Genomic DNA, 72089 nt, shown 5'->3' on the forward strand with positions numbered 1-72089 from the left:
TGGTGGAATTTTTGTAGCAGAGCACACTCTAGAAAAACTCCTGTTACACAATATATATATATATATATATATATAGAGAGAGAGAGAGAGAGAGAGAGAGAGAGAGGGATAGACCTAATGATAGCGCTAAGTGTGGAGCTCAACCTTAAGACATACACCCTGTTAGATGGAGTACAATGGTACAAATACAGAAAAAGGTGATGTCTGAGGGAGCTATCTGAGGTTATATCTTCCAGAGATTTGACCACAATTCACTGAAAAAAACTCCAGTTTATTTAAATAAAAGTATTCAACAATGATTCACAGTGAATAACAAATGGCTGACATAATTAAAATACAGACATCAGATACGGAAACAGTATGATGTGAACAATCTGTTAATCCAATGATGTTTTCTTAATTAGTACATATCCGATGTTCTCCTATCCGAACCAAACCCAACGCGTTTCGTCCAACTGGACTTCATCAGGGGCTCATTATCAAAATGGTCGGAAGAACTTAAAAGAATGGATGACCAATCTATGATCGTATTTATCCCACAAAAAATCAGTAAAACATACTTGCAATAACAGATGCAATAAAAAATATGCTGAATTCACAGCTAGATTTGTGTTGAATACGCCGACTCGATAAGGCAAACAGTAACACAATAATGCTGGATTCACTATAAGCCACAATGTCGTTTGTGTAAACAATGCTCAGCAGGAAGAGTGGCTTCTCCTAGTCAGCAACCTGAATAAAAGGTGGAATTTTTGTAGCAGAGCGCACTCTAGCAAAACTACTGATACAATATATACAGTATATATATATATATATATATACTGATAATGTCAAATATTAACTTTAAACATAAGCTATATACTATTTACGGACTGAGTACGCTATTGGCGCACAGAGTACCGTAAGGGTATGCACTTAGCGTAGCAGACGCTAGGCCGTGGGCGCGACGCACGAGCGACACGTACGCTCACAGACTCACGCTTCGTATCGAACACACTATAGGCGTACCGAGTACCGTACTGCTACGCTATTGGCGTAGCGGACGCAGCGCCGTGAGAGTGAGACACGAGCGGCGCAGACGCTCACAGAATGACACACAGTAAACCTTGTTAACAACACACAGTAAGGGTATGCTTATACTCAAAACCTTAGCAATGTAATACTACAATGATGTAACGCTTATTAACCTTGATAATATGAAAGCTGTTTGAGCGATTGAGACGCTCAGAAAACCCTTTACAGTAACTAGTGAAAACACAAGACCTGGTTTGGATTTAAAAACCACTCAGGCTCTAACACCTTCGTGGGTGATTCATTTAGAGTAAAAAGGGGAAAACAGTACAGCTTATACACTACAAAACTAACATCAAAATCTAAACAGAATAACAAGGAATAATATGAACAATAGCGAACGATCGCGAACACAAGCAAACAGAATGAGTACACAATGAGAACAAATGGCAAACACAGAGGATAACAAAATGGCTATAGAGAACTTACACACGTGGGAATGATTCGCAAGCGCGTCCTGGATCCAGCCCTCAGCCTTCAATGTGAAAACGTTGCAGAGAGAGTGAGTGACTGGACAGGCAATGGTGGTCTTTATATACACAACATACAGTAACAATACAATGGTCCCTATAATCTTATGGTTCATTGGACACAGGAATGTGTCTCTGCATTATAACAAAAGGTCATAGGTGGGTTCGAACAGGTGGGCTGTGCCTTTCTCCAACTGCTCTGGTGGGAGGTATCCTCAGGATTCCCGCCGCATGGATAATGAACAGCAAATACAGTAAATGTCTATAAACTACTTTTGTACATAACTATACGCAGGAGCGAGCAATCTCTTCCTAACCAACACCGAAATGTTACTATTAAAATACTCTACAGCTGGATACTAGACACCACCGTTCAACCTTTATCTGACCCTTCCTATCATGCAAAGAGGAATTTATCTGTCCAGGAACAGTTTAAACTAAACATACTTGCTGACATTGTAAAGGGGAATATTCACTACAATATACGCTATATGAGTTAAATATGCTACGATCGAGTCGCACGCTACTCGCTTACAAACTCCGCCGTAAATACACATCTCATGCGCACGAGACGCCATTGTGTCCCTTACGCAACTTGCGGGTATGTGTACGTATGGGGGAGTGGGTGCACGAGCAGCGCGCGTCTGCATGAGGGGTTAGTACAAGGCATATGTATCATGATATTTTTCGACTTTGACAATACCAACAAATATAAAACCACAGCACTCACCACCCCAGAAGCGGGGTGCACTGTCTGCACTCACCACTCTTAGGGTGGGGTGCATGTAGCCCATGGCAACCTACTTAAAAATATACAAACAGAAAGTTCAGCACTCACCAAAGCAAGCTCACTTATTTTCACAACATCAATAATTTATTGATGTTGTGAAAATAAGTGAGCTTGCTTTGGTGAGTGCTGAACTTTCTCTTTGTTTACATATATATATATATATATATATATATATATACATATATTAGAGATGAGCGGGTTCGGTTCTCAGAGAACTGAACCGTACCGAACTTCACGCTCTGAACCCGGTTCCGAGCCCAGCTCGGGTTTTCCCGCCTGACTTGGAAACCCGAATGAGGCAAAACATCATCATCCTGCTGTTGGATTCTCGCGGGATTTGGATTCCGTATAAGGAGCCGCGCGTCCCCGCCATTTTCACTCCGGCATTGGCGAGTGTACAGAGAGGACGTGTCTCCGTTCTCTCAGTGTCCTCAGTGTCCGTGGCTTGTGTTGAATCTGTCCAGTCACAGTGGTGGTGTCCTCTGCTGCCATATGTCCAGTGCTGCTGTATAGGGTGCTGTGTTGTGCTGCATCAGTTCAGGGTGGTGTATTGTGCTGCATCAGTCCAGTCACAGTGGTGGTGTCCTCTGCTGCCATATGTCTAGTGCTGCTGTATTATTAATAAGTCCCTTACAGTGTTGCTGTGTTGTTCTACATCAGACCAGTGGTAGTGTCCTGGGCATCAGTCAGTCCAGTGACTATTCAACAGTGGTGGTGTCATCTGCTGCCATATGCCCAGTGCTGCTGTATAATAAGTACCTTACAGTGTTGCTGTGTTGTGCTGCATCAGACCAGTGGTAGTGTCCTGGCCATCAGCCATCAGTCATTCCTGTGCCGCATATTGTGTTATATAACTCCAGAAAAATAATGGAGAACAAACATTTGGAGGATAAAATAGGGAAAGATCAAGAACCACTTCCTCCTAGTGCTGAAGCTGCTGCCACTAGCCATGACATAGACAATGAAATGCCATCAACGTCGTCTGCCAAGGCCGATGCCCATTGTGATAGTAGAGAGCATGTAAAATCCAAAAAGCCAAAGTTCAGTAAAAAGACCCCAAAAAAGAAATTTAAATGGTCTGAGGAGAAACGTAAACTTGCCAATATGCCATTTACGACACGGAGTGGCAAGGAACGGCTGAGACCCTGGCCTATGTTCATGACTAGTGGTTCAGCTTCACATGACGATGGAAGCCCTCATAACTGAGGCCTTGACACTTATGTTGGTGTTAGACGTGCGTCCGGTATCCGCCATTAGTGCAGTGGGATTTAGACAATTGATGGAGGTAATGTGTCCCCGGTACCAAATCCCATCTAGATTCCACTTCACTAGGCAAGCGATACAGAGATTTTGCCATTTAATTCCAGTGATTTGGACGTATATTAATTACAGTGATTTTGCCAATTAATTACAGTGATTTGGACATATATTTACAGTGATTTTGCAATATAATTCAAGTGATTTGGACGTATAATTATTAATTATAGTGATTATGCCAATTAATTCCAGTGCTTTGGATGTATAATTACAGTGGCTCGAAATATCTTAGAATCAAAATTAGAAAAAATCCTGCCAGGCCCTCTGGATTGCTGCGATGGGTGTGTAGAGGGAGATGTCACACAATCGCCAAAGGAACATATACAAAAAAAAGGGTACTACCACCTATACGCGCTATCCAACACAATACATAAATGATACAGTGAATGATGTACAGACAGTGCAATATCAATGATGGATATCCCAAATGATATGAAAATATAAATAGAAATAATCCTGTAGGATGAATAAAAAGGGAAATGTTCTTTGAGAGTGAAAGGAAAATTCCACGGGGTACACACCGTTTTCACGTTGACGAGGAATGCTCAATGAGGGTCATTCCGAGTTGTTCGCTCGTTGACGATTTTCGCAACGGAGCGATTAAGGCAAAAATGCGCATGTGCATGGTACGCAGTGCGCATGCGGTTAGTATTTTAACTCAAAACTTAGTAGATTTACTCACGGCCGAATGAAGATTTTTCCACGTTGAAGTGATCGGTGAATGATTAACAGGAAGTGGGTGTTTCTGGGCGGAAACTGGCCATTTTCTGGGAGTGTGCGGAAAAACGCAGGCGTGTCAAGGAAAAACGCGGGAGTGTCTGGAGAAACGGGGGAGTGTCTGGCCGGACGCTGGGCGTGTGTGTGACGTCAAACCAGGAACGAAACTGACTGAACTGATCGCTATTTCTGAGTAAGTCTGGAGCTACTCAGAAACTGCTAAGAAATTTCTTTTTAGCTATTCTGCGAATCTTTCATTCGCAATTCTGCTAAGCTAAGATACACTCCCAGAGGGCGGCGGCTTAGCGTGTGCAATGTTGCTAAAAGCAGCTAGCGAGCGAACAACTCGGAATCACCCCCAACGTTCATGAGGGTTTCTATTTCAGTCAAATGTTCGTTTAGTAGAAGTCAAAGGAAAGGGACTCTTCCAAAATTGGTATAAGTTTCCTCGAAAATATAAACAGTAGAGAAACCAATGGTATAGTATGTTTTAATCGATATGTAAGAAACAGGTGATGGGGAAAACTGAGAATATTCTTGTCACTGACCTGGGTTCGGAGTGTTGAGAACTCGGGGGTTCTACCGATGATCGGAAAGAGGAACCACAGCTGGGCCGGAGCAGGGATAGCCGGATGTAGGTTTTCCTCATGCAGAACTAGCCGTAGTAACTGGCGTATAATGCTGAAGAATTAAATTATGATTTGAGAACGATGGTGAAGCACACAGAAGAATGAAGAACTTGTGAGCGATGCTGAAGAAATGAATGAGGATTTGAGAACGATGGTGAAGCACACTGAAGAATGAAGAACTTGTGAGCGATGTTGAAGAATGAGAAGCTTGTGAGCGATGTTGAAGAATGAGAAGCTTGTGAGCGATGTTGAAGAATGAGAAGCTTGTGAGCGATGTTGAAGAATGAGAAGCTTGTGAGCGATGTTGAAGAATGAGAAGCTTGTGAGCGATGTTTGAAGAATGAGAAGCTTGTGAGCGATGTTGAAGAAATTAATGAGGATTTAAGATTCAGTGTAACTCTGGAAGTATGGAAGGCGTTCCACTTGGAGATGTCATGTAATACAGGAAACACAGGAGGTGTCCCCCTAAGAGAAACACTGTAACCCAGAGAATGTCCCACTGAGTGATACACTGTAACGCTGGTAGCACAGTGAATGTTCCACTGAGTGATACACTGTAACGCAGGTAGCACAGTGATTGTTCCACTGAGTGATACTCTGCAAACGCTGGTAGCACAAGGAATGTTCCACTGAGTGATACTCTGCAAACGCTGGAAGCACAAGGAATGTTCCACTGAGAGATACTCTGCAAACGCTGGAAGCACAAGGAATGTTCCACTGAGTGATACTCTGCAAACGCTGGAAGCACAAGGAATGTTCCACTGAGAGATACTCTGCAAACGCTGGTACACAGGAGACGTTCAGTTAGAGAACTCACTGAACGCTGCTAGCACTGGTGATCATAGAAGAGACGATACTCAGGCGTCGGAGCTCTGCACGGTGTCTTCCTTTGAACTTCCCGCTCTCTCCCAATTGGCGGAAGGGGCCGATGATGTCACTCGCCCACCACGCTCCCGTGAACGCCAGGCGCAATGGCGGTGCCCACACCCCGGGAAACCCGCCGGAGGCAGCGCCAGCAAGAGGCAACAACCCGGAGCCCACCGGGGGCGGCGACCGCCGGGAGACCCAGCGCACCCGGAGCGGTAAGCGCGGCAGCCGCAGCGCTGCGAGTGTGACAGTACCCCCTCCTCTAGGAGTGGTCCCTGGACACTTTCCTGGTTTTGTGGGATGCTTAGAATGAAAGATCCAGACTAGTCGGGGAGCAGTGACTTCAGAAGCTTTGACCCAGCTCCTCTCCTCAGGACCATAACCTTTCCATTCTACCAGATACTGTAAATTCTTGTGAAGATAACGAGAGTCAAGAATAGCTTTGATTTCAAATTCTGTTCCAGCTTCAGCCTCTACCGAGTTCGGCCTAGGAGACTCTGAATGGAACCGATTTAAGATGAGGGGACGAAGAAGAGAAACAGGGAACAAATTTGGTACCCGGAAGTGGGAAGGCAACCCCAATTTGCAGACAACCAGGTTCAGGACTTGCAAAACAGGGTAAGGACCGATGAACCTCGGAGCAAACTTCATAGCGGGCACTCTTAAACGAAGATTGCGGGTAGAGAGCCATACCCTGTCACCAACTTTGTATTGAGGAGCTGCTCGCCGTTTTCTCCGCAAAGAATTTGTAGCGGCCAGAGATTTTTTTGAGATTAGCATGAACCTTACTCCAGATTTGACCGAAGTGCTGGAGAGTAGAAGCTGCAGCAGGAACATCCTCCGAAGGAGAGATGGGTAATTCTGGTACTCATGGATGGAATCCATAATTAATGAAGAAGGGAGACTCGCCAGTGGAAGAGTGATACAGATGGTTATGGGCAAACTCGGCCCAGGGTAACAGTTCCACCCAATCGTCCTGTGAAGGAGAAAGATAAACGCAGAGAAAAGTCTTTAAATCTTGATTGACGCGTTCAGTTTGCCCATTGGTTTGTGGATGGTAAGCAGATGAGAACTTGAGTTTTAGTTGTAAAGCTGAACAGAGGGCCCTCCAGAATCTAGCAGTGAACTGTACCCCTCGATCAGAGACTATCTCCCGAGGTAACCCGTGCAAGTGGAAGTGTTCACGAATAAATAGTAAAGCCAACTTGGGAGCCGTTGGTAACCCGGACAACGGAACAAAATGTGCCATTTTAGAAAAGCGGTCAATAATCACCCAGATGGTATTGTAACCCTTGGAGAGGGGTAATTCGGTAACAAAGTCCATGGAAATATGGGTCCAGGGTTTCTTAGGAATGGACAGTGGACAAAGCAACCCCGCAGGAGGCAGACGAAGAGTTTTGTGCTGAGCACATTGAGGACATGAGTTGACATCATCTTGTATATCCTTCTTCATGGTGTCCCACCAATATGACCTTCGTAGAAATTCACACATTTTTTGAACACCAGGATGACCGGAAAACTTGGAGATATGAGCCCACTGCAGCAACTTTGGACGAAATTCAACTGGTACAGACATTCTCCCAGGAGGAGGACCCAGAGTAGTGGGAGCTGCTGAAATAGAGACTGGACTGAGAATCAAACTCTTTTCAAAGGAATTCTCCTCATCCGAGGCCGTTAAAGAACGAGACAGAGCATCAGCCTGAGCATTGAGAGTCCCGGCCCGGTACTTAATAACGAACGAGAATCGAGTGAAAAAGAGAGTGCCCATCTAGCTTGACGGGAATTCAAGCACTGGGCCGTCTTGATATACAACCAGTTCTTGTGATCGGTATAGATCGTAATTAGGTGTTTAGCACCTTCCAATAAGTACCTCCATTCTTCTAGGGCAGATTTTATTGCTAAAAGCTCCTGATCTCCAATGGTGTAGTTTAGTTCAGCAGGAGAGAAATTACTAGAATGGAAACCACATGGATGTAACTTCCCATCAGAGGAGTACTGTGAAAGAACGGCACCGATGCCTACTGAAGACGCATCGACTTCCAAGAAGAATGGTTTAGAAAAATTTGGTTGTTGGAGTACCGGAGCAGACATGAAGGCTGATTTCTACCGGGCAAACGCTACTTCAGCTTCTGAAGACCAGTGACTTGGGTCAGACCCCTTTTTGGTTAGGGCAGTAATAGGTGCAACAATGGTAGAAAATCCTTTTATAAATTTCCGGTAGTAATTTGTAAAGCCCAGAAATCTTTGTACCGCTTTCAAGGAGAGAGGCTGAGTCCAGTCCCGAATGGCCGTGAGTTTCTCCGGATCCATGCGAAGCTCCGTACCTGAGATGACATATCCGAGGAATGGGATTGAAGGGACCTCGAAGACACATTTGGAAATCTTGCCGTAGAGACGATTCCTTCGTAGGCGAAGAAGTACTTATTTGACCTGTACTCTGTGCTATGCAAGAGTCTTAGAAAATATCAGAATGTCATCCAAGTACACTAATACGCTTTGATATAACATATCTCGGAAGATTTCATTTACAAATCCCTGAAAAACGGCAGGGGCATTGCTGAGGCCAAACGGCATTACCAGATACTCGTAATGCCCGTCCCTGGTATTGAAGGCCGTCTTCCATTCGTCCCCCTGTCGGATACGTATCAAATTATAGGCTCCTCTTAAGTCGAGCTTAGTGAAAACGTGGGCTCCACGAACCCTATCAAATAGATCCGTGATTAGCAGTAGAGGGTATTTGTTCATAACGGTGATATCGTTTAAACCACGATAATCAATACATGGTCTTAACCCTCCATCCTTCTTCTTCACGAAAAAGAAACCTGCTCCAGCCGGGGAGGTAGAGGGGCGAATAAATCCTTTCAGCAGATTAGACTTGATGTAGTCCGACATAGCTTGGGTCTCGGGTAATGATAAGGGATATGTGCGTCCCCGAGGTGGCATTCTCCCTGGGATAAGCTCAATGGGACAGTCCCAGGGTCTATGCGGTGGTAACTGATCGGCCGCCTGTTCTGAAAATACGTCTGTGAACTCCCGATAGGCCTCTGGAATGAGCTCCTCATCCGACTTGGAAGATGCACGGAGCGGGTAAACAGGAGTGAGACAATTAGAATGACAAAACGAACTCCAGGACACTATTTGTGACGACTTCCAGTCGACGTGAGGATTGTGAATTCTAAGCCAAGGTAGACCAAGAACAAGATTGTGAGGCATCTCCGGAATTACTAGGAACTCCAGATGTTCTTGATGCAGAGCTCCGACCTGCAGCTTGATTGGCTCTGTGCGACTTGTAATAAGACCATTAGATATTTTGGTACCATTGATGGCGGTCAACGTAATAGGTCGTTTGACAGACTGTAACTGTAAACCCAGACTCTGAACACAAGAAAGAGAAACAAAGTTCCCTGCAGCCCCAGAGTCCAGCAGGGCTTTAACAGGTTTAGCTATAGACTCGGAAAACAGAGACACGGAGAGTAAACAATCCACTGTCGGAGAAGATTTAGATGTAACCCCTAACTCGACTTCTCCGGAACAAGCTAGAACTGCCCGTTTCCCGGACAGGACTTGCAGAATTTGATAAAGTGATCCACGGCTCCACAGTAGAGGCAGAGTTTACCCTCACGACGGCGCTGTCGTTCTTCCGGGGACAGCCGGGATCGATTGATTTGCATGGGTTCATCCGAACTTGGGGTAACTGTTTGCTTAGATGGGAGAGACCGGAATCTGGATCGATCCGACCAACTACGTTCGCCACCTCGTTCCTGCATGCGGAGATCCACCTTAACGCAGAGTGAGATCAACTGTTCTAAGGAATCAGGCAGAACCCTAGTGACCAGCTCGTCTTTTAGACGGTCGGAGAGCCCGTTCCAGAAGCGGCCCGGAGAGCATCATTATTCCAGCGTAGTTCCGAGGCTATGGTCTGGAAGTGAATCACATACTGTCCCACTGAACGGAGCCTTGACGGACTCGGAGCAGGTCCGAGGAAGCTGCAGTCATTCTGCCGGGCTCATCAAAAATCCTTCGGAATGACGTGATGAAATTGGTGTAACTGGAAACCAAAGGGTCAGATCGCTCCCACAACGGAGACACCCAATCCAACGCTGAACCTTCAAGCAAGGAAATAATGTATGCCACTTTGGCCCGATCCGTGGGGAAGTTGTGTGAGAGAAGTTCAAAATGCATCTCGCATTGGTTGAGAAAACCCCGGCAATTCTTTGGATTCCCATTATAGCGAGAGGGAGTGGGAAGCTGAAGGCGTGACCTGGTTCCGGACAAGGATTGAACATTACTGGTGGCAACCACTGGAGCGGGAACTGGAGCCGGAACTACAGAAGCCAGGGAAGCCTGAATTTGATCCAGCCGGCCGGATAATTCCTGGAGATACTGCATCACCTGGCCCTGTGCCGCCTCCTGACTCTGAACTCAGGAAACTAAGTTTTGGATGGCACTTGATTCTGGGTTCCGATCCCCCGGGTCCATGAGGCCTGAGTATACTGTCACTGACCTGGGTTCGGAGTGTTGAGAACTCGGGGGTTCTTCCGATAATTGGAAAGAGGAACCACAGCTGGGCCGGAGCAGGGATGGCCGGATGTAGGTTTTCCTCATGCAGAACTAGCCGTAGTAACTGGCGTATAATGCTGAAGAATTACATGATGATTTGAGAACGATGGTGAAGCACACAGAAGAATGAAGAACTTGTGAGCGATGCTGAAGAAATGAATGAGGATTTGAGAACGATGGTGAAGCACACAGAAGAATGAAGAACTTGTGAGCGATGCTGAAGAAATGAATGATGATTTGATAATGATGGTGAAGCACACAGAAGAATGAAGAACTTGTGAGTGATGCTGAAGAAATGAATTAGGATTTGAGAACGATGGTGAAGCACACTGAAGAATGAAGAATTTGTGAGCGATGTTTGAAGAATGAGAAGCTTGTGAGCGATGTTGAAGAAATGAATGAGGATTTAAGATTCAGTGTAACTCTGGAAGTATGGAAGGCGTTCCACTTGGAGATATCATGTAATACAGGAAACACAGGAGGTGTCCCCCTAAGAGAAACACTGTAACCCAGAGAATGTCCCACTGAGTGATACACTATAACGCTGGTAGCACAGTGATTGTTCCACTGAGTGATACTCTGCAAACGCTGGTAGCACAAGGAATGTTCCACTGAGTGATACTCTGCAAACGCTGGAAGCACAAGGAATGTTCCACTGAGTGATACTCTGCAAACGCTGGAAGCACAAGGAATGTTCCACTGAGAGATACTCTGCAAACGCTGGAAGCACAAGGAATGTTCCACTGAGAGATACTCTGCAAACGCTGGAAGCACAAGGAATGTTCCACTGAGAGATACTCTGCAAACGCTGGTACACAGGAGACGTTCAGTTAGAGAACTCACTGAACGCTGCTAGCACTGGTGATCATAGAAGAGACGATACTCAGGCGCCGGAGCTCTGCACGGCATCTTCCTTTGAACTTCCCGCTCTCTCCCAATTGGCGGAAGGGGCCGATGACGTCACTCGCCCACCACGCTCCCGTGAACGCCAGGCGCAATGGCGGTGCCCACACCCCGGGAACCCGCCGGAGGCAGCGCCAGCAAGACGCAACAACCCGGAGCCCACCGGGGGCGGCGACCGCTGGCAGACCCAGCGCACCCGGAGCGGTAAGCGCGGCAGCCGCAGCGCCGCGAGTGTGACAATTCTAAACGGTTGGAAGAATCCCAACGTACCAAACTTACGTCAGTACGTAAGTAGATCCTCATATAAAGGTTTCTTTAGCGGGTAGAAGGAAGTGGATACTTGAGAGGGAATATCTTAGGAAGCAGAAAAGGATTTTCCACGGGGTACACACCGTACTCACGTTGACACCAGATATTTGAAGCTTATAAAGGTTTCTTTTTCCAATTGGAGATTCTTCTAGTGCACAGGTTCTCAAACTCGGTCCTCAGGACCCCACACAGTGCATGTTTTGCAGGTCTCCTCACAGAATCACAATTGAAATAATGAGCTCCATATGTGGACCTTTAAAAACGTGTCAGTGAGTAATTAATACACCTGTGCACCTGCTGGGTTACCTGCAAAACATGCACTGTGTGGGGTCCTGAGGACCGAGTTTGAGAACCTCTGTTATAGTGGATATCCTTTGAGTGGAGTCTCTTCACACCGGCACACAGTCTCTCACGTAGAACTGGAAATATAAGCAGTAACAGAGGCCAATAGTGTAGTATTTCTCGACCAGTGTAAAAAATGGGTAGATGGGGATAATATAAGCGGTTGGAAAAAATCCCAACGTACCAAACTTACATAGGCACGTATATGGATCCTTATATAAAGGTATCTTTAATGAGTGGAGGAGATAGACTGGAAAAGGAGGGATCTTTAAGTAAAGCGTACCCAACTCACGTGAAGAAAATGAAAGTGATGCTCATAAAGGTATCTTTCTCCCTCAGGTGTTCTATTTATCCTGAACTCATACTGGATCTTTAGCTGGATGTGTTATTCCAATGGTCTCCTCCTTCCTGCTTTCTCTTGCGGTGACTGGTAATAACGCAGCTGCCTCACCGGCATATGCAAACACTACATATAGGCTGCTAGGCACACTCAACCTTGAGCATTCCTCGTCAACATTGAGCATTCCTCGTCAACGTGAAAACGGTGTGTACCCCGTGGAATTTTCCTTTCACTCTCAAAGAACATTTCCCTTTTTGTTCATCCTACAGGATTATTTATATTTATATTTTCATATCATTTGGGATATCCATCATTGATATTACACTGTCTGTACATCATTCACTGTATCATTTATGTATTGTGTTGGATAGCGCGTATAGGTGGTAGTACCCTTTTTTTTTGTATAATTACAGTGATTTGGACGTATAATTCCAGTTGGAATTGTTTGTGTCGCTTGGCTTAGTCATACAGGTACCTTATTGCACCTCTTCGACATCTTTGTATGAGGTGCTGTTTGGGGCCTAGTTTTTGAAAAGTGCCATCCTGTCTGACACTGCCGTATGAGTCCAGGGGTACTGCTGTATTAGTCCTGGGTTACTGCCGTATAAGTCCACCAGTTGCAGATTTTTTTTTTAAATGACTGGAGCGTGCTGGAGATGCTGTCAGTGGACCGAACAATTGCGGCCCACTCTCGACATTCAGCCACTCCGTGACACTACTAGATGGGCCAGGTGGTTGTGTCACTTAGCTTTGTCATATCATACAGCAACCTCGGTGCACCTTTTTTTCTTCTTTGCATCATGTGCTGTTAGGGGCCCTTTTTTGATATCTGCCCTCCTGTCTGCCACTTCAGTGCCACTCCTAGATGGGCCAATTGTTTGTGTCGCTTGGCTTAGTCATACAGCTACCTCATTGCACCTCTTCTACATCTTTGCATATATGCTGTTTGGGGCCTTTTTTTTTTTATATCTGCCCTCCTATCTGCCACTGCAGTGCCACGCCTAGATGGGCCAATTGTTTGTGTCGCTTGGCTTAGTCATACAACTACCTCATTGCAATTCTTTTTCTTCTTTGCATGATGTGCTGTTTGGGGCCTTTTTTTATATCTGCCATCCTGTCTGACACTGCAGTGCCACTCCTAGATGGGCCATGTGTTTGTGTTGTCCACTTGTGTCGCTTAGCTTAGTCATCCAGCAACTTTGGTGCAACCTTTTGGCCTAAAAACAATATTGTGAGGTGTGAGGTGTTCAGAATAGACTGGAAATGAGTAGAAATGATTGTTATTGAGGTTAATAATACCGTAGGAGCAAAATTATCCCAAAATTCTGTGATTTTAGCTGTTTTTATGTTTTTTTCAGAACTCAACCAGATCCAAAACCAAAACCAAAACACGAAAGGGTGGTTTTGGCAAAACCAAGCCAAAACCAAAACACGAAAGTGGAATTAGAACCAAAACCAAAACACGGAAAGTGCCAGCCGCACATCTCTGAAATTAAACGACAGTGTTAGATTAATATTTCTTATAGGCCCTACACACTGGCCGATTTTTTGAAAGATATGAACGATCTCGTTCATAAATGAACGAGAACTCGTTCATATCTTTCAGTGTGGAGGCTCCAGCGATGAATGATGCGCGGTCCCGCGCTCGTTCATCGCTGGTCCCCCGTCGGCTGTGCATGCAGGCCAATATGGACGATCTCGTCCATATTTGCCTGCAGTTCTATGGAGCCGCGTGACGGGGGGAGTGAAGAAACTTCACTCCCCCCATCACTGCCCCTCCGCCGCCGGGTCGCTCGTCGGCCGTATCCGCCGTCGGGCAGCTCGGCGGCGGGTCGGCCAGTGTGTAGGGCCCCTAACTCATACACTTATTGTGTGACACAATGTAGATGAAATTAAACCGCAGTGTTTATTACTATTTCTGACCCATACATATATTGGGTGAAAGTGGTACCACAGTAATATATTTTATTTTGCACTCATACACATATTGGCCCTCATTCCGAGTTGTTCGCTCGCTAGCTGCTTTTAGTAGCATTGCACACGCTAGGCCGCCGCCCTCTGGGAGTGTATCTTAGCATAGCAGAATTGCGAACGAAAGATTACCAGATTTGCGAATAGAAATTTCTTAGCAGTTTCTGAGTAGCTCCAGACTTACTCTTACATTGCGATCAGTTCAGTCAGTTTCGTTCCTGGTTTGACGTCACAAACACACCCAGCGTTCGCCCAGACACTCCCCCGTTTCTTCAGACACTCCCGCGTTTTTCCCAGAAACGCCAGCGTTTTTTCGCACACTCCCATAAAACGGCAAGTTTCCGCCCAGAAACACCCACTTCCTGTCAAACACACTCCGATCACCAGAATTATGAAAAATCCTCGTTATGCCGTGAGTAAAATACCTAACTTTTGAGTAAAATAACTAAGCGCATGCGCTCTGCGAACCTTGCGCATGCACAGTAAGCGACTAATCGCAATATAGCGAAACTCGGCAACGATCGAACAACTCGGAATGAGGGCCATTGTGCGACACTGTGGGTTAAGGTTGTACCACAGTAATATATTTTATTTTATATTCATAAGTATAGTGCAACACTGTTAGTAAATTAAACCGCAGTGCTAGATTATTATCTCTGACTCATACACGTATTGAGACAATTTAGGTGGTACATTTTTTGTACAAATTGTGGTGTGTGCTGTACCCCACTTGGTTCATGTTTGTTGATATATATGGAGGACGAATAATTGAGAGGAGAGCAGGAAGCACATACTAGTGCTGCAGGTGCTGCCACCAGTCATGATGATACAAATCCTTCAACGTCATCTACGAAGGATGATGCCCAAGGGCATAGACGGCTTAAGTCAGGGCATGAAAAATCAAAGAAAAAGTAAATGAATTAAAATTTTTAGACTAAAAAAAAATAAAAAAATTACTAAGCAATCCTCCCTTCCACTACATACATACTCTACCTCCCTTGGGCCCCTGATCTAGTTTTTGATAAAGATCTATGTCAGACCATTTTTGATGATTTTGGTTTCATATTTAATTTGTTTTTAAATTACAAAAAAAAAGCTAAAATCACATGATTTGGCCTTTTTTGTTCCTAGATTATTATTAACCCCTACAACATTAATGTCCAGGCGTTGCCAGGCAATTTGTACTACAGTACAAACAATGAAAAATATATATTGTACAATATAGATTTTTAGATGCTGTAAATCATCTGCACAGATTATTTTCAGCTTCAATGTAGGATCCATTTCTGAAAGGCGTCTTTGATTTGGAAAAGGATCCTGTGGCTCTCCTGCTTGGAGTAATTTGGCAACAATGGGTTGAGTGCCTCAGGTTGCCATAATACATAAGACATAATACATGTCGACCAGACTTCCGGTGGGCGGGGCATCTAGCATGGCCGCTTTTTAACTTCTCTCTGCACAGGTGCTAGAGAAATCCACTCCAATCCTCCTTGTCTTGCCTTATTGGAGTTAAATATTTTATGGGAGTGTGTCCCCCGAGTGTGGAGGAACATTTTAATACCCTACAAGCCCCTCTGGACCTATTCTCCGCCGAAGTCGAGCCGTTAATGCTGACGGCGTGGGTGGCTGCCTGTTTTTGGCGCGAACCTCGGGAGGAACGCGCCTGAAGATACAGAACTCCGTCCGCTCTGTTCCCCCCCACTAACTCTTATCCTCCGCTCGTCTCTTTCTGGGAGACTACATTACAGGACACTCTTTACCTGCCTTGTGGGGCGGCGTCTCCACCGTAACTGTCCGAGTCTACGGCCGTGGGTTCCCGGGGCTGGGCTCTGGAGGCCTGAGCTGCCGGCGGAGGGTCCCCTTGTCGCGACGCCACACCTGGATTTCCTGCCCCGTATGGAGCTGCTGCTTGTCGGGAAGCTTTCCTGCCTCTCCACATCATGGGTCAAGGCGCGACGCGGGCTGTCCCCATATCGCTGGCCCGACCGCTCCACAGACACAGCGGATTCATCTGGGGCCTTCGTGATCCGCCCGGCTCGCCCTCGGGGATTGCCGCGGCTGACCGCTCACCCTGTCACGGACGCTTCTCTGGCTGGGGCTGCTGCTACCTGCCCGGACCCGTGCCCTGGTAAATGACCGCGGGAGCCGGCGGGAGTGTGTACCTGCTGAGCGGCTGTATGTCCATCCCGGCATAATCCGGATTACCATGGTGCCCCATCTATACTTGTGCTGCTGAGACTGCCCGTCCATACTGCTGACATCCAAGGGACCTCAAGATTGCGACTCTCAAGGCCTTCTGTCGACTGGTGTTCCTGGAGATGACCTGCTATCTGCTGCTATTATTACTCGCTTGCAAGGCCTTGCAACTACCCCAGGTACTAATATTGTTTGTCCCCCTACTGCCTTTTACTAACAATCTCCCCTTTCCTCTTCTACATTACCCCTTACTTGGTACCGCCCCCCCTCATGTGTGAACCTTTTCCCCCCCTCGCAATACATTCCTCTCCTCCTTGACCAAAGCTACCCTCACTTGCTCCTCTCTTTTTTTCTCCTCTCTATTCGAGAGCCTTATATATTTAAGGAAGGGACTGGTCTATTATATGAGCTTTCACGGATCCCTGCTCCTCGTGGCATTGAGATAGGGATGTACTGACATTTCTCATGAACTGAGTTGCCGTGGTCCCTGTCGGGGTGCCTACCGTTTCATCTGACGCTGCATAGCACCGGCTGGTGCTATATCGAGACATCCCACTCCCAGAAGAGGACTCTATATATCATTTCCCTGATTGCCAAGCTCAAGCTTTGTTTGCTGTACAAGGGATATTATATTACCTGAAGTTGAATTAAGGGTTGTGCAGCTTGCATAGTGCTGCAGCAGAAGGAATAGTGCCACCCAGTGGTTCTTTGTTAGGAGACTCACAAAGTGATTGCATTTCTATTCTGTGTTTCCTTGATTGTTTTAGCCATATTTTCAGCTTTGCTGGCTCCTGAAGCAACCTTTATGTACCGTTTGTTATTTTTCTTATACCATTATGTGACGTTTGTTATTTTCATTCAGAAATTCTATTCTGTATTGCTTGACATTTCAAATTGTTTCTAGATATATGTTTTCACACCAGCCGAGAATTACCGTGGCTTGTTGCCGGGGCTGTCCCATGGGCTTTTTCGCAGGTTGCGGTATGTTCTAGATAATAAGATCTGGTTTAGCACCTCCGTTGGAGCTTCATATGTAATCACCTATGTTTTTCTGCCACTGCCTGTATCTGTGGGATCAATACTTGTAGGAGACGTTGATTGTTTCACATCTCATTCCCTGGGGTATGGACAAATACCTCGACAAGACCATGCCTCCGAAACAATCCAACACCTCTTATAAAGCGGGGAAGGGGAAAGAAGTCCCCCCTAAATCAGGTCCACCCTCCCCAGTTGGATATGTGTCAGAATCACCTAGCTTACCTAGTGATAAAACTCCCCCTCTGACGGCAAAGGAAATTTTGGATTTTCTTATGCCCTTGCTTGATAAGCGATTCGACGACCTACAGGCCCGCTTAGAAACGGGTTTGGCTCGCATAGACTCTCATGCGACGCGTATTACTGCGTTGGAAACGAGACTGGGTGACACTGAGGACTTAGTCCAATCCTGTCAGGAGGGGGTATCATCCCAATATAAATATATACAACAACTGCAGGATAAAGTTGAGGACCTGGAAAATAGATCTCGTAGAAATAACCTTAGATTTATAGGCATTCCAGAGTCCTTGACGGGCTCAGCCCTTTCCTCCTATCTTTCTGTAGACCTCCCAAACTCGTTGGGAATTATAGACAATATTGAAATCTCACATCTCGAGAGAGTTAATAGGCTGGGAGCGACACAGGACGGGACGCGGAAGCGCTCCCGCCCGGTCATTGCTTGTTACCTAGACTATAGGGCCAAGGAACAGGTTCTCACAGCTTATCGTAAAACTAGAGAATTGTTAGTCAAGGGCCACAAGATCTTGATATTTCAAGACTTCTCGGCTGCATTGTCTCAGAAAAGAAAGGAATTCTCTGACGTTTGTTCCCATTTACATAGTAAAAATATCTGGTTTGCCTTGTTGTACCCAGCCAAACTGCGGGTCTCAGAGAATGGTAATCAAATGTTTTACACAAACCCGGAGGTGGCGAGATCTCACTTTCTGACTCACAAATCCCCATCAAGGTCGCCTGTTATTTAGGATATCTGTCGGTGAGGTGCAATGGGTTGACCGGTTCGGGTACTCCCGCCTCGGGCGGATGTGTGTTTGCCTATCATTTGTTTTTTCTTTTCTTTTAGTTAATACTGTAATTTACTATAAGTATCCATTTTTACTAATTTTGTAATTACTTTGTTAGTGTACTCTGTGTGCGCACCACTAGACCTAGTTGGTGCCCACCATAATTTTGGTTGTTAGGAAAATGTTAGAAAATAGAGTTATGAATCATTATGGTTCACTATTGTTATTTCAAATACTAAGACTGTGCTACACATTTCATGTTACATTGGTGTTTATGCTGTTGAAATCACTGCTATCCTGGCGGCCTTGGGTTGGGAGGGGAGCCGCCACTGTCCGCTTGAATTTATTGCTCACCTGTCAAATTTCTCACTGCCCTGAGGGGATTGGGTAGCTATGCCGTCTGCAGTTTCTTCCTCATCTGAGGTAATACCCCCGAAACCGATACAATTCATTTCTTGGAATGTAGGAGGACTTAATTCCCCAGTCAAGCGACGACGTGTGGTCACGCATCTTAAACGCTCTCACCCGGATGTGATTTTCTTACAGGAAACACACTGGCTGGCGGGTGAGGAAAATGTATTGAAAGCTCCATGGCTCGGTTCTTGTATCGCTGCTCCTTTTCGCACAAAAGCCAGAGGGGTAGCCATACTTTAAAAAAAAAAACCTTCCTGTTACGGTTTTGACAGAAATCGTTGATCCCGAAGGCAGATATATCATAATGGACATACAGCTTTTTCATACTAAATATACCCTTGTCAACTTGTACGCCCCGAATGTTAACACAAACACATTTATTCAGGACATTGCCCACATTCTTCTAAGCAGAACTAACTATTCCCTAATAGTGGGTGGGGACTATAACATGGTGGATGATCCTACAGTTGACAGATCACCGACTGTGTCGAGAACCACTGACTCCCAGAGCAGACACCTGTTGGCATTTCGAGACTCCTTAGACCTCTCTGACCCATGGAGATTGCTGCACCCAACCGACAGGTCGCACACCCATTTATCGTTGGCACATGGAACATTGTCTCATATTGACAGGTTCTTAATTGCCGATGACTTAATGTCCCAGACTGCTGGGGTGGATATACTCGAAAAATTGATCTCTGATCATGCCCCCGTCATGCTGGCGTTAGCCCATCCCCATATGCATTCGACAGATTGTATTTGGCGATTCCCACAATACCTGGCAGACTCAGAGGACTTTAAACTATACCTCACATATCATTGGACCAATTACGTTGATGACAACATAGATTATTGGGATAAACCCGATATCTTTTGGAATGCCTCAAAGGCAGTGATGAGGGGTCACATTATTAGTTATGTCACCCGGAAAAAAAGGGATTCCAAATTGGAATACACTACGTTAAAAGCAACTATGTCCAGGGCCTTCCGAACATATACTTCTAATCCAACGGAGACTACCCTTAATAAATACAAACAGGCTAGACGCCTGCTTGAAACCTACTTAGCTACCCAGGCGAAACATTCCTTAGACTTCACCAAAAATAAATTTTATTGATGGGGCAATAAGGCTGGTAGATTATTGGCGGTCATTTCCCGACCTCCTAAAAAACGACACGTTATAACCGCCATACACCACCCCAGGTCCGGCCGGGTTATCACTAAATCTCAGGAAATAGTAGAACAATTTCAATCCTATTTTCAGTCCTTGTTTAGATCGGCACAAATAGATACTGATATACAAACACAGTTGCTCACAGATGAAGTACTGCCCCCCCTGACCAGAGACCAGAGAGAAGCCCTTGTGGGTCACATAACGGCGGAGGAAATTAACACGGCTATCTCCAATTTGCCTCATGGTAAATCTCCAGGCCCAGATGGCCTGTCGGGGGATTATTACCGCATGTTGCAGGCCCAAATTGTCCCCTCCTTATTGGAATTGTTTCACGCTATACATGAGAGGAGTTCTCCATCTCCGCTCTTTAATGAAGCCTTTATTACACTTATCCCTAAACCTGGTAGGGACACCAATTTCCTTTCCTCATACAGACCAATTAGTCTCTTAAATGTAGACTACAAACTATTGGCCAAGATAATGGCGACGCGGCTTCAATCCGTTCTCCCTGATATCCTCACCACGACACAAATGGGTTTTGTGACTGGCAGACACGCGGTTAAAGAAATCCGCATGGCTCTAGCGGCGTCCCAGTCTCCATGCACAGACTCAAACATGCTTCTTAGCCTCGATGCTAATAAGGCCTTTGATATGGTATTATGGCCACATTTGTTTGCCGTATTGGAGAGAAGGGGCTTTGACACGAGCTTTATTAACTATATACGATATATCTACAACACTCCATCTGCCTCTCTATTAATTAATGGGATCAGATGCCAACGATTCTTTTTAGAAAGGGGAACCCGACAGGGATGCCCTCTATCGCCGCTGCTATTTAATTTGGCCCTCGACCCGTTGCTTAGGATATTACAGGATTGGTCTGTTTTTAGGATTATAAAAGTGGGTAGTCAGGAAATTAAACTTTCAGCTTTCGCTGACGATATCCTTCTTTATATATCTGACCCCGAACATTCCCTCACCCTGATCTTAGACAAGATTCAATTATTTGGGCACATTTCGGGTTTTAGTATTAATATGGACAAATCTAAAGCCTTATTGTTATATGGCAGTGTGACGTGTCCGACTTGGACCTCACACTTCCCCTTGCACTGGGTGTCCACATATATTGTATACTTGGGTATTATGGTGCCACGCTATATTTCAGAACTATACAAACTCAACATACATAAGGCCATACACACCCTAACTGATGATATTAAGAGATGGGAGCGTCTTCCATTGTCATATCTCGGTAGGGCTAACCTCCTAAAAATGGTGGCTATACCACGCATACTGTACCCATTGCAAACGCTTCCCATACTGCTGACTAAGCAGGACTCACAACAGATTAATACACTTATTAGAACCTTTATATGGAAGGGGGTCAGAGCACGTATTGCTCTGCGTAAACTTGCTCAACCTAAATCCAATGGGGGTATCAATTTTCCAGATGTAGTGGTCTATAACCATGCTGCTCTTTTGAGACATTTAAGGGACTGGCTGCAAAACAGCTCTATCTATACGAATACATCCCTCGAACAGTGCTTCCTACCGACTGTAGCTTTGACTGGGAAATACCTGACCATATTCGGTCTAACCCTCTTCTGTGGTCTACTAGGAAAATGTTGCACATACTGCGACATGATGCGAATTTGAACCCATATCAGTCCTTACACTTACCCCTAATTAAAAACCCAGACTTTTTAGACGGCATGGCTGCCCACCCCTTCAAAATGTGGAGGGAGGATGGTATAACGTCGATTCGTTTATTGGTGTCTGTGGAAGACCACCGTCTGCTCACCCTTTCAGAGGTTTCAACGAGGCATGCTGTAATTGCTTCATCTCTCCTTCCATTTCTACAAACACAATTCTATGTCAGGCATGTTCTTACACACTTTGCGGACGTGGACTGGACCAACCCTCTGGATAGCCTCTTAACACATCCTGTACCGAGTCACAAGGCCATTTCCATCCATCATACTTTTTTGAGAAAAATATTAGATCACGCTACTGTGGGTATGTCCACATGGTTGGCTCACTTTCCTGACCTGACCATATTAACTATGGAAAAAGCACTACTTTACTCCCGAAAAGTCCTCCCAGCAAGCATGTACACTGAACTGTCTCTTAATGTGTATCATAACACTTATCTAACCCCGTTGCGGCGCTTCCATATGGGAGCGACTGACTCACATTCTTGTCCAAAATGCCACAAGAGTGAGGCTGATACCTTTCATTGTTTGTGGGCATGTCCGATTGTGCAATATATTTGGCATCTAGTTAGGAGATATGCGGAGGCTAACTTAATAACCTATGTGCCCTTTACCCCCGAATGGGCAGTTTTGGGTATCATTGATCCTGCTCTCCGCATGCCATCGGAATGTAAAAAAATACTGATAGCCTTAAGTGCGGCGGGGAAAAAGATGATACTACAGGGATGGATAAATAGTACGCCACCACAGATACCATTATTTTGAAATAAACTACATCATATTTTTAGGATGGACTGGGTGGAGGCCATTGTAGATAGAGGTAAACAAGTGGATCGATTTTTTAATCTGTGGGAATCCTATATCTCCACTTTGCCCCTTAATACACGTCTACACATTCATAACAGCCTCAAGAACACCACGTGGTACCTGACTAGATTGGCTACACAGGACCAACCTATATCTTTGGTCTAGGAGCGGGCGATTGTGACGGCTTCCCTCATGGTTGCCTATGCTGTGTATAGTATCATCAGTGTAATAAGTGTTGAATTCTTATAAAGCTAATGTCTTTATTGTTAGAAAAAAGAAAAATTGATGTACGTCTTCTGATTATAATCCCTTTGTATTATTACTCCAATATCTATGTACATCTCACCTTGTGTTGTGATCTTCATGATGTCTCAATAAAAAATTTTTGGAAAAAAAATAAAAAATACATGTCGACCATTTGTCAGTGTTGACCTAATGACTGTTGACCATATGGGGTCGACCTAATGACTGTTGACCTACACAATGTAGATCTTCTATATCACACTAATTTTACGTAACTGTCACATTTCATATTTGTGGGGTCAATAGATGGATTGATACTATTATTGATCTGCAACACTTTGTGCTATTGTTTTACGTTGCAAACTTTACTTTTTCTTGCGCCAGGCACCACATATCACTCTCCCCTGGGTGGAGGCACTGTCACATCTGATTATGCCGGATGTTCTACACATAATTGCAAAAGCCTAACTGTAAAGACACTGATTTGTGAGTTATATAAGATTTTGTCGCTTCTCGCTGTTATGTATTTGTTCACTCTCAGCTTGCAGAAAGGAAGATGTTTGTGTCGGCGTTAGACGCCTGACATTTGATAAACAAGTTTTCTTCATTTCACACAGACTTCAAGCGACAGAATAGAAATAGTGAGAAGTGACAACATGATGTACTATCTTGAATCCTAGTTAAGTCCTTGGAATTGTCAGTCTTCGTTCTTTCCAGCGAAACTTTTAGATACAGTATCTTATGTTGTCTGCCGAAATCTCAGAGAGCAGAAAGTCTTTAGGTTTCCTCAGAGGCTGACCTAGGATTTGCGTCTTGACAACAAGTACCAAAAAATTTAATTTTCGGTTTACCGGAATCTCTAGTGGGTTTAAAGTTGGAATATGGCCTCAGAACGTATTTACAGTAAGAAGTTGTCACTGTACCGGTAATATATTCAGTTGTTTTATTCACTTGAAGAGTACCTACAGTACTAAACCGTGATACTCCATCTGTACCTAGGGCCTAATTCAGAGCTGATCACTGTTGTGCGAAATCGTGCAGCGGCCGATTATCGAATGACTGCGCATGCGTATGCACCGCAATGCGCAGACGTGAGCCCAAACAGCGACAGAATGGTGCGGAAATTTCGATCGTTAGGCGTATGCAAGGTGAGTGACAGGAAGCGAGCGTTTGGGGGCGGTAACTAGCTATTTTCTGGGAGTGTCAGGAAAAACGCAGGCGTGCCCAAGCGTTTTCAGGGAGGGTGTGTGACGTCAGCTCCGGTCCCAATCAGCCTGACTCTATTGCACTGTAGGGGTAAGTCCTGGGCTGCGCACCGACTGGAAAAATCATTTGATGGTGAGTGAGTTGCGAACGGATTTGCAGCTGTCTGCTGAAGTTTTTTCGCACGGCGTACGCATGCATTTGCACACTTGCAAGGGGCGGGTTTTCACTCTCTATGGGCGGCAGCTATCTGATCGCAGACCTCTGCAAATTTGCAGCACAGCGACCAGGTCTGAATTAGGCCCATAATCTGATCACTGAAGAATGTATTGTAACGTTTATCCTTTCGGTAACCCCTCACCTTTTTTATTCCTTACCTATGGAACTCCTATCCCCTGTACAATGGCCTTTTAAATAAGAATCTCACCCAGAGAGATCTCTGCTGATTGTGTCTTAGCTTCCGATAAAAGGGGGTCTATGTACTAAGACTATAAATTGTGCCGCCCATTGTTTTTCTGCCGTCAGCCACATGCAAGTCCATCAAAAACTGTCTTGCCTTCTCCAGATGCCTGGGTTGCAGGATCCTCTAGCTACTGTACACCAGGGACGTGCAGTCAGGGGAGGCAGGGGAGGCAGTGCCTCCCCTGTCATTAATGATTACAATAACACACAGATACTTATGACACATTTTGTGTCATAAGTATATGCTTTATATTATTGTATTCATTTTTACAATGTAAAAATTGGTTTAAATTAGTTTCGGAGGCACCGAGAGCGGTGCCTCCCGCAGCCAATAATAGAGGATCGGAAGCGGGGGGCGGGGCCAAGAAATGAGCTGTAAAAAGCCCATTTAAAAAAGCGCTGTAAGCGGCACTAGTGTGAGTGCCTCAGTAACAGGGGCGTGCTTTCAGCCCATATGGAAGCACGCCCCTGTCTCTGAGGCAGATATGATTGGACGCTCTCCCTGGGGTACAACCCACCTTCAAAGGGACTGACTCCTTGTTGTCCAGTGTCCACCCAGAAAGAGGCCCCTGCACCAGTGTCCTCTGTCCCCCTGCACTACTCACCGCTCACTGATCGCCGCTAAAAGCCGTGGGTAGCCGCTCTCAGTCCCGCCAGGATTGGCCATACCGTTACTCCAGGTAAGAGCCGGCATTACACGGGGGCGCAGCAGCCTGACATACTTGAGCCTCCACCATCTTCGGCTCATGAACTACGCGCTCCGCCCCGGCCCCACCACTGGTCAGTGTCCCCACTGCCGTAGTCAGCAGCGCAGCCAGAGAGCCGGCCAGTGTCTATAGCCAGCCGGTGTCAGTGCTGAGCGCTTCTGTCTACTGACCATGGGCTGCCCTGCGCTCTGTGTTTCAAAGAGCAGGGCAGCCTATGGTTAGTACACAGCAGCGCTCAGCACGGAAATGTGCATAATGTGCTGGGGTATAAGGGGAGGGGGCGCAATTACTCCTTGTGTGCTGTGGGAAAAGGGGAGGGGGGCAATTACGCCATGTGTTCTGAGGGTAAAGGGGAGGGGGGTGGTGATTACTGCATATGGGCTAGGGTATAAAGGGAGGGTGGGGTGATTACTGCATATGTGTTCTGGGGTATAAGGGGAGTGGGGGTGATTACTGTATGTCTGCCGGGGTATAATCCCGCTTCCATGCAGACCCTCCACTGCTATCCTTAACCCCGGGCGATTCTGCTGCCCAGGCCCTGGCTGCTGCTGCTCCCAAGACTCTGCGGGCATGGGTGGCGGCATTGGATTGGGAATTAGCTGTGGGGGGGGCGGTAGCTGGCGGCGACTTTAGCAGGCATTGGCAGCTGGCGTGGGTGTCAGTACAGTAGTGGGCACTGGTGGCAGTCATAGCGGCGGTGGTAGTGGGCATGCCTCACCAGCCACTGATCTCACCGCACGCCACTGCTGTACACACCATGCTACACCCACGGGCAATGATTTCTAGATTGCACCCACAGCGATGCCACATGACAAGCCCATTTCCCACAAGGAGACATCCAGCCAATGTCTACCTGACTCAGATTCCCCCTAATCCCCTTCTTTACATACGCAGCGTTCTAAAACTCGCTATTTGCAGGAGTGAAGGAAGCTTCACTGACCCAGAAACAGGCCCAGCGTGGTTACCATATATGACCCTACTATGACTATGGGGGTCATTCAGATCTGATCGCTGGGCTGCTAATTTTGCTGTCCTGCGTTCAGATAGTCACCTCCTCCAGGGGGAGTGTATATTTACCTTGCAACTGTGCGTTCCTAATTTCGAGATGTGCGGCGGGCACTTTTCATGTTTTGTGTTTTGGTTTTATTTCCATTTTTGTGTTTTGGTTTTGGCTTGGTTTTGACAAAACCACCCTTTTCGTGTTTTATTTTTGGTTTTGGATCTGGTTGATTTTTGAAAAAAACATAAAAACAGCTAAAATCACAGAATTTGGGGGTAATTTTGCTCCTACAGTATTATTAACCTCAATAACATTGATTTCCACTCATTTCCAGTCTATTCTGAACACCTCACACCTCACAATATTGTTTTTAGGCCTAAAAGTTGCACCAAGGTGGCTGTATGACTAAGCTAAGCGACTCAAGTGTGCGGCACAAACACCTGGCCCATCTAGGAGTGGCACTGCAGTGTCAGACAGGATGGCAGATTTAAAAAATAGGCCCCAAACAGCACATGATGCAAAGAAGAAAAAGAGGTGCAATGAGGTAGCTGGATGGCCAAGCTAAGCGACACAAGTGTGCGGCACAAACCCCTGGCCCATCTAGGAGTGGCACTGCAGTTGCAGAGAAGATGGCACTATTCAAAAACTAGTCCCCAAACAGCACATGATGCAAAGAAGAAAAAGAGGTGCAATGAGGTAGTTGGATGGCCAAGCTAAGGGACACAAGTGTGCGGCACAAACACCTGGCCCATCTAGGAGTGGCACTGCAGTTACACACAGGATGGCATATGTAAAAAATAGGCCCCAAACAGCACATGGGGGGTAATTCCAAGTTGATCGCAGCAGGATTTTTGATAGCAACTGGGCAAAACCATGTGCACTGCAGGGGAGGCAGATATAACATGTGCAGAAAGAGTTAGATTTGGGTGGGTTATTTTATTTCTGTGCAGGGTAAATACTGGCTGCTTTATTTAAACACTGCAAATTAGATTGCAGATTGAACACACCCCACCCAAATCTAACTCTCTCTGCACATGTTATATCTGCCTCCCCTGCTGTGCACATGGTTTTGCCCAGTTGCTATCAAAAATCCTGCTGCGATCAACTTGAAATTACCCCCATGATGCAAAGAAGAAAAAGAGGTGCAAGATGGAATTGTCCTTGGGCACTCCTACCCACCCTTATGTTGTATAAACAGGACATGCACACTTTAACAAACCAGTCATTTCAGCGACAGGGTCTGCCACACGACTGTGGCTGAAATGACTGGTTTGTTTGGGCCCCCACCAAAAAAGAAGCATTCAATCTCTCCTTGCACAAACTGGCTCTACAGAGGCAAGATGTTGACCTCATCATCATCCTCCGATTCCTCACCCCTTTCACCGTGTACATCCTCCTCACTGAGCATTAATTCGTCCCCACTGGAATCCACCATCACAGGTCCCTGTGTACTTTCTGGAGGCAATTGTTGGTAAAGGTCTTCCCGGAGGAATTTATAATTCATTTTGATGAACATCAGCTTCTCCACATTTTGTGGTAGTAACCTCCTACGCCGATCGCGGACAAGCTTACCGGCTACACTAAACACTCTTTCAGAGTACACACTGGAGGGGAGGGGGGGCAAAATAGGTAAAATAAAGCCAGTTTGTGTAAGGGCATCCAAATTGCCTCTTTTTCCTGCCAGTATACGTACAGACTGTCTGACGTGCCTACTTGGATGCTGTCACTCATATAATCCTCCACCATTCTTTCAATGGTGACATAATCATATGCAGTGACAGTAGACTTGTCAGTAATCGTTGGCAGGTCCTTCAGTCCGGACCAGATGTCAGCTTTCGTTCCTGACTGCCCTGCATCACCGCCAGCGGGTGGGCTAGGAAATGTTATCCTTTTCCTTGCAGCCCCAGTGGTGGGAGGAATTGAAGAAGGAGCTGTTGACGGGTCACGTTCCGCTTGAGTTGACAATTTACTAACCAGCAGGTCTTTGCACCTCTGCACACTTGTGTCTGCTGGAAAGAGAGATACAACGTAAGCTTTAAACCTAGGAACGAGCACGGTGGCCAAAATGTAGTGCTCTGATTTCAACAGATTGACCACCCTTGAATCCTGGCAAAGCGAATGAAGGGCTCCATCCACAAGTCCCACATACTTTTGCGGAATCGCTCTGTTTTAGCTCCTCCTTCAATTTATCCAGCTGCTTCTGCAAAAGCCTGATGAGGGGAATGACCTGACTCAAGCTGGCAGTGTCTGAACTGACTTCATGTGTGGCAAGTTTGAAGGGTTGGAGAACCTTGCACAAGACGGAAATCATTCTCCACTGCACTTGAGTCAGGTGCATTACCCCTCCTTTGCCTATATCGTAAGTGGATGTATAGGCTTGAATGGCCTTTTGCTGCTCCTCCATCCTCTGAAGCATATAGAGTGTTGAATTCCACCTCGTTACCACCTCTTGCTTCAGTTGATGGCAGGGCATGTTCAGGAGTGTTTGGTGGTGCTCCAGTCTTCGGCACGCAGTGGCAGAATGCTGAAAGTGGCCTGCAATTTTTCGGGCCACCGACAGCATCTCCTGCACGCCCCTGTCATTTAAAAAAAAATTCTGCACCACCAAATTAATTGTATGTGCAAAACATGGGATGTGCTGGAATTTGCCCACATGTAATGCACGCACAATATTGGTGGCGTTGTCCGATGTCACAAATCCCCAGGAGAGTCCAATTGGGGTAAGCCAACCTGCGATGATGTTCCTCAGTTTCCGTAAGAGGTTGTCAGCGGTGTGCCTCTTATGGAAAGCGGTGATACAAAGCGTAGTCTGCCTAGGAACGAGTTGGCGTTTGCAAGATGCTGCTACTGGTGCCGCTGCTGTTGTTGCTGCGGGAGGCAGTGGCGTCATGAGGTGGGTGCGGGGGGTGCGGCCCGCACCCGGGTCTCACCCTTCAATGGGGTGACACCAAATAGAGCTGCGCACCCGCATCCACACCCACTCCTTCTCCTCCCTGGCACCAATTGCTGCAGTTATGATCGCACCCCCGCCGACTCAAAGTAACACAGCCACCTCTTGCAAGAGCGGCCCAGTACGTCCAGGGGCGGATTGGTCCGGCGGGAGGCCAGGACACTCCCCATTCAGCTGAGCAGCCCACCCCCCCTGCGGACCAGTTCACAAACTGCCGCAAATGGAGAACAGCTCCTATCGGGGGGGGGGGGGGGGCTGCACCTGAACTAAAGCAAAAGACCCCAGCCGTCATTGCAGCCATCGCCCCACACACGTAGGGTCCGCCCGTCTGTGTGCCTAGCCCCCCTCTCTTCCTGCTCATCGCCCGAGTCTCTGGACTGCCTGTGCTGTGCTGTTGCGGCTACCTGCTCTGTATAGGAAGAAGCAAGACAGCCAGGTACAATGGGGGTGCTGGCTGTGTGTTCTACGGGATAATATGGAACGGGGAGGCTATGTGTACTGAGGAGGAGTGGGTAATGTGTGTATTGAGGAGTAGGGTGGGGATGCTCTGTGTATTGTGGAGTAGTGTGTGGGAGGGGTGCTGTGTGTACTGAGTAGTGTGTGGGAGGGGGTGCTGTGTGTACTGGGGAGTAATGTGGAGGAGGGGGTGCTCTGTGTACTGTGGAGTAGTGTTGGGGAGGGGGTGCTGTGTTTACTGTAATTCAGTATGGGGGTACTGAGTGTACTGTAACGTAATATGGGGTACTGTGTGTACAGAGTAGTGTGGGGGAGGGGAGGCTATGTGTACTGTAATGTAATATTTTATTATTAAAGATATGTGATACGGAAGGCGGTCCATGGGGGTGACACCATGAGTTACCATACCAGGTGACACCAACCCTAGTGACGCCTCTGGCGGGAGGCCATACATCTACCCAGTGGGCTGTTACAGTCATATAGTCCTTAGTCTGCCCTGTTCCACTTGTCCACATGTCCGTGGTTAAGTGGACACTGGATACAACCGCATTTTGTAGGACACTGGTGACTCTTTTTTTGACGTCTTTGTACATTCTCGGTATCGCCTGCCTAGAGAAGTGGAACCTAGATGGGATTTGATACCGGGGACACACTATCTCCATCAAATCTCTAAGTGCCACTGAACTAATGGTGGATACCGGACGCACCTCTAACACCAACATAGCTGTCAAGGCCTCAGTTATCCGCTTTGCAACAGGATGACTGCTGTCATATTTCATCTTCCTCACAAAGGACTGTTGGACAGTCAATTGCTTACTGGAAGTAGTACAAGTGGTCTTCCGATTTCCCCTCTGGGATGACCATCGACTCCCAACAGCAACAACAGCAGCCGCAGCAATAGCAGTAGGCGTACCACTCAAGGATCCTACGGAGGAATCCCGGTTAGGAGAGGACTGTGGCTTGCAGGAGCTTGGGTACAGGAGGAAGAAGGGATTTAGGTGTCAGTGGACTGCTTACGCTCTTACGCAAAGTTTCACAACTTGACACTGACTTCTGATGAATGAGCAGCAGGTGACGTATAAGGGAGGATGTTCCTAGGTGGTTAACGTCCTTACCCGTACTTATTACAGATTGACAGAGGCAACAGATGTCTTGACACCTGTTGTCTGAATTTGTGGAGAATAATTCCACACCGAAGAGGTGGCTTTTTTGGTAGTTTGCCCGGGCATCACAATGGGCTTCTTTGTGCCAAGGACAACAGGTGTCTCCCCGGGTGCCTGACTTAAACAAACCACATCACCATCAGAATCCTCATCGTCAACTTCCTCCTCAGCGCCAGCAACACCCATATCCTCATCCTGGTGTACTTAAACAGTGACATCTTCAATTTCAATATCAGGAACTGGACTGTGGGTGATCCTTCCAGCAATTGCAGGGGGCATGCAAATGGTGGAAGGAGCCACCTCTTCCCGTCCAGTGTTGGGAAGGTCAGGTATCGCAACTGCCGACACACTTGGACTCTCCTTGGGGATTTGTGATACCATCTCAGAGCGCACAGTTCTTTTCTGTGCTCTTTCCAGCTTAACTCTTTTCAGTTTTCTAGCGGGAGGATGAGTGCTTCCATCGTCATGTGAAGCTGAACCACTAGCCATGAACATAGGCCAGAGCCTCAGCCGTTCCTTGCCACTCCGTGTCGTAAATGGCATATTGGCAAGTTTACGTTTCTCCTCAGACCATTTACATTTCTTTTTTTTTTGGTTATTTTTACTGAACTTTGGCTTTTTGGAATTTACATGCCCTCTATTATTACATTGGGCATTGGCCTTGGCAGATGACGTTGATGGCATTTCATCGTCTATGTCATGGCTAGTGGCAGCAGCTTCAGCACTAGGAGGAAGTGGTTCTTCTTGATCTTTCCCTATTTTATCCTGAAAATTTTTGTTCTCCATTATTTTTTGGGAGTTATATGAGGCAATGGGGGTAATTCCAAGTTGATCGCAGCAGGAAATTTGTTAGCAGTTGGGCAAAACCATGTGCACTGCAGGTGGGGCAGATATAACATGTGCAGAGAGAGATAGATTTGGGTGTGGTGTGTTCAATCTGCAATCTAAATTGCAGTGTAAAAATAAAGCAGTCAGTATTTACCCTGCACAGAAACAAAATAACCCACCCAAATCTAACTCTCTCTGCAGTGCACATGTTATATCTGCCCCCCCTGCAGTGCACATGGTTTTGCCCAACTGCTAAAAAATTTCCTGCTGCGATCAACTTGGAATTACCCCCAATATGCGGCACAGGAATGACTGGAATGAGTGATGAGACAGGACACTACCACTGGTCTGATGCAGCACAACAGGCTGTTGTTATAATTATTATACTGCAGCAGTGGACATATAGCAGCAGCGTATATCGTCACTGGAATTACTGATGAGACAGGACACTACCACTGGTCTGCACAACACAGCACCACTTTATACAGCTACACTGGATATATGGCAGCAGAGGACACCAACACTGTGACTGGCTGGACTGATGCAGCACAATACACTGACTACACTGGACTGGTAATGTTTTTTATTTGAATATTGCAACCTTCTTACATTTTATTTACATATTTACAAATTTACAACAAATAAATAAAGTAAAAATTGAATAACAAACAAAAAATTTCCATTTATTCTTAACATTTTCCTCTATTTTACATTCCCTTTCATAATTTTCCCTTAATTCTAACAATTTCCGTAAGAAACTTTATTTTTCCGAAACTAGCCTCCTCTTCCTCCTCCGTACTCCCCCTTCACCTGTTCTTGAGCCCATACATACCTCTCTCACCCCTCCTTTCATTCCCCACCACCTCCATTCACTCCACTCTCAATCCACCCATCCTCTCACCTTTTATACCATTTACTCTCATTTCATCCTGTACAATCCAACATTTAAATGAGAAGTCAATAACAAATCTAGGCAGCTCTTCCAGTGTATGCAACCATTTAGAAAAGAAAAACAAATCTCAAAATCCTATTTCAACTAAAAAGTGAGATAGTTATAGAAAAGTTTTTACTAGTACCTGGAGGCCAGAAATTTTCCATCACCCACTAAGGGGGCTTCAGCTGGCGCCACAAGTGGGACCAACTGATGACATCCAATCTCTCCTCCATTTCCATCATCCGCTTCACCTCATGTAGTATTAAGCCCTCCACCACTTCGCAGGGAAGGATTTTATTTCTCAATGAAACCTGACACCGTGCATTCCATAAGTGATACCTGACAGCTAAACTTATCATAAAAATTGTGCATAAATCAAATTCTTCATACCCTCTGAATGCCCCATATGCCCATCCCTGGTAATCCAAACCAGAAAGACAAGGTATTCCTAGAGCGCTTGACACTCTTTTGCAAATGTTTATATTAAAAGGATACTGAAGCAAGAAATGGTCCATAGTCTCTTCCTGACCTTGACACTCCTCCCGTGGACAATCACGATCATTGGATCTTCTAAACTTCAGGTTCCCCCTAACATAGAGCTTCCCTTGGAATGGGAACCAGGCGATGTCCCTAAATTTCAACGGGATCCTCTGAGAATTTATCAGAGAAATCCCTTCTGAACATACAGTTTCTGGGCAATCCTTCAGGGCCAATAGGACATGGAAGTGAATTTGTAAGACCCTCTTCCCCAGCTCCTTCCTACTGAGATCTCTTAACTCCCCCACTCCCAAGCCCCATCTCCCGATCACTTTCAAGCACTGGATCACATAGATCGGGAGGTAGCCTCTTCTATGCCGAGAGTTTCTCAAGTGACCTCCTTCTATCCATACTGTGAGGAAGGGGGATATCCATTCCCTAAAACCGTCTGCCCACCGAGGAGGGGTCTCTGAAAACAGACCACCGAAATTCATTTTTAAAAAAGCTGTTATAAAAAACACCACCGGGTTGACCATATCCAGTCCCCCCTTGGTCCTCGGTTTGCACGCAATGCCTCTCTTGACTATATTCATTTTGTTTCCCCACAACAGCAGGAAAACAAAGAGCCAATTTTAGACCACAGTGGTTGTGGCAAAAAACATACATAACTGACATATAAAAACAATGAAATCAGATAGGTTTTACACAAATCAACCCTTTCCCTCAGGGAGAATTTCCATCCTCTCCAACTTCTTACTTTCCGGGTCGCCTCTTCCAGTATCCTTTCCCAATTTGCTGTGGCATAATCGCCCTGGTCGAATCTTATTCCTAGAATATTAATTGGATGGCTGGCCACAGGGCTGGTCTGCACAACACAGTACCACTTTATATAGCGGCGTAACTAGAAATTTTTCTCCCCCAAGCCAAAATATTCTCCCCCCCCCAATCCCCCTTCCCCCATAATTGGCACTAGTAAAGGGACAAACGTGCCGCAAAAAGGGTGTGTGGCTTCGTTGAAATGGGCGTGGCTTTGCATAAAGGGGCGTGGCATTGCAGGAAAAGACTACCTTATACCCAAGTTTTGTAACCTGCACGCCCAGACTTTAGCCACCACAGGAAAGAAAAATAATCCTGATTCATGCCCCTTACATTATTTGTCATTTTTCCTCCTTATAGTAATGCCCAGTATACATTATGCCACATACTACAATGGCCCTTAGACATTATGCCACACACAATAATGCACATGACACAATATGCACACACCGTAATGCCCCCGACACATTATGCCACACACCGTAATGCCTGTGACACATTATGACAGGAATCGCAATGCCCGTTATACATTATGCTACACACTGCAATGCCCCTGATACATTATAGCACATACAATGTCTGTGACACATTATGACACACACCGCAATGACCCTGAGACATTATACCACATACCACAATGCCCGTGATATGGTATACCACACACTGTAATGCCTGACACATTATGACACACACCGCAATGTCCGTGAGACATTATACCACATACCACAAAGCCCGTGATATAGTATACCACACACTGTAATGCCTGACACATACCGCAATGTCCGTTATACCCTATGCCACACACCGCAATGCCCGTTATACATTATGCCACACTGCAATGCCCCTGAGACATTATACCACATACCACAATGCCCGTGATATAGTATGCCACACACCGTAATGCCTGTGACACATTATGACACACACCGCAATGTCCGTGATACATTATGCCACACACTGCAATGACCCTGAGACATTATTCCACATATCACAATGCCCGTGGTATAGAGATGAGCGGGTTCGGTTCCTCTGAATCCGAACCCGCCCGAACTTCAGGTTTTTTTACACGGGTCCGAGCAGGCTCGGATCTTCCCGCCTTGCTCGGCTAACCCGAGCGCGCCCGAACGTCATCATCACGCTGTCGGATTCTCGCGAGACTCGGATTCTATATAAGGAGCCGCGCGTCGCCGCCATTTTCACACGTGCATTGAGAGTCATAGGGAGAGGACGTGGCTGGCGTCCTCTCCGTTTAGAGAAGAGAGAGACACAGTATTTTGGGGAGCATTATTAGGAGGAGTACTACTATACTGTATACTACTATACTACTTGCTGCTGAAGTGATATTTTATACTAGATTAGATAATAGATAGTGTGACTGTAAGTGTATTATCTGACTTGTGGGGGAGACACTGACAGTGGGGAGCAGTTAGAGTCTGAGAGCAGGACTCAGGAGTACATATAACGTACAGTGCACACTTTTGCTGCCAGAGTCAGTGCCACACTGCCATTGTTGTGACCACACTGACCACCAGTATAATAATATATTTTGTGATTGTCTGCTTAGGCCTCGGAGTAGAAGTGACCACCAGTTTAATAATCAATCACCACCAGTTTAATATATATATATATATATATATAATTGTATATAATATATATATATATATATAATATTGTATACCACCTACCCGTGGTTTGTTTGTTTTTCATTATTCTTTATACATACTACTATAGTAGCTTACTGTAGCAGTCTGCGGTGCTGTGCTGACCTGACAGTGTCCAGCAGGTCCGTCATCAGTCATTACATAATGAATATATATAGTACCTGTCCGGCTGCAGTACTAGTGATATTATATTGATTTCATCTCATTATCAATAATTTATCATCCAGTCTAGACTCTATATTAGCAGCAGACACAGTACGTTAGTCCACGGCTGTAGCTACCTCTGTGTCGGCACTCGGCAGTCCATCCATAATTGTATACCACCTACCCGTGGTTTTTTTTTTTTCTTTCTTCTTTGTACATACTACTATAGAGTATAGTAGCTTACTGTAGCAGTCTGCGGTGCTGCTGAGCTGACAGTGTCCAGCAGGTCCGTCATCAGTCATCATTACCTAATAAATATATTATCTACCTGTCCGGCTGCAGTACTAGTGATATTATATATACATACATATATATATATTGATTTCATCTCATTATCAATCATCCAGTCTATATTAGCAGCAGACACAGTACGTTAGTCCACGGCTGTAGCTACCTCTGTGTCGGCACTCGGCAGTCCATCCATAATTGTATACCACCTACCCGTGGTTTTTTTTTTCTTTCTTCTTTGTACATACTACTATAGTATAGTAGCTTACTGTAGCAGTCTGCGGTGCTGCTGAGCTGACAGTGTCCAGCAGGTCCGTCATCAGTCATCATTACCTAATAAATATATTATCTACCTGTCCGGCTGCAGTACTAGTGATATTATATATACATACATATATATATATTGATTTCATCTCATTATCAATCATCCAGTCTATATTAGCAGCAGACACAGTACGTTAGTCCACGGCTGTAGCTACCTCTGTGTCGGCACTCGGCAGTCCATCCATAATTGTATACCACCTACCCGTGTTTTTCTTTTTTTCTTTCTTCTTTGTACATACTACTAGTATTGTATAGTAGCTTACTGTAGCAGTCTGCGGTGCTGCTGAGCTGACAGTGTCCAGCAGGTCCGTCATCAGTCATCATTACCTAATAAATATATTATCTACCTGTCCGGCTGCAGTACTAGTGATATTATATATACATACATATATATATATTGATTTCATCTCATTATCAATCATCCAGTCTATATTAGCAGCAGACACAGTACGTTAGTCCACGGCTGTAGCTACCTCTGTGTCGGCACTCGGCAGTCCATCCATAATTGTATACCACCTACCCGTGGTTTTTTTTTTCTTTCTTCTTTGTACATACTACTAGTATAGTATAGTAGCTTACTGTAGCAGTCTGCGGTGCTGCTGAGCTGACAGTGTCCAGCAGGTCCGTCATCAGTCATCATTACCTAATAAATATATTATCTACCTGTCCGGCTGCAGTACTAGTGATATTATATATACATACATATATATATATTGATTTCATCTCATTATCAATCATCCAGTCTATATTAGCAGCAGACACAGTACGTTAGTCCACGGCTGTAGCTACCTCTGTGTCGGCACTCGGCAGTCCATCCATAATTGTATACCACCTACCCGTGGTTTTTTTTTTTCTTTCTTCTTTGTACATACTACTATAGTATAGTAGCTTACTGTAGCAGTCTGTGGTGCTGCTGAGCTGACAGTGTCCAGCAGGTCCGTCATCAGTCATCATTACCTAATAAATATATTATCTACCTGTCCGGCTGCAGTACTAGTGATATTATATATACATACATATATATATATTGATTTCATCTCATTATCATCCAGTCTATATTAGCAGCAGACACAGTACGGTAGTCCACGGCTGTAGCTACCTCTGTGTCGGCACTCGGCAGTCCATCCATAAGTATACTAGTATCCATCCATCTCCATTGTTTACCTGAGGTGCCTTTTAGTTGTGCCTATTAAAATATGGAGAACAAAAATGTTGAGGTTCCAAAATTAGGGAAAGATCAAGATCCACTTCCACCTCGTGCTGAAGCTGCTGCCACTAGTCATGGCCGAGACGATGAAATGCCAGCAACGTCGTCTGCCAAGGCCGATGCCCAATGTCATAGTACAGAGCATGTCAAATCCAAAACACCAAATATCAGTAAAAAAAGGACTCCAAAACCTAAAATAAAATTGTCGGAGGAGAAGCGTAAACTTGGCAATATGCCATTTACCACACGGAGTGGCAAGGAACGGCTGAGGCCCTGGCCTATGTTCATGGCTAGTGGTTCAGCTTCACATGAGGATGGAAGCACTCAGCCTCTCGCTAGAAAACTGAAAAGACTCAAGCTGGCAAAAGCACCGCAAAGAACTGTGCGTTCTTCGAAATCCCAAATCCACAAGGAGAGTCCAATTGTGTCGGTTGCGATGCCTGACCTTCCCAACACTGGACGTGAAGAGCATGCGCCTTCCACCATTTGCACGCCCCCTGCAAGTGCTGGAAGGAGCACCCGCAGTCCAGTTCCTGATAGTCAGATTGAAGATGTCAGTGTTGAAGTACACCAGGATGAGGAGGATATAGGTGTTGCTGGCGCTGGGGAGGAAATTGACCAGGAGGATTCTGATGGTGAGGTGGTTTGTTTAAGTCAGGCACCCGGGGAGACACCTGTTGTCCGTGGGAGGAATATGGCCGTTGACATTCCTGGTGAAAATACCAAAAAAATCAGCTCTTCAGTGTGGAGGTATTTCAACAGAAAAGCGGACAACAGGTGTCAAGCCGTGTGTTGCCTTTGTCAAGCTGTAATAAGTAGGGGTAAGGACGTTACCACCTCGGAACATCCTCCCTTATACGTCACCTGCAGCGCATTCATAATAAGTCAGTGACAAGTTCAAAAACTTTGGGCGACAGCGGAAGCAGTCCACTGACCAGTAAATCCCTTCCTCTTGTAACCAAGCTCACGCAAACCACCCCACCAACTCCCTCAGTGTCAATTTCCTCCTTCCCCAGGAATGCCAATAGTCCTGCAGGCCATGTCACTGGCAATTCTGACGAGTCCTCTCCTGCCTGGGATTCCTCCGATGCATCCTTGCGTGTAACGCCTACTGCTGCTGGCGCTGCTGTTGTTGCTGCTGGGAGTCGATGGTCATCCCAGAGGGGAAGTCGTAAGCCCACTTGTACTACTTCCAGTAAGCAATTGACTGTCCAACAGTCCTTTGCGAGGAAGATGAAATATCACAGCAGTCATCCTGCTGCAAAGCGGATAACTGAGGCCTTGACAACTATGTTGGTGTTAGACGTGCGTCCGGTATCCGCCGTTAGTTCACAGGGAACTAGACAATTTATTGAGGCAGTGTGCCCCCGTTACCAAATACCATCTAGGTTCCACTTCTCTAGGCAGGCGATACCGAGTATGTACACGGACGTCAGAAAAAGACTCACCAGTATCCTAAAAAATGCAGTTGTACCCAATGTCCACTTAACCACGGACATGTGGACAAGTGGAGCAGGGCAGGGTCAGGACTATATGACTGTGACAGCCCACTGGGTAGATGTATGAACTCCCGCCGCAAGAACAGCAGCGGCGGCACCAGTAGCAGCATCTCGCAAACGCCAACTCTTTCCTAGGCAGGCTACGCTTTGTATCACCGCTTTCCAGAATACGCACACAGCTGAAAACCTCTTACGGCAACTGAGGAAGATCATCGCGGAATGGCTTACCCCAATTGGACTCTCCTGTGGATTTGTGGCATCGGACAACGCCAGCAATATTGTGTGTGCATTAAATATGGGCAAATTCCAGCACGTCCCATGTTTTGCACATACCTTGAATTTGGTGGTGCAGAATTTTTAAAAAAACGACAGGGGCGTGCAAGAGATGCTGTCGGTGGCCAGAAGAATTGCGGGACACTTTCGGCGTACAGGCACCACGTACAGAAGACTGGAGCACCACCAAAAACTACTGAACCTGCCCTGCCATCATCTGAAGCAAGAAGTGGTAACGAGGTGGAATTCAACCCTCTATATGCTTCAGAGGTTGGAGGAGCAGCAAAAGGCCATTCAAGCCTATACAATTGAGCACGATATAGGAGGTGGAATGCACCTGTCTCAAGCGCAGTGGAGAATGATTTCAACGTTGTGCAAGGTTCTGATGCCCTTTGAACTTGCCACACGTGAAGTCAGTTCAGACACTGCCAGCCTGAGTCAGGTCATTCCCCTCATCAGGCTTTTGCAGAAGAAGCTGGAGACATTGAAGGAGGAGCTAACACGGAGCGATTCCGCTAGGCATGTGGGACTTGTGGATGGAGCCCTTAATTCGCTTAACAAGGATTCACGGGTGGTCAATCTGTTGAAATCAGAGCACTACATTTTGGCCACCGTGCTCGATCCTAGATTTAAAGCCTACCTTGGATCTCTCTTTCCGGCAGACACAAGTCTGCTGGGGTTGAAAGACCTGCTGGTGACAAAATTGTCAAGTCAAGCGGAACGCGACCTGTCAACATCTCCTCCTTCACATTCTCCCGCAACTGGGGGTGTGAGGAAAAGGCTCAGAATTCCGAGCCCACCCGCTGGCGGTGATGCAGGGCAGTCTGGCCCTAGATGGGCCCGGTGTTTGTGTCGGCCACTAGGGTCGCTTATCTTACTCACACAGCTACCTCATTGCGCCTCTTTTTTTCTTTGCGTCATGTGCTGTTTGGGGAGTGTTTTTTGGAAGGGCCATCCTGCGTGACACTGCAGTGCCACTCCTAGATGGGCCCGGTGTTTGTGTCGGCCACTAGGGTTGCTTATCTTACTCACACAGCTACCTCATTGCGCCTCTTTTTTTCTTTGCGTCATGTGCTGTTTGGGGAGGGTTTTTTGGAAGGGCCATCCTGCGTGACACTGCAGTGCCACTCCTAGATGGGCACGGTGTTTGTGTCGGCCACTAGGGTCGCTTATCTTACTCACACAGCTACCTCATTGCGCCTCTTTTTTTCTTTGCGTCATGTGCTGTTTGGGGAGGGTTTTTTGGAAGGGCCATCCTGCGTGACACTGCAGTGCCACTCCTAGATGGGCACGGTGTTTGTGTCGGCCACTAGGGTCGCTTATCTTACTCACACAGCTACCTCATTGCGCCTCTTTTTTTCTTTGCGTCATGTGCTGTTTGGGGAGTGTTTTTTGGAAGGGCCATCCTGCGTGACACTGCAGTGCCACTCCTAGATGGGCCCGGTGTTTGTGTCGGCCACTAGGGTCGCTTATCTTACTCACACAGCTACCTCATTGCGCCTCTTTTTTTCTTTGCGTCATGTGCTGTTTGGGGAGTGTTTTTTGGAAGGGCCATCCTGCGTGACACTGCAGTGCCACTCCTAGATGGGCCCGGTGTTTGTGTCGGCCACTAGGGTCGCTTATGTTACTCACACAGCTACCTCATTGCGCCTCTTTTTTTCTTTGCGTCATGTGCTGTTTGGGGAGTGTTTTTTGGAAGGGCCATCCTGCGTGACACTGCAGTGCCACTCCTAGATGGGCACGGTGTTTGTGTCGGCCACTAGGGTCGCTTAGCTTAGTCACCCAGCGACCTAGGTGCAAATTTTAGGACTAAAAATAATATTGTGAGGTGTGAGGTATTCAGAATAGACTGAAAATGAGTGGAAATTATGGTTTTTGAGGTTAATAATACTTTGGGATCAAAATGACCCCCAAATTCTATGATTTAAGCTGTTTTTTAGTGTTTTTTAAAAAAAAACACCCGAATCCAAAACACACCCGAATCCGACAAAAAAAATTCGGTGAGGTTTTGCCAAAACGCGGTCGAACCCAAAACACGGCCGCGGAACCGAACCCAAAACCAAAACACAAAACCCGAAAAATTTCAAGTGCACATCTCTACCGTGGTATAGTATACCACACACTGTAATGCCTGTGACACATACCGCAATGCCCGTTATACCCTATGCCACACACTGCAATGCCCGTTATACATTATGCCACACTGCAATGCCCCTGAGACATTATACCACATACCACAATGCCCGTGATATAGTATGCTACACACCGTAATGCCTGTGACACATTATGACACACACCGCAATGTCCGTGATACATTATGCCACACACCGTAATGCCCATTACACATTAAGTCCTACAGTAAGGCTTCTAATTACTTTTAAATTTCCTGCTCGTTGCCAGGGGTTTCATGCTCTTGGTTCCATGCACGGTGCCAGGGGTTTTCATGCTCAGGGTGTCTTGCTCATTGCCAGGGGTTTCATGCACTGGGTGTCATGCTCGTTGCCAGGGGTTTCATGCACTGGGTGTCATGCTCGTTGCTAGGGGGTAGTGCTTGTTGCTAGGGCTGTGCTCCCAGTGCCACATATGCCCCCAGTGCCAGATATTCCCCCACAGTGCCAAGTACTCATATGCCCCCAGTGCCAAATATAGCCCCCCCATGTGCCAGGTACACATATACCCCCCAGTGCCACATATGCCCCCAGTGCCAGATATTCCCCCACAGTGCCAGGTACTCACATGCCCCCAGTGCCAAATATAGCCCCCCCCATGTGCCAGGTACACATATACAACATATACCCCCCCCCAGTGCCACATATGCCCCCCGAAGTGCTCCCCCTCCCCCTGTGCCGAATATGCTCCCCCAGTGCCAGTTAATTCCCCCCCCCCGTTCTCCCCCGCTGTTTTGTGATGGAGGGCACAGCGCGCACCTCTCCTGGGTCCCTCCTGCGTCTCCGGCGGGTCTATTAAAGGAAGTGCCGGTTCGTGAGCCAATCAGAGCTCATGAACTGCACTTCATTTAATAGACCCGCCGGAGACGCAGGAGGGACACGGGAGAGGCGCGCGCTGTGCTTTCCGTGTCCCTCCATCACAGCAGCGGAGGGAAGGAGGGAGAGGAGACAGCAGATTGACATGCGGACGCTCGTCCGCATGTCATTCTGCGCTAAATCAGTGGCGGCGCCCCCAAGCCACAGCGAGGGCTGCGGGGGCAGTAGTTACGCCACTGACTTTATACAGCTACACTGGATATATGGCAGCAGAGAACACCAACACTGGTGCAGTATAAGGTGCATAACATAAGGTGCATAACATAACAACATAAGGTGCAGCGGTATATACATGTGGGCATTATACACAGGTGCAGCGGTATATACATGTGGACATTATACACAGGCGCAGTGGTATATACATGTGGGCATTATACACAGGTGCAGCAGGGGTTCACTACGGCTGGCCGGCGGTCGGGCTCCCGGCGACCAGCATCCCGGCGCCGGGAGCCCGACCGCCGGCTTACCGACAGCTTGGCGAGCGCAAATGAGCCCCTTGCGGGCTCGCTGCGCTCGCCACGCTACGGGCACGGTGGCGCGCTACGCGCGCCACACTATTTTATTCTCCCTCTATGGGGGTCGTGGACCCCCACGAGCGAAAATAAGTGTCGGTATGCCGGCTGTCAGGCTCCCACGCCGGTATACTGAGCGCCGGGAGCCCGACCGCCGGCAAACAGAAGACCACCCGTGCAGCAGTATATACATATGGGCATTATACACAGGTGCAGCATTATATACATATGGGTATTATACACAGGTGCAGCAGTATATACATGTGGGCATTATACATAGGTGCAGCAGTGTATACATGTGGGCATTATACACAGGTGCAGCAGTATATACATGTGAGCATTATAGACAGGTGCAGCAGTATATACATGTGGGCATTATACACAGGTGCAGCAGTATGTACATGTGGGCATTATACACAGGTGCAGCAGTATATACATGTGGGCATTATACACAGGTGCAGCAGTATAAACATATGGGCATTATACACAGGTGCAGCATTATATACATATGGACATTATACACAGGTGCAGCAGTATATACATGTGGGCATTATATACAGGTTCAGCAGTATATACCTGTGGGTATTATACACAGGTGCAGCAGTATATACATATGGGTATTATACACAGATGCAGCAGTATATACATGTGGGCATTATACATAGGTGCAGCAGTATATACATGTGGGCATTATACACAGGTGCAGCAGTATATACATGTGAGCATTATACACAGGTGCAGCAGTATATACATGTGGGCATTATACACAGGTGCAGCAGTATGTACATGTGGGCATTATACACAGGTGCAGCAGTATATACATGTGGGCATTGGCCCTCATTCCGAGTTGATCGGTCGCAAGGCGAATTTAGCAGAGTTACACACGCTAAGCCTACGCCTACTGGGAGTGTATCTTAGCTTCTTAAAATTGCGACCGATGTAATCGCAATATTGCGATTACAAACTACTTTGCCGTTTCTGAGTAACTTCAACCTTACTCTGCCTGTGCGATCAGTTCAGTGCTTGTCGTTCCTGGTTTGACGTCACAAACACACCCAGCGTTCGCCCAGACACTCCCCCGTTTCTCCAGCCACTCCTGCGTTTTTTCCGGAAACGGTAGCGTTTTCATCCACACGCCCATAAAACGCCGTGTTTCCGCCCAGTAATACCCATTTCCTGTCAATCACATTACGATCGCCGGAGCGATGAAAAAGCCGTGAGTAAAAATACTATCTTCATTGTTAAATTACTTGGCGCAGTCGCAGTGCGAATATTGCGCATGCGTACTAAGCGGATTTTCATTGCGATGCGATGAAAAATACCGAGCGAACGACTCGGAATGAGGGCCCTTATACACAGGTGCAGCAGTATATACTTCTGGAAATTTGGTGAGCATTGATCAGAGATCTGCAGGGGGGGGACTGCGTCACCTGCCATAGACTTTTTACTCCAGAGTTTTGACTATGCAAATGATTAGAATAACACAAAGATATTTCTAATATACTATTTGTATTTTTCATACATTTATATAGTGAGAACTCTGGCACATACGTTAGTATGACAGGAGAAGCTCTGCCTCACCTCACCCTTCACACCTGAAGATACATATGTTGGGAGCTCTGATGGGCATGTCTGGGCATGTTGGGAGCTCTGATGGGCATGTGTGAAGGTCTGAGGGGCATGTAACTGGAATGTTTGGGGCACTCTGATGCCCATGAGGTGGCCGCCCAGGGATTTCTTGAGTTTATTTGATCTTATGACACCTTTTTACTTTCTATATTTGATGTCCTCTGGTGTAATGTTCTGATTGTGATTTTGCTCCTGTGTGGATGGGATTTTGTCCCTTTGTTTGTTGGTATTACTTTACCTGTTGTGGACTATGGGGGTCATTCCGAGTTGATCGCTAGCTGCCATTTTTCGCTGCGTAGTGATCATTTAAAAAAACTGCAAAACTGTGCATGCGTATGCACCACAATGCACACGCGCGGCATACGGGTACAAAGAGCATCGTAGTTTTGCAAAGGTTCTAGAGACGCTTTCAGTCGCATTGGCGGTCGCAAGGAGATTGACTGGAAGTGGGAGTTTCTGGGTGGCAACTGACCGTTTTCTGGGAGTGTTTGGGAAAACGCAAGCGTGGCCGGGCGTTTGCTGGGCGGGTATCTGACGTCATTACCGTGTCATTCGTCGCAGCAATCATCGCACAGAATATGGGCCCTCATTCCGAGTCGTTCGCTCGGTATTTTTCATCGCATCGCAGTGAAATTCCGCTTAGTGCGCATGCGCAATATTCGCACTGCGACTGCGCCAAGTATCTTTGCTATGAAGATAGTATTTTTACTCACGGCTTTTTCATCGCTCCGGCGATCGTAATGTGATTGACAGGAAATGGGTGTTACTGGGCGGAAACACGGCGTTTTATGGGCGTGTGGCTGAAAACGCTACCGTTTCCGGAAAAAACGCAGGAGTGGCCGGAGAAACGGGGGAGTGGTTGGGCGAACGCTGGGTGTGTTTGTGACGTCAAACCAGGAACGACAAGCACTGAACTGATCGCACAGGCAGAGTAAGTGTGGAGCTACTCTAAAACTGCTAAGTAGTTTGTGATCGCAATATTGCGAATACATCGGTCGCAATTTTAAGATGCTAAGATACACTCCCAGTAGGCGGCGGCTTAGCGTGTGTAACTCTGCTAAATTCGCCTTGCGACCGATCAACTCGGAATGAGGGCCATGTAACTACAGGGCTGGTCTTGTTCTGAATAAAATGTGTTTGCAGGCGCTCGGCTGCACAGGCGTTCACACTCCTGCAAAGTGAAAATACACTCCCCCGTGGGCGGCAACTATGCGTTTGCACGGCTGCTAAAAACAGCTAGCGAGCGATCAACTCGAAATGAGGGCCTACGTTTCCTTGTTTGCTATGCCGTACAGAGGCGGAACTACCGCCAGTGCAACCAGTGCGTTGCACTGGGGCCCGCCACTGTCCAGGGGCCCAAAGCATGTAATGAGTCAAACTGACTCATTACATGCTGCTGTGTGCTGCAGGCAACCGCTGCCCGCAGCGCACAGCCTCCCGGAGAGAGGAGAGGAGCGCAGCGGACACGGGGAGAAAGAGGAGGAGGGAGGTGGAGGAGGGAGCCGCAGCAGCGCTGTTTTATTGGTTGATGCGCTGCTGCTGCTGTCCCTCTGCTTCACTATAGGCTGTCTTTCGACCGCTGTGAAGCGCATCCCAGCATTCACAGCGGCGGAGATCAGCCTATGGTGAAGGACTGGGACAGCAGCAGCAGTGCCTCCACCAATACCACAGCGCTGCTGCGGCTCCCTCCTCCACCTCCCTCCTCCTCCTTCTCTCTTGCCCAGGAATCGTGATCTCTGACACCGAGGAGCCTGAGCCAGCGGAGAGAGTAAGTATAATTATTTCTTTCTGTCTTTCTTTCTTTCTTCCTTAATGTGCAAAAAGGGGGACGCTGTCTGCCGTAATGTGTAACAAGGGCACACTGTCTGCCGTAATGTGTCAAAAGGGCACGCTGTCTGCCGTAATGTGTAACAAGGGCACGCTGTCTGCCGTAATGTGTAACAAGGGCACGCTGTCTGCCGTAATGTGTAACAAGGGCACGCTGTCTGCCGTAATGTGTAACAAGGGCACGCTGTCTGCCGTAATGTGTAACAAGGGCACGCTGTCTGCCGTTATGTGTAACAAGGGCACGCTGTCTGCCGTAATGTGTAACAAGGGCACGCTGTCTGCCGTAATGTGTAACAAGGGCACCCTGTCTGCCGTTATGTGTAAAAAGTGCACGCTGTCTGCCGTTATGTGTAAAAAGGGGGACGCTGTCTGCCGTAATGTGTAAAAAGGGGACGCTATCTGCCGTAATGTGTAAAAAGGGGACACTGTCTGCCGTAATGTGTAAAAAGAGGACGCTGTCTACCGTTATGTGTAAAAAGTGCACGCTGCCTGCCGCTATGTGTAACAAGGGCACGCTGTCTGCCGTTATGTTAAAAAGTGCACGCTGTCTGCCGTTATGTGTAAAAAGGGCACGCTGTCTGCCGTTATGTGTAAAAAGGGCACGCTGTCTGCCGTTATGTGTAAAAAGCGGGAAGCTGTCTGCCGTTATGTGTAAAAAGGGAACGCTGTCTGCCTTAATGTGTAAAAAGAGGACGCTGTCTGCCGTAATATGTAAAAAGGGGACGCTGTCTGCCGTAATGTGTAAAAAGAGGAATCTGTCCGCCGTAAGGTGTAAAAGGGTCTCTACCTGGTGTAGTGGTGCTACTGTGCAGCGTAATTTGAATAATGGAGACTACTGTGCACCGTTTTATGAATTGGTATTATTTTGTGGCCACACCCCTTCCCCACTAAGCCACACCCCTATGTATTTTTGCGCGTGCCTACGTCGCGCACTGCCCCTGTTTTGCATGCAGGGGTGGGGCTCCGATGCCGTTTCTTGCACACAGTGCTAAAATGTCTAGTTACGGTACTGTTGCTAGGTATCCATTTCTCTGGCCCTGAGCAGGTCCCCCTCACCAGATCCTCTCCAGGGGTGAGGGGGTGGACTTGGATGGGATGAGGGGGGTGGCCAAAGCATTTTGTCGCACCTGGGCCCACCGCTCGCTAGTTCCGCCACTGATGCCGTACATACCTATGTCATTTGTATACTCTGTTATGCCATTCTTAGCAATAAATATATATTTAAATGAAAACCGTGTATGTAATGTGTGTTAGTTTTTGCAATGCAAATGTTTTTAGCTCCTTATGTATAGAACTTGTAGATAGAGTCGGGGGGACCAGGCGTTCCCGATGTTACTGTTATGCGGTCCGGATCACTCTGTCAGGCACTCTCTGTATGTCTGAGTGCGGGTGATCTTCCGGTAGGAGTGCGGGAGTAGTGTCCCGATCTATCTCCTATGGGGGAGGGGGACCTTGGACTGCACACCCTAGTTACAAATATAATGAGAGGTGCTATCATGCTGAGACTTGTAGTTCCACAAAGAAAGACAACCTATCATGCAGATGCACACTCTATAGTACCAAGCACTGCTAATCAGAATAATAATAAGTAGCTGAAGTACCCGGCGTTGCCTGGGTTTCAATCTTCACGTTATGAAGTTATCATTGAGTTGGATGTAACTGTCAACATATTAACAATAAGTAGCAGCTCTTCCAAAACACCCATGAGGTGGCCGCCTAGTGTCGTTTTTGCTTTTGGGGTGTCGCCATTCGCCAGTAGCCCTAATCCCCAGTTTTGTGTATTTATTTGCAGATATTTTTTTTTTACTTTTGTGTATATTTTTTTTCTTTTTGCAGATATGTATTTTTGTGTTTTTATTTTTGTGTATTTTTATTGTTTTGTTTATGCAGATGAATTTTTTTTGTGTATTTTGTACATTTATGTGTATATTTTTTGTTTTGTTTTTCTAGAAGTTTATGTTTGTGTTTTTTTCTTTATTTTTGTGTATTTTTTGTTTTGTATTTGCAGGTGTGTATTTTTTGTGTTTTTTTTCTTTATCTTTATATTTTTTGTTTTGTTTTTGCAGACGTGTATTTTTTTGTTTGTTTCTTTATTTTTGCCTATTATTTGTGATGTTTCTGCAAATGTGTATTTTTTTGTTGCAGACTTTTTTCTATTATGCCAGACAAAAGACATTTCTAACAATAGCCCAAAATGGGTGGGCCTTCATCTTGGCTGGCTGAGAGCCAGCCAGTTGGGCCAACCCAGAGCTCTCCAGCTGGGCCTCTTGAGGGCCCACTGGCTGGGTGGGGCTAAGATCCGCCGGCTGGGCCTCTCGAGGGCCCACTGGCTCAGAGCCCGGCAGTTTGGCTGGGCGAGGGCCCACCGGCTCAGAACCCGGCAGTTTGGCCGGGCAAGAGCCCACCAGCTGAGGGCCGGTCGGCTTCGATGGGCGATAGCACGTCGGCTGAGGGCCGGCCAGCTGCGATGGACAAGAGTCCACCAGCTTGGTTGGGCATGAGCCTGCCAGCTTGGCTGGGCGAGAGCCTTTCTGCTTGGCTGGGCAAGAGCCAGCCTGCTTGGCTGCGTGAGAGCCCGCCTGCTTGGCTGGGCGAGAGCCCGCCGGATGAGGGCTAGCCTTCTTGCCCATATGCCTCACTGCTGGCTGGGCTGTGTGTTGGGCCACTTTCTGAGCCGGGCGCGTACCTCGACCAGCAGGGTATTTTAGCAACAGATGCAGTAGGCATCTTAGCCCAGAACAGATATGGGAGTAAACTGCCTGGGGGTGAGACTTTATAGCCACAGGGCCAAGGGCCTGATGACATCACAATGGGGACAGGGGACAGCTGACATCTCATACCATGTGACAGATGACCATATAATCCTATGTAACTAGAAGACAATTTTTCCAAACCAAGACACAAATTTGAGGGAAAAAGTAGAAAATGGAGGGAAAAGTGCACAGTATGGGAATTGCACCTTATGGCACAAATGGGATAGCTGTATGAGGACACATGTGTACATGGGATATGGGTGGGCACAATGGGGACAGGGCAGGCAGGGGTAGGAGGAGGGGTGGTGAGCTAGAAGTGAGTATTAGGGGCATATGTTCAGGCTGGGAGGATGGATGACAGGATAATGGAGCGATGGAGATGATTCCAGAGGTTAGGAGAGGCCTGGGTGACAGCCTAAGCTCACACATACACAATACACTAGTACACAACATAACTATCACACACTAAATAATAATCTCTCATCTGGAATAAATCCTTTACATTAGATGCACATTGCCCCCAGACACATAAAAGGGTTCTGCACCTAATTGTGTGTCACCCATCCAGGACCCCTCTACAACATAGCCCATTTCCTACCTAACTAGTAGCCACTATCCAGTGCCGATTGCCGCCTCTGACCGATGTTCCGTGTCACCTCAGCCGCTCTGCCCTCTCCCATCTTGTTATGCCTGCCGCCCATTCCTGGTTCTCCTCTGTCCAATCACTGCGGCACGCAGCTGCAAATGTGATGATCAATCAGGCTCTGATTTTATAGTAATAGATATGATAGAGAAGAATGGCGAGTCCCGAGTCAGACATGCTCAGTCGATGCAGGAACTCTCAGGGAATGACATCACACTGGTGGGAGGAGTCAGACCAACTGTCAATCACTGTAATGTAGCTGTTACTTAGCAACAGTCTTTGGTTACGACGTACAGTGAGCGTGACTGCAATCGTCTGGACACACAATCATATTTCTATGCATTTTGGCATAGTCACGGCCCAGTGAGTGACAGGTCCAGAACACTAGTAGCACATAAACTTGAGCTATAGCTAGCAGAGGTACTCACCACACAACAACCTGGGTGCCACATAGCAGATATGAAATAAAAGCGCCTGCAGCCAGGACAAAGAGCAGAGCAGAGAGAATGGAAATAATTACAGGAATAGGAGACTCGTTAGAGCTGGAAAACCTTACTTAATTTATAACTGTAAACTAAAAAGGACATTATAAGTCATGGGGGCATAATTCTTCCGTGTGGGACCTAGGTGCATATTTATTGATAAGAGCCTCTCTTTGGTATAAAATATTTTTATTGCACATTATAAAAAAATAAATGACTGAGGAATGTGGGCGATACGCAGCTGCCCCAATAGTACTGGCCAGGAGCGATAAGACTTATTCTAGTGGTGCACATGGGATTTAATTAAGAAAAGTATAAAGTGACCTGGCCAACTGGCTAGTGTGAGTCATGGGGGAGGGGGGCAGGAAGGGTGTCAGTGGGTGACAGGAGAGCCAGCGTATAGGAGGGGCAGTATGCTTACCTGGGAGGGGTATAGTAAGGATGACCTTCGGCCTCTGTGCTCCAGATGATGCAGGAGCGGTGATATCCATACAGGAGAGCCAGCGTATAGGAGGGGCAGTATGCTTACCTGGGAGGGGTATAGTAAGGATGACCTTCGGCCTCTGTGCTCCAGATGATGCAGGAGTGGTGATATCCATACAGGAGAGATCCAGCATCAGAGTGGCTGTGTATCTTCATATCACCCCTTCCACCCCCTCCCCCCCACACTGCTCTCAGCCGCAGCACACCTAGGCCGCGCTGAAATGCCCCCCTTCCAGGAGCGTAATATAACATACAGAGAGGGGTAATTATATTACGTGTCCGGCCTTTATCAAAAACGTGTCACACCAATAATAACTGAACGGCACAAATCTACTGTGACTGTAGAAATCATAACATAGAATAAAAACACTGAGAAGCTGTAATGCTCGCCCAGAAAGGGGCTCTCAGGGGCGTAGCCAGAACTTTGTGGGCCCCATAGCAACATTTTGAAGAGGCCCCGGTCCCAATGCTTCTAGAGAGCCCTCTCTGCAGCAGGTAATGGTATGCCCCATAGTAGTGCCCGCTGCTCATATTATACCACACTATAGTGCACACAGTATCAGTTGTGCTATTAATACACTGCCCTCCAGTTCATATTACACTGTATAACATTACACAATGATCTGGTCAGATTATACCATACAGTGCCCAGTCATATTATACCACATTACAGCGCCCCCTTACCATTATAACAGCCACTACACACCTGTCACTGACAATAGAATGTCACCCCATTCAGGGTGTGCAAAAGGTCCGACCCAATCGCTTGGCAAGCAAATACGAGAATTTAGTATGTAATTATATAACCTGCGTCTGGGGGCACCCTATACCTCTGGGCCCCATAGCAATGCCCCCCACCCTGTTCCCACTTGTCAAAGTCGAAAAATATCATAATACATATGCCTTGTACTAACCCCATGCACATGCCCGCTGCTCGTGCACTCCGCCGTGCATGCATATATCCGCAAGTTGCGTAAGATCGCTCTGGCGATCATGCGCATGATATGGGTATTTACGGCGGAGTTTGTGAGCGTGTAGCGTGTTATTAGAACATTGCATATTTAACCCATATAGCGTATATTGTAGATATAGTTCCCCTAGACCATGTCAGCAAGTATTATTAGTTTAAAAAGTTCCTGGACAGAGAGATTCCTCTTTGCATGATAGGAAGGGTCAGATAAAGGTTGGAAGGTGATGTCTAGTATCCAGCTGTAGGGTATTTTGAGGGTAACATTCCGGTGTTAGTTAGAGAAAGATCGCTTGCTCCTGCGTATAGTTATGTACAAAAGTAGATTATGAACATTAACTGTATTTACTGTAAATTACATATGCGGCGGGAATCCAGAGGATACCACTCACAAGAGCAGTCGCCCACCTTTTCAAATCCACCTATGACCTTTGCTGTAATGTAGAGACATATCTCTGTGTCCAATGAACAATGGCCCTCATTCCGAGTTGTTCGCTCGGTAAAAATCTTCGCATCGCAGCGATTTTCCGCTTAATGCGCATGCGCAATGTCCGCACTGCGACTGCGCCAAGTAAATTTGCTATGTAGTTAGGAATTTTACTCACGGCTTTTTCATCGTTCTGGCGATCGTAATGTGATTGACAGGAAATGGGTGTTACTGGGCGGAAACAGGCCGTTTTATGGGCGTGTTGGAAAAAACGCTACCGTTTCCGGAAAAAACGCAGGAGTGGCCGGAGAAACGGAGGAGTGTCTGGCCGAACGCTGGGTGTGTTTGTGACGTCAAACCAGGAACGACAAGCACTGAACTGATCGCAGATGCCGAGTAAGTCTGGAGCTACTCAGAAACTGCTACGAGGTGTGTAATCGCAATATTGCGAATACATCATTCGCAATTTTAAGATGCGAAGATTCACTCCCAGTAGGCGGCGGCTTAGCATGAGCAAATCTGCTAAAATCCGCTTGCGAGCGAACAACTCGGAATGAGGGCCAATGAGATTACAGTGACCATTGTATTGTGTATGCATGTTGTGTATATAAGGACCATTGTTGCCTGGCCGGTCAGAAGACTCTAAACGCTATCTGTATGACCAGCGTAGGACCGGATTCGGGTTGCGCTTGCGAATATTCTCACGTACGTACATTCTCTGTAGCCATTATTCTGTTTAGATTTACTTGTCAGTCTGTAGTGTATAACTTGTATTGTTTTACCTTTTTGGAATCAATCCACGGAGGCCTTAGAACCCTGTGGTTTCAACTACAAAACAGTGTTGTGTTTTCACTTTCCTGCCTGGGCTTTAAAGTAGTTTAACGTGTTTAAGGTGTATAAGCATTGTTAAGGTGTATGCACTGCGGATACTTTGTATCGCCAGCGCTACTTAAGGTTTAAAGGTATTAACATCGTTGCAGTACATTGCTGCCAAAGGTTTAAAGTATAAGCATATCATTACATTGTATCATTAACAAGGTTTAAAGGTTATCTTATCAATTGTGTGTGTGCTCGCTGTGTGTACTCCGTACACTCAGCGCAGCGTGCGTACGCCAAGTGCGTACCACGTGCAGGACTCTGTACGCAAATAGCGTACAAAGTGCGTAGCACGTGCACGTAGTCTAGCGGCCATAGCGGCTCAACGGTAATAGTGTACAAAGGGGTATAGCTTTGCGGTCTAAGATAATACCGACATTATCACACTATAGCTACACCCGTGGGGACTCTGCATTCTTCTAATAGTAAGCTGTGACCACCCTGAGACAGTACAACAACACCTACCTGCAACAGCTGAAGCTGCACCAGTCTATGCCAGGCTGAGACGCTCCCACTATACAGGACTACCCCCAGCGCCACTTTTACACCTGCCCCAGTCTGATCACCATGGGTTGCATTCCCTATGGAGATCAGTTCTGTAAATGAAAATGCCCCCCCTCCCTCCTTCCTAGAGCAGTGCAGCCCCATGCTTCTAGCGTCAATGTGGCGCCAATTCCAGGTTTCTGTAATACGTAAAATTACAACAAATAGCATGTTAGGGTGCTGGCAGGTGCTGAACTACAAGTACCAGCATGCTCATGGCGGTCAGGCTTTCCAGAGCATGCAGACACTTGTAAAACTCCTGTATAAGAGATGCCGGTAGCAGTCATTCCACATATTACAGTGACTATAAGAAACACATTGATTCAGCATATATTACTATAAGTGCTCGCCCATGTGTATAATATAATCACCTTTATTTCATGCCGTAATCCACAGATCTGATGGACTTTACTTCTGTCCATAGACAGTGTCATACTTTCATCTCCTACCCATAGACATTTCCCTTCTTCCATGAATCCACAAACGGTGATGCTAATGATTGGCTACAGGACAGGCCCCAGCCTATCAGAACGACTGTATTGTGAATGTGAAAAAGCTGATCTGATTGGCTAGGTATAGACCCAACAAGGGTTATGAGTAAATAACATTGCACCAATGATGTTCAGTCCTAAAATTTATAAAATTCATTTGTAAACTGTATCAATTAACTATTGATACAATTAAGGGGTCTGGGACGCCGGGTCGACAACAAAAAGGTCGACACACCTTAGGTCGCCGCCAATTGGTCGACACACCGTAGGTCGACATGGACAAAAGGCCGACAGGAACAGGGCCGACATGGAAAAAGGTCGACATGAGTTTTTTATGTTTTTTTTGTGTCGTTTTCTTCGTAGAGTGACCAGGAACCCCAATTAGTGCACCGCGTCCCCTCGCATGGTGCCTTCGCTCCGCTACCGCTTCGCTCGGCACAGATTACCGTTCCAATCGTAGTCCACGTGGATCGTTAAGTATGAAAAGGTTAAAAAAAAAAGAAAAAATTGTGAAAAACTCATGTCGACCTTTTTCCATGTCGACCTTGTTCCTGTCGACCTTTTTGCCATGTCGACCTAAGGTGTGTTGACCAATTGGCGTCGACCTAAGGTGTGTCGACCTTTTTGTTGTCGACCTGGAGTCCGGATACCCAATTAAGATCATGCATGTCCCACATGTGGCCAATATACAGTACAAGTAGTCATTTAGAATGGCTTTCACACGTTCTAGCCAATCACAGCAAAGCCCCAAGCTTTATCATTAGCGGTTCCTCTGTTTTAGGAACAAGGTCATCAAAGAGGGTTTTTTCCCTAAAGTCTTAATGGGAAAAAAGAAGATTTAGAAGATCAAAAATATGGGCTACAAAGAAAATAAAGATCCCTATCTTTAGAAGACCAGGAAATGAAAATCCTTATAGGTAGAAGACCAGGAATTGCAGATCTGCATGGATAGAAAACCAGGAACCTAAGAACCCTACGGCTAGAAGACCAGCAGATAAAATCCCTATAGATAGACCAGGACATATAGATTCCCTGGGTATGAAGATCCCTATGGATATAATAGCAGCAGATGAAAATCCCTGTAGATAGAAAACCAGTAGATGAATATCCCTATAGATAGAAGACTTAGGAGTACATTTACTAAGCAGTGATAAGAGCGGAGAAGTGAGCCAGTGGAGAAGTGCCCATGGCAACCAATCAGCACTGAAGTAACATCTATAATTTGCATACTATAAAATGATACAGAGCTGCTGATTGGTTGATGGGGAAATATCTCCACTGACTCACTTCTCCGCTCTTATCGCTGCTTAGTAAATGTACCCCTAAGAATTGAAGATCCCTATTGATAGTAGACCAGGAGAGAAAGATCTGTTTGGTAGAAGACCAGGAGTTCAAGATCCCTGTGGATAGTAGACTAGGAATATATATCCATATGAACAGAAGACCGAGATATTAAGATCCATATGGGCAGAAGACCAGGAGATGAAGATCTCTATGGATAGAATATCAGCAGATGAAGATTTCAATCAATAGAAGATCATGGATCAGGAGATGGAGGTCTGTAGAAAAAGATGAGCTCCAGATCACAGGTGAAGCAGTATATACATGTGGACAATATACACAGGAACAGCTGTATATACATTAGTGATGTGCACCGGACATTTTTCAGGTTTTGTGTTTAGGTTTTGGATTCGGTTCCGCGGCCGTGTTTTGGATTCGGACGCGTTTTGGCAAAACCTCACCGAAATTTTTTTGTCGGAGTCGGGTGTGTTTTGGATTCGGGTGTTTTTTTCAAAAAACCCTAAAAAACAGCTTATATCATAGAATTTGGGGGTCATTTTGATCCCATAGTATTATTAACCTCAATAACCATAATTTACACTCATTTCCAGTCTATTCTGAACACCTCACAATATTATTTTTAGTCCTAAAATTTGCACCGAGGTCGCTGGATGGCTAAGATAAGCGACACAAGTGGCCGACACAAACACCTGGCCCATCTAGGAGTGGCACTGCAGTGTCAGGCAGGATGGCACTTCAAAAAAATTGTCCCCAAACAGCACATGATGCAAAGAAAAATGAAAGAAAAAAGAGGTGCAAGATGGAATTGTCCTTGGGCCCTCCCACCCACCCTTATGTTGTATAAACAGGACATGCACACTTTAACGAACCCATCATTTCAGCGACAGGGTCTGCCACACGACTGTGACTGAAATGACTGGTTGGTTTGGGCCCCCACCAAAAAAGAAGCAATCAATCTCTCCTTGCACAAACTGGCTCTACAGAGGCAAGATGTCCTCCTCATCATCATCCTCCGATATATCACTGTGTACATCCCCCTCCTCACAGATTATTAATTCGTCCTCACTGGAATCCACCATCTCAGATCCCTGTGTACTTTCTGGAGGCAATTGCTGGTGAATGTCTCCACGGAGGAATTGATTATAATTCATTTTGATGAACATCATCTTCTCCACATTTTCTGGAAGTAACCTCGTACGCCGATTGCTGACAAGGTGAGCGGCTGCACTAAACACTCTTTCGGAGTACACACTGGAGGGAGGGCAACTTAGGTAGAATAAAGCCAGTTTGTGCAAGGGCCTCCAAATTGCCTCTTTTTCCTGCCAGTATACGTACGGACTGTCTGACGTGCCTACTTGGATGCGGTCACTCATATAATCCTCCACCATTCTTTCAATGGTGAGAGAATCATATGCCATGACAGTAGACGACATGTCAGTAATCGTTGGCAGGTCCTTCAGTCCGGACCAGATGTCAGCACTCGCTCCAGACTGCACTGCATCACCGCCAGCGGGTGGGCTCGGAATTCTTAGCCTTTTCCTCGCACCCCCAGTTGCGGGAGAATGTGAATGAGGAGCTGTTGACGGGTCACGTTCCGCTTGACTTGACAATTTTCTCACCAGCAGGTCTTTGAACCTCTGCAGACTTGTGTTTGCCGGAAAGAGAGATACAACGTAGGTTTTAAATCTAGGATCGAGCACGGTGGCCAAAATGTAGTGCTCTGATTTCAACAGATTGACCACCCGTGAATCCTGGTTAAGCGAATTAAGGGCTCCATCCACAAGTCCCACATGCCTAGTGGAATCGCTCTGTTTTAGCTCCTCCTTCAATGTCTCCAGCTTCTTCTGCAAAAGCCTGATGAAGGGAATAACCTGACTCAGGCTGGCAGTGTCTGAACTGACTTCACGTGTGGCAAGTTCAAAGGGATGCAGAACCTTGCACAACGCTTGAGTCAGGTGCATTCCCCCTCCTTTGCCTATATCGTGGGCAGATGTATAGGCTTGAATGGCCTTTTGCTGCTCCTCCATCCTCTGAAGCATATAGAGGGTTGAATTCCACCTCGTTACCACCCCTTGCTTCAGATGATGGCAGGGCAGGTTCAGGATTGTTTGGTGGTGCTCCAGTCTTCTGTACGCGGTGGCTGAATGCCGAAAGTGGCCCGCAATTCTTCGGGCCACCGACAGCATCTCTTGCACGCCCCTGTCATTTTTTAAATAATTCTGCACCACCAAATTCAATGTATGTGCAAAACATGGGACGTGCTGGAATTTGGTGCCGCCGCTGCTGTTCTTGCTGCGGGAGGCAATACATCTACCCAGTGGGCTGTCAGTCATATAGTCCTGAGTCTGCCCTGCTCCACTTGTCCACATGTCCGTGGTTAAGTGGACATTGGGTACACCTGCATTTTTTAGGACACTGGTGACTCTTTTTCTGAGGTCTGTGTACATTTTCGGTATCGCCTGCTTAGAGAAATGGAACCTAGATGGTATTTGGTACCGGGGACACAGTACCTCAATCAAGTCTCTAGTTGCCTCTGAATTAACGGTGGATACAGGAACCACGTTTCTCACCGCCCAGGCTGCCAAGGCCTGAGTTATCTGCTTTGCAGCAGGATGACTGCTGTGATATTTCATCTTCCTCGCAAAGGGCTGTTGGACAGTCAATTGCTTACTGGAAGTAGTACAAGTGGTCTTCCGACTTCCCCTCTGGGATGACGATCGACTCCCAGCAGCAACAACAGCAGCGCCAGCAGCAGTAGGCGTTACACTCAAGGATGCATCGGAGGAATCCCAGGCAGGAGAGGACTCGTCAGACTTGCCAGTGACATGGCCTGCAGGACTATTGGCTTTCCTGGGTAAGGAGGAAATTGACACTGAGGGAGTTGGTGGTGTGGTTTGTAGGAGCTTGGTTACAAGAGGAAGGGATTTAGTGGTCAGTGGACTGCTTCCGCTGTCATCCAAAGTTTTTGAACTTGTCACTGACTTATGATGAATGCGCTGCAGGTGACGTATAAGGGAGGATGTTCCGAGGTGGTTAACGTCCTTACCCCTACTTATTACAGCTTGACAAAGGCAACACACGGCTTGACACCTGTTGTCCGCATTTGTGTTGAAATAATTCCACACAGAAGAGCTGATTTTTTTTGTATTTTGACCAGGCATGTCAATGGCCATATTCGTCCCACGGACAACAGGTGTCTCCCCGGGTGCCTGACTTAAACAAACCACCTCACCATCAGAATCCTCCTTGTCAATTTCCTCCCCAGCGCCAGCAACACCCATATCCTCATCCTGGTGTACTTCAACAGTGACATCTTCAATTTGACTATCAGGAACTGGACTGCGGGTGCTCCTTCCAGCACTTGCAGGGGGCGTGCAAATGGTGGAAGGCGCAAGCTCTTCCCGTCCAGTGTTGGGAAGGTCAGGCATCGCAACCGACACAATTGGACTCTCCTTGGGGATTTGTGATTTAGAAGAACACACAGTTCTTTGCTGTGCTTTTGCCAGCTTAAGTCTTTTCATTTTTCTAGCGAGAGGATGAGTGCTTCCATCCTCATGTGAATCTGAACCACTAGCCATGAACATAGGCCAGGGCCTCAGCCGTTCCTTGCCACTCCGTGTCGTAAATGGCATATTGGCAAGTTTACGCTTCTCATCAGACGCTTTCAATTTTGATTTTTGGGTCATTTTACTGAACTTTTGTTATTTGGATTTTACATGCTCTCTACTATGACATTGGGCATCGGCCTTGGCAGACAACGTTGATGGCATTTCATCGTCTCGGCCATGACTAGTGGCAGCAGCTTCAGCACGAGGTGGAAGTGGATCTTGATCTTTCCCTATTTTAACCTCCACATTTTTGTTCTCCATTTTTTAATGTGTGGAATTATATGCCAGTATCAATAGCAATGGCCTACTACTATATATACTGCACACAACTAAAATGCACCACAGGTATAGAATGTAGATGGATAGTATACTTAATGACGACACAGAGGTAGGTACAGCAGTGGCCTTCCGTACCGTACTGCTATATATAGTATACTGGTGGTCACTGTGTCAGCAAACTGCAAAACTAAAATGCACCACAGGTATAGAATGTAGATGGATAGTATACTTAATGACGACACAGAGGTAGGTACAGCAGTGGCCTTCCGTACCGTACTGCTATATATAGTATACTTGTGGTCACTGTGTCAGCAAACTGCAAAACTAAAATGCACCACAGGTATAGAATGTAGATGGATAGTATACTTAATGACGACACAGAGGTAAGTACAGCAGTGGCCTTCCATACCGTACTGCTATATATAGTATACTGGTGGTCACTGTGTCAGCAAACTGCAAAACTAAAATGCACCACAGGTATAGAATGTAGATGGATAGTATACTTAATGACGACACAGAGGTAGGTACAGCAGTGGCCTTCCGTACCGTACTGCTATATATAGTATACTGGTGGTCACTGTATCAGCAAACTGCAAAACTAAAATGCACCACAGGTATAGAATGTAGATGGATAGTATACTTAATGACGACACAGAGGTAGGTACAGCAGTGGCCTTCCGTACCGTACTGCTATATATATATATACTGGTGGTCACTGTGTCAGCAAACTGCAAAACTAAAATGCACCACAGGTATAGAATGTAGATGGATAGTATCAGAGCCGGCCCTAACTAATATGATGCCCTAGGCAAGATTTTGGCTGGTGCCCCCTAGCACCACCACCAGCTCTGCAGGAGATGCCTGGCATGAGTCAGCTGGCAGCTCTGCTAACGTCGGGCGCCTTTTGTTTATGAAAATGCATTTTATTTGCATTACTTTGTGGCTAGGATGCACAAGCAACTTCTGCTGATTAAAACGATATGCAGCATGCCTATATTCTGTGTGCGACTGTGGCTGTATCTGCATACGAAATGCTACATTACAGTGATTTCCAGGAATACACTGCAATGTAGCATTTCGTATGCAGATACAGCCGCAGTCACACACAGAGTATAGGCATGCCGCATATCATTTTAATCAGCAGAAGCTGCTGGTGCCCCTAAGCATACCAAATGCCCTAGGCATTTGCCTAGTTTGCCTATGCCTAAGGCCGGCCCTGGATAGTATACTTAATGACGACACAGAGGTAGGTACAGCAGTGGCCTTCCGTACCGTACTGCTATATATAGTATACTAGTGGTCACTGTGTCAGCAAACTGCAAAACTAAAATTCACCACAGGTATAGAATGTAGATGGATAGTATACTTAATGACGACACAGAGGTAGGTACAGCAGTGGCCTTCCTTACCGTACTGCTATATATAGTATACTGGTGGTCACTGTGTCAGCAAACTGCAAAACTAAAATGCACCACAGGTATAGAATGTAGATGGATAGTATACTTAATGACGACACAGAGGTAGGTACAGCAGTGGCCTTCCGTACCGTACTGCTATATATACTGGTGGTCACTGTGTCAGCAAACTGCAAAACTAAAATGCACCACAGGTATAGAATGTAGATGGATAGTATACTTAATGACGACACAGAGGTAGGTACAGCAGTGGCCTTCCGTACCGTACTGCTATATATAGTATACTGGTGGTCACTGTGTCAGCAAACTGCAAAATTAAAATGCACCACAGGTATAGAATGTAGATGGATAGTATACTTAATGACGACACAGAGGTAGGTACAGCAGTGGCTTTCCGTACCGTACTGCTATATATACTGGTGGTCACTGTGTCAGCAAACTGCACAACTGAAATGCACCACAGGTATAGAATCTAGATGGATAGTATACTTGACGACACAGAGGTAGGTACAGCAGTGGCCTACTGTACCGTAATGCTATATATTATATACTGGTGGTCACTGGTCAGCAAAACTCTGCACTGTACTCCTCCTATATAATATTATACTGGTGGTCCCCAGTCCCCACAATAAAGCAGCACACTGAGCACAGATATGGAGTGTTTTTCAGGCAGACAACGTATACTGGTGGTCACTGTCAGCAAAACTCTGCACTGTACTCCTGCTATATAATACAGCTGCTCTCCAGTCCCCACAATTAAGCAGTGTGAGCACAGATATATGCAGCACACTGAGCACAGATATGGAGCGTTTTTTTCAGGCAGAGAACGGATAAAACTGGTGGTCACTGATCAGCAAAACTCTGCAATGTACTCCTCCTATAGTATACAGCTGCTCCCCAGTCCTCCCCACAATTAAGCAATAAAGCACAATCAAGTTCAACAATAACGGAGAGGACGCCAGCCACGTCCTCTCCCTAACATTTCCAATGCACGAGTGAAAATGGCGGCGACGCGCGGCTGCTTATATAGAATCCGAATCTCACGAGAATCCGACAGCGGGATGATGACGTTCGGGCGCGCTCGGGTTAACCGAGCCATACGGGAGAATCCGAGTATGGCTCGGACCCGTGTAAAAAGGGTGAAGTTCGGGGGGGTTCGGTTTCCGGGAAACCGAACCCGCTCATCACTAATATACATGTGGGTATTATACATGGGTGCAGCAGTATATACATGTTGGTATTATACACAGGTGCAGTAGTATATATATGTGGGCATTTTACACAGGTGCAGCAGTATATACATGTGGGCATTATACACAGGTGCAGCAGTATATACATGTGGCTACTATACATAGGTGCAGCAGTATATACATGTGGCCACTATACACAGGTGCAGCAGTATATACATGTGGGTATTATACACAGGAACAGCTGTATATACATGTGGGTATTATACACAGGAAGAGCTGTATATACATGTGGGCATTATACACAGGTGCAGCAGTATATACATGTGGCCACTATACACAGGTGCAGCAGTATATACATGTGGCCACTATACACAGGTGCAGCAGTATATACATGTGGGTATTATACACAGGAACAGCTGTATATACAAGTGGGTATTATACACAGGAAGAGCTGTATATACATGTGGGCATTATACACAGGTGCAGCAGTATATACATGTGGCCACTATACACAGGTGCAGCAGTATATACATGTGGCCACTATACACAGGTGCAGCAGTATATACATGTGGGTATTATACACAGGAACAGCTGTATATACAAGTGGGTATTATACACAGGAAGAGCTGTATATACATGTAGGCATTATACACAGGTGCAGCAGTATATACATGTGGGCATTATACACAGGTGCAGCAGGATATACATGTGGGCATTATACACAGGTGCAGCGGTATATACATGTAGGCATTATACACAGGTGCAGCAGTATATACATGTGGCCACTATACACAGGTGCAGCAGTATATACATGTGGGCATTATACACAGGTGCAGCAGTATATACATGTTGCCACTATACACAGGTGCAGCAGTATATACATGTGGGCATTATACACAGGTGCAGCAGTATATACATGTGGCCACTATACACAGGTGCAGCAGTATATACATATGGGCATTATACTAGAGATGTACGTCGGACACGTTTCGGGTTTTGTGTTTTGGTTTTGGATCTGGATCTCTATTCATGTTTTGGATCTGGCTTTTTTTTTAAAAAACATAAAAGCTAAAATCACACATTTTGAGTTTCTTTTTTGTTCCTACATTATTATTAACCTCAACAACATTAATTTCCACTCATTTCCAGTCTATTCTGAACACCTCACAATATTGTTTTTAGGTCAAAAGGTTGCATCAAGGTAGCTGGATGACTAAGCTAAGCGACACAAGTAGGGATGAGCGGGTTCGGTTCCCTGAGAACCGAACCCCCTCGAACATCACGTCCCGAGCCCGGATCTGAGTCTGGCTCGGTACTTCCCGCCAGACTCGGAAACCAGAACGATGCAAAGCGTCATCATCCCGCTGTCAGATTCTCGCAGGTTTTGGATCCCATATAAGGAGCCGGACGTCGCCGACATTTTCACTCCAGTCCTGAAGAGTGTAGCAAGAGGACGTGTCTGTGTGGGAAAGTGGTGTGGCGCGTGGGGTGGTGACCTGCTCTTGTGTGTCATTCCAGTGCTGTCTTGTGCTGTATCAGTCCAGTCACAGTGGTGGTGTCCTGTGCTGCCATAAGTCCAGTGGTGGTGTCATGTGCTACCATAAGTCCAGTGGGGCTGCTATATAAGTCATGGGGTGCTGCAGTATAAGTCCAGTCCAGTGGTAAAGGGATACTGCCGTATAAGTCCAGGGTTACTGCCGTATAAGTCCAGGGGTACTGCCGTATAAGTCCAGTCCATTGGTGTTGCCATATAAGTCCAGTGGTACTGCCGTATAAGTCCAGGGGTACTGCTGTATAAGTCCAGTCCAGTGGTGCAGCCATATAAGTCCAGGGGTACTGCTGTATAAGTCCAGGGGTACTGCCGTATAAGTCCAGGGGTACTGCTGTATAAGTCCAGTCCAGTGGTGCAGCCATATAAGTCCAGGGGTACTGCTGTATAAGCAGTGCCGTAACTACGTGTGTGCCAGGTGTGCCTGGCACACAGCGCAGTCGCACTGAGGGCGCAACGGCCCCCATTCCCTAAAGTCAGCAGCTTGTAATGAGTCAACTTGACTCATTACAAGTCGCCTGTGCTGGAGGAGGAGAGGGAGCAGCGGAGAAGGAGGAGGAGGGAGGGGAGAAGGTAGGGAGCCACAGCAGCGCAGTGTAATTGGTGGTGGCGCCACTGCAGCAGTCCCTCTCCTTCCGCATTGGTTGGCCGGTGCTGCTGTGAATGCTGGGATGCGGCCAGCCAATGCGGAAGGAGAGGGACAGCTGCATGCGGAGCCGCCAGCAATATTACACTGCGCTGCTGCGGCTCCCTCCTCCCCCTCCCTCCTCCTCCTTCTCCCCTGCCCCCGGAACTGTCAGCCATAATGTGTAAAAAAAGGGGATGCTGTCTGCTGTAATGTGTAAAAAGGGGACGCTGTCTGTCGTAATGTGTAAAATGGGGGATGCTTTTTGCCGTAATGTGTAAAAAGGGCTCTCAGTCTGCTGTAATGTGTTAAAAGGATACGCTGTCTGCCGTAATGTGTAAAAAGGGGGACGATGTCTGCCGTAAAGTGTAAAAAGGGGGACGCAGTGTGCCGTAATGTGTAAAAAGGGGACGCTATCTGCCATAATGTGTAAAAAGGGGACGCAGTCTGCCGTAATGTGTAAAAAGAGGGACTGGCTGCCGTAATGTGTAAAAAGGGGACGCTGTCTGCCATAATGTATAAAAAGGGGGACTATCTGCCGTAATGTGTAAAAAGAGGAACACAGTCTGCCGTAATGTGTAAAAAGGGGACGCAGTCTGCCATAATGTGTAAAAAGGGAACGCTGTCTGCCATAATGTGTAAAAAGAGTACTCTGTCTGCCGTAATGTGTAAAAAGGGAGGCGCAGTCTGCCGTAATGTGTAAAAAGGGGACGCTGTCTGCCATAATGTGTAAAAAGGGGACGCTGTCTGCCATAATGTGTAAAAAGGGGAAGCTGTCTGCCGCAATGTGTAAAAGGGGACGGTCTGCCGTAATGTGTAAAAGGGGAATCTGTCTGCCGTAATGTGTAAAAGGGGACGCTGTCTGCCGTAATGTGTAAAAAGGGGAATCTGTCTGCCGTAATGTGTGAGAGGGGCTGTACCTGGTGTAGTGGCGCTACTGTGTGGCGTAATTTTAATAATATACTATAATATATAATATAAATTGGTATTATTTTGTGGCCACACCCCTTCCCCATGAAGCCACGCCCCAATATATTTTTGCACGCGCTTAAGGCGCGCACTGCCCCTTTTTTACATAGAAAGGGGGCGCCGATGCCCTATCTTGCACACAGCGCTAAAATGTCTAGTTACGCCACTGCGTATAAGTCCAGGGGTACTGCCGTATAAGTCCAGTCCAGTGGTGCAGCCGTATAAGTCCAGGGGTACTGCCATATAAATCCAGTCCAGTGGAACTGCCGTATAAGTCCAGGGGTACTGCCGTGTAAGTCCAGTCCAGTGGTGCAGCCATATAAGTCCATGGGTACTGCCGTATAAGTTCAGGGGTACTGCCGTACAAGTCCAGTACAGTAGTGCAGCCATATAAGTCCAGGGGTACTGCCGTATAAGTCCACCAATATTGTGCGTGCTTTACATCTGGGCAAATTCCAGCACGTCCCATGTTTTGGACATACAATTAATTTTGTGGTGCAGAATTTTTAAAAAAATGACAAGGGCGTGCAGGAGATGCTGTCGGTGGTCCAAAAAATTGTGGGCCACTATCGACATTTAGCCACTGCGTGCCACTCCTAGATGGGCCAGGTATTTGTGCCGCACACTTGTGTCGCTTAGCTTAGTCATCCAGCTACCTCATTGCACCTCTTTTTCGTCTTTGCATAATGAGCTGTTTGGGGCCTAGTTTTTAAAAGTGCCATCCTGTCTAGTGTCTCCCACTGCAGTGCCACTCTTAGATTGGCCAGGTGTTTGTGCTGCACACTTGTGTCACTTAGCTTAGTCATCCAGTTACCTCATTGCACCTCTTTTTCTTCTTTGCATGATGTGCTGTTTGGTGCCTAGTTTTTAAAAGTGCCATCCTGTCTGACACTGCAGTGCCACTCCTAGATGGGCCAGGTGTTTGTGCAGCACACCTGTGTCGCTTAGCTTAGTCATCCAGCTACCTCATTGCACCTCTTTTTCTTCTTTGCATGATGTGCTGTTTGGTGCCTAGTTTTTAAAAGTGTCATCCTGTCTGACACTGCAGTGCCACTCCTAGATGGGCCAGGTGTTTGTGCAGCACACTTGTGTCGCTTAGCTTAGTCATCCAGCTACCTCATTACACCTCTTTTTCTTCTTTGCATGATGATCTGTTTAGGGCCTAGTTTTTATAAGTGCCATCCTGTCTGCCACTGCAGTGGCACTCCTAGATGGGCCAGGTGTTTGTGCTGCACACTTGTGTCACTTAGCAAAGTCATACAGCTACCTCATTGCACCTCTTTTTCTTCTTTGCATGATGTGCTGTTTGGGGCCTAGTTTTTAAAAGTGCCATCCTGTCTGACACTGCAGTGCCACTCCTAGATGGGCCAGGTGTTTGTGCAGCACACTTGTGTCGCTTAGCTTAGTCATCCAGCTACCTCATTGCACCTCTTTTTTTTCTTTGCATGATGAGCTGTTTGGGGCCTAGTTTTTATAAGTGCCATCCTGTCTGACACTGCAGTGCCACTCCTAGATGGGCCAGTTGTTTGTGCCTTCCACTTGCATCGCTTAGCAAAGTCATCCAGCCACCGTAACCTCAGTGCAACCTTTTGGCCTAAAAACAATATTGTGAGGTCTGAGGTGTTCAGAATAGACTGGAAATGAGTGGAAATGAATGTTATTGAGTTTAATAATACCGTAGGATCAAAATTACCCCCAAATGCTATGATTTTAGCTGTTTTTTTTTTTTAAATCATCCAGATCCAAAACTAAAACCAAAACCCGAAAGGGTGGTTTTGGCAAAACCAATCCAGATCCAAAACACGAGCGAGGTTCCAGATCCAAAACCAAAACACAAGACATGAAAAGTGCCCGCCGCACATCTCTAGACACAAGTGGGCGGCACAAACACGTGGCCCATCTACAGTAGGAGTGGCAATGCTGTGGCAGACAGGATGGCCCTTTTAAAAACTAGGCCTCAAAGAGGATGCAAAGAACATAATGCAAACCAAATAATCCCAAAATGTGGAACATTAATAAATCAAAATTAAGGTTGACTAATAGGTGCCATTCATTTGAGTCCCTAACATGAAATAATTGAGAAGAACCTCTTTCTAATGCTGGGTACACAGTGCACACTAGAAGATATATCTACTAGAGATGAGCGGGTTCAGACAGGGCGCCCCTGGAATTATATGGCAGAGTCTGGCTGTCTCTCCCCACTTTATTGGAAAACACCTTGTCAAACTTGGAATTTCCATTTCCACCTTTGCCTTGGGCCCTCCCACACACTCTTATGTTGTATAAACAGGACATGCACACTTTAACAAACCCATCATTTCAGCGACAGGGTCTACCACACGACTGTGGATGAAATTATTGGTTTGTTTGGACCCCCACCAAAAAAGAAGCAATTAATCTCTCCTTGCACTAACTGGCTCTACAGAGGCAAGATGTCCACCTCCTCCTCATCCTCATCCTCCGATTCGTCACCCCTGTCACAATCCAGGTAATTCCTTATCAGTATTTACCTTCCAAATGCCTCCTGAGACTGTCCCAGCGTTCCAAGCCTGGATTCCATCTGCACTGTCTGTGTGCAGCACGCTGCATCTCATTGTCTCAAATCTCTTTACTGTGATTCTGGCAGCTTCATGGTTAAAACTCACATGCAAGTTACAAACAGTCTTTCCCTCCAAGTTCAAACATGGGATCAGGTACCACCTAATCTTTTGATGGCCACAATTGATGTATCTAGCCTGTACACATGCATTCCGCATGCAGGAGGTCTACAGGCGGTTAGAAGGTTAATCACAGGTAATGCGGCATATACAGGTCCAGATGTGGATTTATTTATTGAATTACTGGAGTTCACCTTAACGCACAACTATTTTTTGTTTGAAGACAAGTTCTTCAGGCAGACAATGGGGTGTGCGATGGGGTCAGCAGTGGCTCCGGCCTTTGCAAATACTTTCATGTGGGAGACCGAGAAGGGGCTGTTTTATGAAAATCCCAGTGTGGCTGAGCACATTTTTCTGTATTATTTTATCACTACATAGATGACTTGCTCATCTTCTGGACAGGAGATGAGCAGTCTCTAGTAGACATTATAGCCAAACACAACAGCTCGGATAGCACGATCAAGCTTACCATGCAATGTAGTCACACCCACATTGATTTTTTGGATATTTCTATCCGAATCAATGAAGGGAAGATAGATACAGATTTATACTCCAAACCCACTGATAGAAACATGTTATTGAGGTACAATAGTTTTCATCCTGCCCCCACCACACATGGCTTGCCTTATTCCCAATTCTTGCGGGTTTGTAGGATCACAAATAATGCCGCAAACCTGGAAAAACAATTAGACAACATGGAGGCGAAGTTTGTGGAGAGGGGATATCCTTTACCTCTATTGAAACAAGCGAGGGCGAAAGCAGGTGCTCGGAATAGAGTGGACCTGTTGACCAAAACTGTGACGCGTAAGAAACAAGACAAATTACCTTGGGTTAACACATATGACACTAACAGCCGTTATACGAACAAAAGGGCCAAGGCTCTGTGGCCTATTATCACCACAGACCCTGAACTTAAGATACTAAAAAACACACAAATCATGTCTAGTTACAGGAGGGGTCGGAACATTAAAGATCTTCTAGTGAAAACTGACCTTAGTAAATTCAAGAAACCAGCTCCCTCACACTTTTTGAGTAGACCTAATGGGTGCTATAGGTGTATTGGGTGTACCACCTGCAGTTACATGTCTGCAGGGGCTAGTATTACACATCCACATTCCGCAAAAAAATATACCATTAATTGGCCACTGTCTTGTAATTCTAAATTTGTAGTATATGTAAACCTGTGGCCTGTATTATGTGGGCAAAACAGAATGTTTATTTAAAATAAGGATGGCCCAACACAGACAGGCCATTAGGGCGGCGTTGGGCTCAGGTAGTAGCGACCAGCCGGTGGCACGTCATTTCGCAAAATTGAAACATGGCATGGCGACCTTGAAATACCGCATTATTGACCAGGTGCCAGAATCCATCAGGGGGGGCAACAGAGCATTAAAATTGCTTCAGTTGGAGTCCCGGTGGATCTTCAGACTTGACACCATCAGACCTAGAGGGCTGAATGAGTCTCTGGGGTTGAGTAATTTCCTATAATATTTATATTTAAAATGAAGGGATCTTTCTGCGGACGGTCCGAGAATTGTTTTAATAGGCCTGGTCTGTTATCCGGTGGAGATTCGGGCTTATCGACATGGGGGCAATGCCAACAATTAAATATAATTAGGGACCAATGATGGTGGTGAGGCCATTTATAAGATGCTGCTTACAACTGTGTGGAGTTTATATGTGTTTTATTGTATAATTTATTAGACATGTTTTTATATATGTACACATAATCATGCACTTTAAAGGGTGTTATGCTAACATAACTTATAGAGGGCACGATCTGTATTAAGACCCACGCATGGGTGCACTGAAACTGAGTTAGAGATTGGTCCATGACATGATGTGGCATTTTATGACACATATTTTATACATGGGATTTTATCCCAGTCCAATGCATTTTAAGCCATTTTTTTTATCACAGTCTGTCATATCACTTTGAAGTTTTTTTTACCTTATAGATGTTTTTTGTGGAGGTTTTTGGTTTTTTATATATATATTATTTATTACAGATGCGTTGATAATAGAGCATTGAGGAATAGATGATATGGTCACTTATATATATAAGGCACTGCTGGCGGTGTGGTTCCACTGCCCGCGGTGGCTAACTGTTTTTTAGTAAAGTATGTTTTGCACGTTGCACTTTAGGGATACATTGGAGAGAGGAGATTTGGAACTTAGCACAGTTTCAGTGTAATATGTGTGGGAGCTGACAGATCGGAGTTCTCATACGTACATGTTGTTTGTTGTGGTTTGTTAGGTTGCCGCGGCAACGTGACCGGGACCCGCAACGTCACTTCCGGCGGAAGTGTTCTGCTCGTGGGGACGGACGCCGGGCCTGGGACACGGCGGCGGCGGCAGCCAGTGGGGGACAGCTTTGAGGGGTGAGTGCACCTATAAATGTTTGTTGATTTGCAGTGTGGGGTTATCCTGATGAAGGGGCTACACGCCCCGGAACGTTGATGATGTAACCATGCAGTTTGTTCACTAAAGAATTTCTGTGATTCACCAAGTCTCTGAGTGCCGCCTTTTCTGTGGGATATATATATATATATATATATAAAGCCCTGTGTTTGTGGGCAATAGGGCTTTTAGTTGATTGATAAATATGAGTATCTGTTCTATGGAGAAAACACATACAGAGGCAGATTCAGAGTTGCCCACAATTAAATTAATAATTATGTGCACAGAACTAAGGGGGTGATTCCGAGTTGTTCGCTCGCTAGCTGCTTTTCGCAGCATTGCACACGCTAAGCCGTCGCCTACTGAGAGTGTATCTTAGCATAGCAGAATTGCGAACGAAAGATTAGCAGAATTGCGAATAGAAATTTCTTAGCAGTTTCTGAGTAGCTCCAGACTTACTCCTACACTGCGATCAGTTCAGTCAGTTTCGTTCCTGGTTTGACGTCACACACACGCCCAACGTTCGGCCAGACACTACCCCGTTACTCCAGCCACTCCTGCGTTTTGCAACTCGAACGCCTGCGTTTTTCCGCACACTCCCAGAAAACGGTCAGTTTCCGCCCAGAAACACCCACTTCCTGTCAATCACACTCCGATCAGCACAGCGATGAAAAAGCTTTGTTATGCCGTGAGTAAAATACTAAACTTTTGTGTAAAATAACTAAGCGCATGCGCTCTGCGAACCTTGCGCATGCGCAGTAAGCGACTAATCACAGTATAGCGAAAATCGGCAATGAGCGAACAACTCAGAATGACCCCCTAATTACGGATTTTTTCCGGCACTGACCCCCTCTATATGCTTAAGTTGGTACAACACCCATCAATAAAGAGCCCGCACTTGCAATAGCCCTATACTTGGTGCAAGAGGTCTAAGGACAGGCGGAACTCATCGTATGCTCCGTTCTGCATAGCCCACAAGTCCATCTGTATGCTCCTGCTGACCTCTGCCTACTATTACCACGCCCTATTACCACCCAGCAACAACTGAGATGCGTACGGCTCGGAATCACCCATAGATGTGTGCGCAGGATCTGTCCGCAAAACTGGTTTGCGTGTGGCGCAGCATCAACCACACACATTTTATTAAAGCTGCTGATCTGAGTTATGCTGGGCATACATTGGGGTAGATGTAACAAAGCTTGGAGACAGATAAAGTGGAGAGAGATAATGTACGGAACGTCAACTGCGGCTGCACATACACTGCCAGATGCGGCCGACCAGTGATCAGATCAGTTGGGCATGATAGAAGATTTCTCATGCCTGACAATCCGATCAGCGCTGACTGATTGCGGCCTCCCACGGGGTGGATGCAGCGAAGTTAGAAACTGCAGCCAGACTTCTGAAAATTGAGTTTTCAGAGGTTTGTGTGGTTTTTTCCTATGCACCAAATTCCGAAATCCAATATATTCCGCAGTTTGGAGCCTATGCTTGTTGCCTACGCGGCACGTGCAGCCAGGGAAGCCATTAGGGGGAACTGCAGGGACTGGTGTCCTGGACCCTTACAGAGAGTGGGGCCCACCCTTTGCTCCTGCAGCCGGTACTTGGAGAGCTGCACAAGGTGTGTACAACACTGGGCTAATACACAGGAAGGACTTCTTAAATTAAGCCTTCCCAGTGCATCAGCTCTGTGAATTGTTCCGGCAGGTCCGTAACGCTCAAGCCATATGTGACTTCACAATGTACTGTATGACATCACATAGAGGTGGAGTGGTGCAGTAGAATGTTTTTTGTTTTGTTTTTTTGGGGGGGGGGATCTATTTTGTCAGTCCTGGGTCCCACTTTTTCTGATGGCAGCCCTGCGTGCGGCACTCGGCGCATCCGCAGAAGGACTCCTGGGTCCTAAACCCAGACATCCTCCTCTCGCAAAGAATAATGCATAATGTATGGCCGGCGATACTTATGCTGGGTTCGCTCTTTAAAATGTAATTTGTGAAATGACTTTACGGTATGGAGATACTATGTTTATTACAAGGAATCTTGGAGCTGTGCCCACAATACTAAAATAATTACACAGTGATTTAAAGGTGATTAACCTGTATCTTAGCACCACAGTTCCTACTGCAGTTATTTACTAACT

This window comes from Pseudophryne corroboree, chromosome 5, assembly GCF_028390025.1.
Source record: "Pseudophryne corroboree isolate aPseCor3 chromosome 5, aPseCor3.hap2, whole genome shotgun sequence".
Taxonomy (NCBI): domain Eukaryota; kingdom Metazoa; phylum Chordata; class Amphibia; order Anura; family Myobatrachidae; genus Pseudophryne; species Pseudophryne corroboree.